This window comes from Humulus lupulus, chromosome 6 (assembly GCF_963169125.1).
Source record: "Humulus lupulus chromosome 6, drHumLupu1.1, whole genome shotgun sequence".
NCBI lineage: Eukaryota > Viridiplantae > Streptophyta > Magnoliopsida > Rosales > Cannabaceae > Humulus > Humulus lupulus.
Genome location: NC_084798.1, coordinates 57,610,737 through 57,682,825, shown reverse-complemented (window position 1 = coordinate 57,682,825; position 72,089 = coordinate 57,610,737). Strand labels below are relative to the sequence as shown.

Sequence of the window (72,089 nt, the reverse complement as noted above, 5' to 3'; positions counted from 1 at the left end):
ATTCACCCAAAATCAATACCAAATTGGCAACTAAATCAACAACCCTACTAAAAAGCTTAAACAAAAACAAATAAAAATCAATTACATAAGGGAAATTTCATTATTTATGTCTAATAATGTCTAAAATTACCAAAAAATCCCAACACTAACAATATTTTTAAATTAATGCTAAAATTTTCCCTCATACCCAAAATACCCTTCCCATTCAACCTCATCCTTCTCTCTCTCAGTCTCGGTTTCTCTCTCTCTCAGTCTCACAAAAATCCCCCAAAAACCATCGAACCCCCACCTCCATTGAGCCGTCGAGCCCCCATCTCCGTCGAGCCGTCGAGCCCGCATCTCCGTCGAGCCCCCACCTTCTCCCATTTCTCCGTCGATCTCGAGACCCACTGCAAACTCCCATTTTTCTGTCAAACCCGTGACCCACGGAGCATATTTCCTTCAAAGTTTAAAAAACAAAGGTAAAATCTTGAAGCTAATTCCATATTTGCTTTGTATTGTTGTTGAATTTGTGATTTGTGGAATAAGTTGTCTGATTTTGCGGGAAATTTTTTCTGGGTTTGAACCAGTGGCTCGATAGGTTCGATTATGGTTCGATAGTAGGCTCGATAGGGGTAGTTTGAACAGTTCGATGATGGATCGATAGGAGCTCGATAGATCTATGGCAATATATGAAACTAACTCGATAGGATCGATTATGGTTCGATAGTAGGCTCGATAGAAGCTCGATAGAAGCTCGATGGATATGTGGTATATATTACAAGGGCTCGATAGGTTCGATAATGGTTCGATATTAGACTAGACTGTAGCTCGATGGTTATTTATGTAGACAGATTTTTCTTAGCTCGATAGGCTCGACACTGGCTCGATAAATTTAGGTTGTTGATATTGCTCGATGGAACTCGATAGTTGCTCGATAGGGTATGTTGCTGCTCGATTATAGCTCGATAGAGATCGATAGAGCTCGATGACAACTTATTTCAGTGTTTTTTATGAAATTTTTTATTCTGTTTTCTTACCAATTTTTTTTCATGTGTTGTTACAGATGCCTAAGTTTCTTGTTCCGTTCAGTGATCACTTTCCTGGACGAGTGACATATCGGGGTAGTAGTACTTTAAATCACATTAAGACCAGGTTTTTGGAGCTCGGGCTGCTTGAAAGGGCTAAGGAATCCCCTTTCAAGCAATTCTTTTTGGCTTCAGAGTTTAATTTCTCTGGAGTCTTGGTGCATCAACTGTTGCTGAGGAAAATCGCCAGCAACAACGAAGATGAGGTGCATTTTTTCTTGAGGTCGAAGTCTTGTAGATTCGGCATGGGAGAGTTTGCCCTGGTGACGGGGTTGGATTTTAGTGCCTTCCCGTCACCAGAAGAGTTGGAAGGGCGTAATCTCAGCGACCGGTCGATAAAGGAGTATTTCAACGATGCTGAGAAAGTAAAGCTGTCACAAGTGGACCATGCTTTCAAGACTTGTACGGTTGTGGAAGATGTGTACAAGCTTGGTCTACGTCTGTTTGTTGAGGGGGTTCTGAATGCCATTGAGGGAAAGTTACACATTTGGCGAGATATTCTAAAAATTGTTGAGAATGTAGAGTACTTCTTCAGCTATCCATGGGGGAAGTACTCTTATAGGAGGCTATTGCATTCTTGTAAGAAGGACATGGTGAAGCAAAATGCCAGCTATGATGCCAAGAAGGATGCCAAGGTGCAGCAAGAGTCCAAATACAATATGTATGGTTATGCCCCCGCCTTACAGTACTGGGCATATGAGGCTATCCAACAGTTTGCAGTGGAGCTTGTTGTTAGCTCGGGAAACATGTTCCCGAGGATGCTTAGTTGGTCGCATCGAAGGAACAAGGATTTCACCAAGTCCGTCATCGCACCGATATTATTGAAGAAGAATGTAAGTTATGTTTTTTTTTTATCTATATGCTTATCTTTTATCATTATTTGAGTTAACCAAATGTTTTATGTTGTTTGCAGTTAATTGTTCTTCCGATGTTGAAGCCTCGGCTAGCAGAAAAAGACTATTACTTGTCTTTGACTGAGGGAGATCTTCCCCTTTATCCTGGGCTTGCCCAGGATCCCTCGGAGACTGATGAGGAGGAGGATGCGACTTTTGAGAAAATGGCAGAGAAAGTTTCTCAGGCTGCTGAGGCAGCCAAGATATTTGTTGATGCTGCCTCGGGGGAGGAGGTTGCAGGTCCCACCCCTCCTATTGCCCCAGCCTCAGCCCCAGCCTCAACCTATGCCCCAACATCAGCCCCAGCCTCAGCGTCAGCCCCAACACCAACCCCAACACCAGCCTCAGCCTCAGCCTCAGCCTCAGCCCCTGAGCTCGCTGACTTGATTGAGCGGTTGGACAGAGTCGAGGGTCGACATGAGACCCTCTTGAAGAACCAGTCAGTGATCTTGGACGTACTCAACCAGATCCTGACATTTGTTAAGGAGAAACCGAGGGGGTCCAATGAAGATTCAAAGTCAGAGTCATTGGATATTTCGCTAGACTATGTTGATGATCCAACGACGCCTCCTTCCATCATTGTGACACCAGATGATGAGACTCCGGGAGTCGTTATTGTCAACCCTGAGGATGTTGCTGGGGTTCAGTTTCAGAGGGCTAGACGCCAAAGACGCAAGTCAGATTGGTTTGAGGACTATACGGATCCCACGAGGAAAAGACCTCGCACTACTGCAGCTGCACCAGCAGACGAGGCTACACATGTGCTAGACCCTCTCAAGAAGCCAGATCCCAAACAGTATAGGACATTGTGCAAGTGGCTTCTTGGAGACATGCCCAACAAGACCCCGCGGGATGTAAAGACTGGGAGTCACGGTCCAGCGTGGTTTCTGACGTTGAAGACACCCCAGTCGTGGCTCAATGATGGGGTAAGCCATTTATACCTAATTATGGACTGTTTTCAATTTTACATGTTTTATTTTTACTGACTTGATGTGAGCTCGATAGGAGTTCGATAGTAGTTCGACATGGATGTTTAAATGGGGGTTGTTCTTTACTGTTTCAGAGTGGCTCGATGTGAGCTTGATGGAGCTCGATAGGTAGTTCGATAGGGATGTTAAAATAGGTTGTTTTTTTTTTACTGTTTTAGAGTGGCTCGATGTGAGATCGATATGAGTTCGATTGTAGTTCGATATGGATGTTAAAATAGGTTGTTTTTACTATTTTAGAATGGCTCGATGTGAGCTCGATATGAGTTCGATAGTAGTTCGATAGGGATGTTAAAATAGGGTTGTTCTTTACTGTTTCAGGCTGGCTCGATGTGAGTTCGATAGTGAAATTTCCCTTAAAATAGGGGTTTTCTTTACTATTTCAAAGTGGCTCGATGTGAGCTCGATGGAGCTCGATAGGGATGTTAAAATAGGTTGTTCTTTACTGTTTCAGACTGGCTCGATGTGAGCTCGATAGGAGTTCGATGGTAGTTCGATAGTGATGTTAAAATAGGTTGTTTTTACTGTTTTAGACTGGCTCGATGTGAGCTCGATAGGAGTTCGATGGGAGTTCGATAGTGATGTTAAAATAGGTTGTTTTTACTGTTTTAGACTGGCTTGATGTGAGCTTGATATGAGTTCGATGGTAGTTCGATAGGGGATGTTAAAATAGGGTGTTTTTTTTACTGTTTTAGACTGGCTCGATGTGAGCTCGATGGAGCTCGACAACAGCAATTTATAATGGTCTTTGCTAATTTTTTTATCATACTCTCTTTTGCAACATATTGATGCAGCAGAACACATGCTTCGTATGTGTCGCAAGTATTTTCCCAATATATATCGACAAAATGTAGTTGTGATGAACAGTTATTTCTCACAAGTGATACCTGCCCGATATGATCAGTACAAGCAAATAGCCGACAAAACAAAGTATTATTGGGATGCTGACATTATGTCCATGTTGACCGGCATCGAGCAGCAGTTTCTGGCATCTTGGGGAGGAGTTGAGGATGTATATTGGTGCCAGAACTATGGACAACAACATTGGTTTGCCATTGAGGCTTCCATTTCTAGTTGGACTCTGACTGTTTACGATTAAGACAACTCGGTGATTAGTGACGCAAAGCTTGAGGATATTATGAGTCCATGGTGCTTTATGCTTCCTTCTCTGTTTATGCAGAGTAAACTATTTACTGATAGCTTGATGTTGAAGATTCCATCAGCAGGAAATAGGCCGCATCAGTTCACATTGCGTCGCAAACAGAAACACGAGCTCCCTCAGTCAAAGAGAAGGTAACAAACATCATCTTCATACTAATTTTGTTTCTGACTAAATTTATAATAATGTGCACTTAATATTTACTTTTTTCTTTACAGCGGGGATTGTGGTGTGTATGCTATCAAGTATATTGAGCATCTAATGGTCGGTCTTCCATTGGAAACTATCTATGATGAAAATATGGAGGTGTTCAGGAACAAGTGGACCACAGACTTGTGGTATCAAAATTTGTTACCTTGATGATTGTATATATACAGGGTCTTTACATGTACAGTTTGTTGTTCACATTTTTTTATAACTTTCATGGGCTGTTTTCGAGCTAATATCAAGCTATATCGAACTATTACTGAATTATCAAAATTTGTTACCTTCATGATAATCTTGTATACAGGGTCTTTACATCTCCAGTTTCTAACTGTTATCATTTTTTTATAACTTTCATGGGCTGTTATCGAGCTAATATCAAGCAATATCATTTTCATATCGAACCATTAACATAACTTTTAAGAAAAATCAAATAAAAAGAGTTTATTAATACAACAAGTTCAAATGGGAAAAAAGAGTTTAAAGCCTAGCTTTGCATGTAGCCCTGTTGTGGCCAAGACCACCACACATGCTACACTTGTGCTCTTTGCGAATGATTTCTCCATTAGATGGAGTGCGGTTTGTCTTCCTTCTTCCCACCTTACTCTTTTTCGGTCGACCAACTGGTTGTTTTTCAACGGGAACCCCAACTTGCATTTTCTCTATGTTCTCAGGAACTTCCCAATCATCCTCGTTGCCAGTTGGGTAAATTGTTTCTTTGTAAGACTCTCTCCACATCTCAGTAGTGTAATATGGTGAACACAGTGAGTAAATGTTGACACTGCGCAACATGGCCGCAGCCACACCATGAACATAAGGGTAACCCATTATTTGAAACTGACCACAAGAGCATGATTTGGTCATCAAATTCACCTCACAATCACCTTCTGGGTCTACCACATGAAATTCAAACTGTCCAAGAGGATGGACTTTCAAGTACCTTGCATGATCCGCAATGCCTGAGACATCTTTCTCATATATTGTCGCTAATTTGGATGTGCACTTCTCTACCTCCTCACAACGCGCAGCAAACCATGACTGAATTGTGAAACGAATGAATTCCACAAAAGTAGTGACTGGGAAGGTTCTTGCGTCTCTGGTTTTGTTGTTGAAACTTTCAGCGTAGTTGCTTGTCATTACATTGTATCGATTCCCAGGAAAGTACGCACGAGTCCACTTATCGAAGCCAATACCCTCGAGATATTGAGCTATGGCAGGATCCATTTGCTTTATATTATTGAAGAACCTGTGAAATTTTGACTTCCGAAATTCATATGCCGCATTTCACATCTCCTTGTGACAGTGATCGGTCTTGAACTTAACGATTACATTCATACTTATGTGATGGTAGCATGCGCCGTGGTAGGAATCAGGGAAGACCAACTCAAGAGCAAGAATAATGCTAGCATGCCTGTCTGAAACAAAAGACAGATTATCAACAACTCCAATGGCTTCCTTCAATTTCATCATGAAATACTTCCAAGAAGCATGATTCTCACTGTCAACAATCACGAATGCAATTGGATAAATGTGGTTATTCGCATCCAATGCGACAGCACACAACATGTGGCCACCGTACCTTGACTTCAAGAAAGTGTCGTCCACACATATAGCAGGACGACATGATGTAAATCCCCTTCTACAAACTCCGAGTGAGAAGAAACAGTAAAGAAAGCGACCGTCATCTGTGACAAAATCAATAATTGTACCTGGATTCTTTTGCTGCAGCATGTACAGGTAAGAAGGTAACTTGGAGTACGATTCTTCAGGTGTCCCCCTGACATAACCGAGTGCCTTCTCTCTGCATCTCCAAGCCTTCATATAACTCATATCGATCCCAAAATTATTCTTCATATCCTCCTTTATGCTGTTTGGTGGATAGCTAGTGCCATCAGTAGCATATTTGTTCTTGATAAGGTGCACAATGACAGAAGGTGTTGCTTGACAGTGGTCTTTTTGCCGCAATTCTTGTGAGCAAGTATGTACACTATTATAAACAGTGATCTCAAACATCTCCGATCGCGCTACTTTTTTCCCTCTTATTCTCCAACCACAATCAGGATCCTTGCAGGTGATATACAACACATCAGTACTAGACTTCTTTACCATAAACTCAAAATTATTCTTCATTGCAAAGAGAGCCGCTTTGGTTTTCAATTCCATCTTGTTCTCAAATGTCTTCCCAAGATGTAATTCCCCCAATGCTACACCGGATGAGGGTGATTCAGAACGACTACAAGCTATGATATCTTCTTTTGTAAACATGGGAGCACTCCATTTTCTGTGATCTTCTGTTGAATTTATTGAAATGTTCCCTGTATAGTTATATTCTGTTCCACCAGGACGACTAGAGCTGGTGCCAGGTGTTCGACGTCCTTGACTTAGTGGGTTCGTCCGTGCAATATGACGTATTGGTTGTTCTTGTGCTTCTTCTACTTGCAAATGTTCAGCTAATAGATCATCATCCACTGAATTGTCTCCTAAGTCCTCATTGTGTTCAGCTACCGAATCGTCATTCACATAGGGGTTGTACTCATACTGATTTCCCCTCAGGTCAGCAATAGGAAATCCTAAAGTACTGGCTGCTCCCTCAGGTCCGGGAGTGGAATATGGGTCTGCAATGACAATCTTTTTAACAGGAGTGACACACAAGGCCAACCTTTCTTTAGATGTTACTCCTAAGAATGCACGGACACCAAGATCACTTTCAACATGAACTGGTGTAAACGGTTGGTCGCCACAAGTGAAAGGAACCTCCAATTTCAACTCATAAATCTGTTTATCAACTTTAAGTTCCTTGTGCAATATGTCAAGAAGTTGCAAGTACGTTACAGTATCCTCCATCGGTATCACCATGCATTGAGGGTCCTTGAAAATCCACTTATTCCCTTGTAATTCCCAAACACCATTGTAGGATACAAAAACGTAGACAATAGAGCCTGTGTTGGAAAAAAAAACATTAAAATTGTCAGGAAAACTGTCATTTTTTCAGAAATACATTAAAAAAGAACTTTATCGAGCTAACATCGAGCTTTATCGAGTTAGAATCGAGCTCTTATCGAACCCTATCGAGCTACTATCGAGCTACAATATCTCAAAACCGAACATAAACCCTCCATCAAACCCTATCGAGCTCATATCGAGCACATATCGAGAAACCTAAACCTATTGAGCTCAAATATTGTAGGGTCCCATCGAACCCTTATCGAACCATTATCGAGTTTCCATCGAGCACAATCGAGCACTAATACCCAACCCTATCTAGCTATAATCGAGCTCACATCGAGCTACATCGAGCTCTTACAAGACCTTCTTCGACATACCATCGATCTCATATCGAACCGTTATCGAGCTGATATCGAGCAAAAGAGTTGCAGAAAACCCAGAAAAACACAGATCGCAGAATCTCTCAAAAAATCCCGAAAAATACACCAATATAGGCTCAAATCTGTTCAAAATAGCCAAAAAAAATGTAAACAAATAATACCCAATACATAAAATATAAAATCTTATTACCCATGGTTTTTCTCCTCCAAAAACTCTCAAAATAGATGTTGTCTTTGATATTAACGATTTCACAGAGACAATGGAGATGGCTAACAATGATTTTGACAAGAAAATTATACAAAATTGTAGGTTTTGTGTATGATTTCGTGAGAATGAGAGAGAGAGAGAGGGAGGAGAGTGGAAGAGAAGGTTTTGTGATTTTTTGATATAATGGGTGGGGTATTTTGGGTATGGGAGGAAATTTTAGCATTAATTTGAAAATATTATTAATGTTGGGATTTTTTGGTAATATTAGGTATTATTAGAGATAAAAAGTGAAATTTCCCTTACATAATTAATTAAACTAGTTACATAATCATCAAACAACATATCAAGCTAGCTAGTTATAGAAAATAAAAAACAAATATCACTAATAATCCAAACATTTCAAGTTCTAACATTGGCAATAACATTACCTATTGAAGCTATGTTTAGAAATTTAAATAGCAAGTCACAATAATTTTTAAATTTTACTAATACATATATATATAATTAATAACATTATATAAAATAGAAAAATAAATAAAAAATATAACACAAATATACTAAAAAATAAGTATTAAATTCAGAATAATATAAAAAAAAATTAACATAAACAAAGTTTTAAGGTAACAAACCTTCCTTAATGCTCAAAATAACCTCTAAATCAATATTAGCAACTCTAAAACCTATACATAATAAACACATTATATCTATAAAAAAAATCATACAAACAAAGATTTAGTGATTCATACCTTTATTGAAGCTCAAGAACTTATTTTAATGTAAGAAAACCAGTCAAAGTCTAATAACAATACCCATTTTCGAACCCTAAAAATACCCACACCCAAAGTATTTATTTTCTCACTCAAATATAAAAATGGAACTAATATTTCTGTTTTTAAGTAAGAAAAATGGTTTCAAATGGTAAAAAACACATAAAAATGGTATATTTAGTGAAACCCTCGTGGGAGTACAACAACAATGGAGGTTTTCTGGGTTTGGCGTTTGAGATTTTTGCTTCAGAGAGACGAATGAGGAACGAGAGCTATATATTAAGGGTATTAAAACTCTTTTACTTCGGTTCTTATATAAAAACCGAAGTAGAAAAGGTACTTGTTGACCACGATTTTGGCCAACGATGAGTAGACGTCTAAACTACAATAAAACTTCAAGAGAAAAATATGACACTGATCATTTTATAGTGGTTCAGCCCCAATTTATTGGTAATAGCCTAATCCACTTGGAGTTGTGATATATATATATATATCCTACACTTAAGATCAGATGACCTTGAGTCAACTGAGTTTCTTAAGTGTAAGTAGAAGAATATATAGTTTCTCTCTCAGAAAATGCCCCAAGTAACAGTCCCAAAGTCTCCAAACTAGAGAGTTTTTCTCAGACTAAAAAGATCAGATCCCTCAAAATGATGCCATGAGCCATTTATTTATAGGCTCATGGATCGTACATCAAATATCTCCCTTTGACCGGGTCATTGGTTCTTCCAACAGACTTTAATAATCAAATATAAATTAAATTAAATTACAACAATATAGCTACTATTTCGGGATATCTGAGAGATTCCCGCAGCAGTTGAGAATGATTAGGGTTGAAGCTGTTATCGAGGACATAGGCAAGCACCTCTCGTCGGCAAAGCACTCCTCTAGCACACCTCTGGTCTAGCATGACACATCTCTGGTCTAGCAAAACACTTTACTGGTCGGCCAAAATAAATGACTGGTCGGCCAAAATGAATGACTAGCCGGCCAAAACGACTGACTGGTCAGCCAAAACACTTTATTGGTCGGTCAAACGACTGACTGGTCGGCCAAACTCCTAACTGGTCAATCAAAAATCTTTACCGGTCGGACAGAAATTCTATCAGGTCGCTCAGATCACTTTATCACAACTCCGAAGAGCCAATACATTTATTGACTATTAATGTGCCATTTACTGACCATGCATTGCTGCTTGTCACTTCTGATTGCCACACCATCGAAGTGAAATTTTGGGGATAACATTTGCCTCCCAAGTTTATTATATGATTTTCTCATATGATAAACTTTTTCTCTAGTCCAAAAGCTTCCATCCGGTCAGTAACCTTCACTTTTGTAGTAAACCCACGATTGAACTTTTCTTTTGAGTTCTTCAAATTCTATTTTTTGATCTTGTTGTAGTACCCCATGAGTAAGAAAACATGTTTGTGCCCCATGCCCTTGAGACTTATTGTCGCCTTGGATCCTCTAGCCAATCGGTCATTTTCTTGGCCCCTTGAATAAGTGTGTGACTAATAGGATAGGATTACCTCTTTGGTCCCTTCTCAACTCCTCAGAAACAACTTGGCCGATCGAAACATACACTCATTTCTTCAAACTACTCGGACACGCAGCCTCGAACGCAGCTTCTCGGATGCCCAGCCAGCAGCTCCTCGGACATGCACCCCAACACTCGAACGCGCGCAGGCCTGCTTGAACACACTCGGCATCCGCTCGGACACCACCCAGCCGATTAGACACCATGCAGTTGCCCCTCAGATGCACCTGCCTCCGGACTCGTGCGGGCCTGCTCGGACACACTTGGCATCCGCTCGGCCACCACCCAACTGATCGGACACCATGCAACTGCCCGTCGGATGCACCAGCCTTCGGACCCGCGCGTGCCTTCTTGGACACACTCGGCATCCGCTCGGCCACCACCCAACTGATCGGACACCATGCAGCTGCTCGAACGCGCCAATTCCTCGGATGCCCAGCCAGCCGCTCGGACATGCCAGCCTCTCGGATGCGCACCTGCAGCAGCTCCTCGGACACCTCTTGTTCCTTGGCTCCTTGGATGCAACACCATCACCCAGCCGATGACACGCACCAAATCCGCTCGGACACATGCCACTATTAGCTCCTTAGGCTTGTACCAAACTTTATGGCTTATGCATTTAGGCGCCAAAAATTTATGATTATTATTGTTGTTGTTCTCATAAATTTTTATCTGGGTAGTAAAATATTTTACTGCTCAGAGAAAATATTTTACTAGGTAGTAAATATTTTTTCTTTGTATTTATTTGTTCGTGTTTGTTTGGTTCACTCCAGGGACTCATCACTGTTAGTCATGCTCAACAACAGAGTTTCCTACTTGACCAATGATATATGCTCAGCCGACCAGGGAAGTTGTATCTGCTCTCCCGACCAGAAAAACTTTGCACCTGATCAACTAAACTTTGTACCTGGCCAGTAGTTTACTCTTTTTTCTTGTGAAGACAATTATTACTTAGCAGCTTTGATATTTTTCTCGTACAACCGAGTTGTTGGCATTTATATTTTACTTTTCTTTGCTAACTTGAAACATTCTAAGTCTTTTTATACTTAAAAAGTTATAAGTTTTTTGTGAATAGTAAAGTCACTCTGATGTATGCCTTATATTTTCGCATGAGTACTTAGTTTTCTAACTTAGAAATTTTAGACATTTCATAAGTCTCTGCTAAGTATACTTTCTCACACTCTTATTGCTCTAACATTTTATGAGCATAATGTTTATTATCGCACGAATATCTGCTTCTAACTTGAAATTTTAAAAAATTCCAAGTTACTTAAGCTTTGTCAAACAAGTTAGCTTAATGGCCTTTTTGGACTTCGAAAATTTACAAGTCAGCCTAAAAATAGATATCTTAACTCGTGCTCTTATTGCATGTGTTAAATTATATACCAGTATATCCCATATGCCCCCCAAGTGATCGAGGGTTGAAAGATCCTTAGTCACTTGCTACTTGACCGCATCTGTTCAAGCAGTTAATTACTCGTAAAACACATAGAATATATGGAAAATATTCGAGCAGTTGAACACTACTTGAATGTATCGACCAGTTGAACACTGTTCCGGGATAATTAACACACATGCACATTTGTAACAAGATTCGACCACGCTGCGCATAGTCTCTTTTATTACTCGTAAATTAAAAAGGACAAAACGTGTCTAATAACGAGTCTGAAACAACAAAAATTGTTTAAAAATTAAATGACTGGTTAGCAAATAACCAGCTCATAAACCAAACTTAAATAACAAGTAAAACAACTTGAAATTAAGCTACCACTCTGAAAGCGGTATTTAGAAATAATATATTCACAGACGCTCGTCGTTCCAGTGGTTCCTGATCCTAACACTCCTGCTCATGTCGAAGTGTCTCGGCATACCTCTCCCTTGCTTTGTTGCTATCCTCAGCCAAGTGTGGACCTCCACATATAGTGTCTAAGGTAAAGTCCACAAGCCCAGGCTGCAAGGGTGGAGATCTTTGTCATTTGAACCCAGGATTGTTGCTGCCTCCTTCTCCTTGGGGTGTCTCTGCCCGGTACTTTCTCAACTTTCCTGACCGGAGAAGAAATTCTATCTCGTCCTTGAGGTGATTGCATTCATTCGTGTCGTGACCATAATCTCCATGGAAACGACAAAACTTATTCATATCTCTCTTCCTCATCTCTTTCCTGATGGGTGGAGGTTTCTTGTAGGGAACTTCTTCATGACTAGCAAGATATATTTTCGCTCGGCTGGCCGAGAGAGTGGTGTAATTAGTGAACTGAGACTCATACTTGGTTGGCTTTTCGTTTGAACTCAACTTTGCTTTCTTTTCCTCATGGTGGTCAGACCTGTTATTTCCACGTTTCTTTCCACCATTCTTAGGATGGTCAGTTGATCCGCCTGGATTGTTTATGCCATTCTCCTCTTTCTCGATTGCAACATCCAATTTCATATACTTGTCTGCTCGGTCAAGAAATTTTTGAAGTGTTGAAATTGGATTTCTATGTATACTATCCCACTAAGGGCTCCGATAAGTTATCCCAGCAAATATGGCAACCATCTTCCCCTCGTCTCCTACAGCAGTTGCTCTATTAGCTTCTCTCATGAATCTCTGTATATAATTCTTTAAAGACTCATCTTTTCCTTGTTTGATATCTGCCAAGTGGTTGGCATAAACTGGTGGAGTCCGGGTAGTGTTGAATTGTCTACAAAGCTCCTTCCTGAATGCTTCCCAAGAGGTAATGGAGTTCGGCTTAAACTTCCAATACCATTCCTGGGTGGTATCTGACAAATTAGTCAGGAAAACTCTACACCGATAATCGTCACTCACCCCGAGCAGTTCCATCTGGTCCTCGAATTTTCCAACATGTCTAATGGGAGCTACCTTTTCTATATATACTGGTAGCACCGATGCTTTATATTTTGCCGGCGGCTGGGCTGCTCTAATCCGGGCACAAAATGGGCTTCCACTCCGGTGGTCTATCGCATCCATCCCGGAAGGTCGTTTTGACAAACCTTGCACTGCAACCGTTAACACGTCAAGCTGGGCTTGGATGGCTGGTGCAACTGATGAAGTTCCAAGGTCGTGGCCGCTTGGTCAGGCATTACCATCTGGTGCACTATCGTCAAGTATTTCTACTTCACTGGCAGGGCAGTTCAGATTTTGCCCTTTGACCGGGACGGTCCTCCTCTTGTTGGTGATAACGTCCCTTAGATCTTTCCAAGAGGCATGCTCTCCTGCCCGACCGAACACCGTACTTTTCAAATTTTCAGAGAGCCTACTATGTGGGACTTGCTCTCTCCCACTACGCTGCTGGCTGGGGTGTAGTGGAGGCTTTTCGGTACGTCCTGGGCAGTCTTTCCCTCCTTGTGGGTTGTTGTCTTCTTTATCCTTTGACTGGTCGGTGTGATGACTATCAGCCTCATCACGACCATGCACATCTTTGAATTGTGAAGTCCTCTTATCTCGAGGAATCCTGGTCTGATCCTGCCTGGGTGGAGTCTTTTTACTGCCCGATCGGTGACTTCCTGATCTAGAAGTTTCTGATTGGTGGCTCCTAGAGGGGGTTCTAGAGTTCTCCCTTTGCATTGAGGCAGTTTCGAATCAGACCCCATCATCTTCCCGACCAGGGGGGTTACTCCTGCTTCTGTCCAGTCCCCGAGAATTGGCTCTGTCAGTGGTCCTCCGACTAGTATTATTATTTCTTGCTCCCTGGATGGCTGCTTATGTCGTGGCTTGAGCATTGGCTTGGGCCAATTGGGTAGCCGCTTCCAGAGCAAGTGCTGCTTCACAATTTCTCCGGTCGACTTCCTCTTGACGTTGTCTGAGCTCTTCGCTTCTGGCCTCCATATCGTGCCTTTGCTGCTCTAATGCCGCTCTCTGCCTGGCCATCTCTTCAGCAAAAGACTCCTTCCGAGCATTGAATTGCATCATCTCCTCTTGGAAAGCGCCTATTGCTTCTTGGATTTGTTCAGCTTTTGGAATGGTCTCCTCGAGAAAGACCCTGGGCTTAGTCTCTGGGTTCTGCGGTCCAGGACCTTCTGATCTAGCAGGCTCTTTTGATGTGCCTAACTTTTTGGATGCCACATTGGTATTCTTGGGCACCATCTTGATATGATAGTCTTGAGTTTCTTCTCTTCAGGCGCTCAATGAAAGCACCAAAATGTTGACCACGATTTTGGCCAACGACGAGTAGACGTCAAAACTACAATAAACCTTCAAGAGAAAAATACGACACTGATCATTTTATAGTGGTTCAGCCCCAATTTATTGGTAATAGCCTAATCCACTTGGAGTTGTGATATATATATATATCCTACACTTAAGATCAAATGAGCATGAGCCAACTGAGTTTCTTAAGTGTAAGTAGAAGAATACATAGTTTCTCTCTCTAAACTCTCTTAGAAAATGCCCTAAGAATGCCCCAAGTAACAGTCCCAAAGTCTACAAACTAGAGAGTTTTTCTTAGTCTAAAAAGATCAGATCCCCCAAAATGATGCCATGAGCCATTTATTTATAAGCTCATGGATCGTACATCAAATATCTCACTTTGACCGGGTCCTTGGTTCTTCCAACAGACTTTAATTAATCAAATATAAATGAATTTAAATTACAATAATATAGCTACTATTCCGGGATATCTGAGAGATTCCCGCGGCAGTTGAGAATGATTCGGGTTGAAGCTGTTACTGAGGACATAGGCAAGCACCTCTCGTCGGCAAAGCATTCCTCTAGCACACCTCTGATCTAGCATGACACATCTCTGGTCTAGCAAAACACTTTACTAGTCGGGCAAAACAAATGACTGGTCGTCGGCCAAAATGAATGACTGGTCGGCCAAAACGATTGACTGGTGGGCCAAAACACTTTACTGGTCGGTCAAAACGACTGACTGGTCGGCCAAACTTCTAACTGGTCAGTCAAAAATCTGTACTGGTCGGACATGAATTCTATCAGGTCGGTCAGATCACTTTATCACAACTCTGAAGAGCCAATACATTTATTGACTATTAATGTGCCATTTACTAACCATGCATTGCCACTTGTCACTTCTGATTGCCACATCATCAGACTGAAATTTTGGGGATAACAGTACTTTCTACTTCGGTTTTTGTATAAGAACCGAAGTATAAAGTATCATTTCTACTTCAGTTTTTATATAAGAATCGAAGTAGAAAGTACCCTTTCTACTTCGGTTTTTATATAAGAACCGAAGTAAAAGCTTTCAGGGCCGCGTTTGGTTTGCTCCACTTTTCACTTCGGTTTTTTCATAAAAACCGAAGTGAAAAACCCCAATATAGTGTGCAAACCAAACATGACCCTTGTCTATTTTCTATTTTAACTTCGTTTTTTTAAGAAACCGAAGTAATAGCCTTTTTTTTTATGTACTACCATTCCCAAAAGCGAAGTAAAAACCCATTGAAAGACTTTTACTTCAGTTTTTTTATATTCTATGTGTAAAAAACGAAGTAAAAGCCTATATTTCTAGTAGTGTGCCAAAATCAGGGTTCAAAAAGTTAATTGCACGCGTGACTATTTTTATTTAATATGATTAGGGGTGTTCAAATAAACCGGACCGGACCGTAATTTTTTCTAAAAAAATAATTTTTAGAAATAATGGTTCAAAGGATTGAACCCCTACACTTAAGTTAATATAAAGTGTACCAAACCATCCAAGCCAAACAATTTAATTGTTTATAATATGTTTTTAATAGTATTTAATAGATGCACAAGTTTCTAAAAGTAAAAAAAAAAATGTAAAGTCCCACATTGTTTAGAAAGTAAACATTTATTTTTCTCACTTCTATAAAATGATTCAAAATACTTAAACTTACAACAACAAAGACAATAAGCTTCTTGTAGACTTTTATGGTCTTAAAAGTAAAACTAAAATTATTATTATTTAAATACAATTATTTAGTTAATTATTTTATAATAAAAAAGTTTTAAATTTTAATAATTTGGTTATATGGTTAAAACCAAACCAAACCTCACCAAACCGTTTATTTATGGTTTGGTTTGGTTTGGTTTTTTAATTTTAATGGTTTGGTTTGGTTTTTCATTTTGAAAAAACCGCATGAGCGATTTGGTTTAAAAATTCTTCTAAACCGCACCAAACCAAACCGTGTACACCCCTAAATATGATTGTAAAATAAAATTTTTGAACCTTGATTTTGACACCGTAAATTATTCAACCGACCAATGAACACCCCTACGAAAAACTGCCAAAACCTGTACATTCAGAAATCTGATTAGGCCTGATACTATTTTGGATCAAGTTCGGGTGTGGAATATGGGGGCTTTCGAATTTGAGTTACTTTCAAACCCGCTCGAATTGTGTTTAAAAATTAAAAATCATTTTTTGTAAAAAAAAAAAACTGAAAAACTCTAATTTTTACCATTTTTCTTTTTTGTCTCCACTCCCTCACTCGTCTCTCTCTCCCTCATCGCCCTAAGCCCCTAACAAACAACCACAACCAACCACACACACACATAAGACAACCCTTTTTCTTCTGCTCTTCTTCATAGGCACTGGCCTCTTCACCCGACAACACCATCGTCGTTCTAGGGCCTTCACCTTCAAGTGGAGCTTTAGCCTTCACAACTTCACCTGCGACAGAGACAACCTAAGCCCCACCCACTGTAACGTCCCAATTTCCTTAATAAGGCTTAGTACCTTGATTAGGGGACCAGGAGGACAATAATTGATTTAATATTCATGATTATATGAATTATGTGAGTTATATTATAATATGATTGTATTTTCATGTTTAGGTGTAGTAAGCATGCATGTGGGCTTGTTTCTTATTAGAAGGGCATTTTTGTAATTTTGGCCCGTTGAGGGCATATTTGAATATATATATGTGTGTTATATGATTGAGACCACATTATTATGTGGATAAATTTGGGCTATTTGGCACGAGACAATCATAGGGAGCAAGTTAGCAGTTTAGTCATAACGAGGTCAAATACCCGGCTCGGAGTGAGTTAAGGGGTATTTTGGTAATTTAGTGCATTACTGGGATTTATCGAGTAATGGGAAAATTATTTAGTGATTATCCAAGGATATTGGAGGTAGCAGGAATTATGAGGCATTAATTATGATTAGCGGGAAAAAGTGGCAAAAGATGGATTTGCCCTTGGGGATGTTTGATGAGTAAGGGTTTAGCAAGGGGGCATTTTGGTCGTTTTTATGCCAAGGGAGAACTTAGTCACTAGGCTGCTTCGGGGGAAGGAAATAGAACATTTAGGAAACACTCTCAGCTCTTTCACTCTCTGTCTCTCTCTCGTTCCTCTCTCTATCTCTTGAAGCTTTGGGGAGTTTGATCTTTTTTTAAGGAGAAAAGCTTGGAATTAAAGGGAATTGAAGCTACTATTGAAGTGGAGCAAAATAGGGGCTGTGAATCTTCATTGAGGTAAGGTTGTGCTTTGTTTTTTTTTTTTGGGTGGATTCCTACTGTGGTTTAAGTTTTCAAAAAGTTTTAAACTAATGGTTGGGTTTTGATTTGGGTTAAGGATTTGGCTTGGTTTTTGGGTGTATACGTTGTTTAGGATGGTTAGGAATATTTGTGTGGTATAATTCTGGTTTTGGTTGGAGCTGTGGTGAGTTTGCAAGGATTTGGGTTTAGAGAAAATGGTGGGAAAACCCAGATTTTATGGTTTCGCGCAAGGGCACCACGAAGCTGTTCTTCCGAGTCGCGATGCTGGGGTGGTCCAGGGAAAAAGGCTCTGGCTGGGTGCCACGACACCAGGCCATATTTTTGGGGCCTTAGTTTGGTAATTTTAGGGCATAGGCCCGGGGACTCGGGGGACAATTTCACCACCCCGTGTGGGAGAATTGGAGGTCCCGAGAGCACGGGATTAGTCTCGGGGTTCAATTATGGAACCAAATGGTAATGAGAACGTTATTTGTGGATGTGACTAGGTTACCGTTAGGGCTCGGGAGAGGATCATTCTCGGGAGTCGTGCTTTCTTGCCTATTTTCTTACGCTTGGACCAAAGGTTAGAAAACTGCACCCAATATGTGATGTATGTAATTAGGGCTTGGCCCGGTTGTTAGATATAGTTATGATTAGGGCTCGGGCCCCTGTAAATGTGCATGATTATGATTATGATCATGCTTGTGATTATTTGACTAAGCATGCTTGAATGCACTGAATTTGGATAATTGTTAAATGGTGTATGCTTATTTGCATTATCTAAGTGAAAAACATTGACTTATAAGTCAAGGGCAGAAATAGCGCGCTGAGTGCTGGTCGAAAGCATTGACTTATAAGTCAAGGGTGGCAATAGCGCATTGAGCATTGGTCGATATGGTTAAGCCTAACCAAGAGCGTGGCATGTGCTTGTCCGACCCAATGGTTGTTGGAAAACTAAAGCGTCAGGTATGTTGGGCCAGCTCCAATGCTGGTTATATAAAGGATAATGCAACGGGCCTCGGGGTGACTCCATGGTCCCATATCCTAGGGCAGTGGGCCCCAGTATGACTTATTATTCAATTATTTACGGCAACGGGCCCCGATATGATGTTGTAGTCATTTATCTGAATATAATGCATGCATGAGAAGGGTTATTACTGGAAGGCATGCATATCGTGATTCTGTAATATGTTATTAACTGCTTATGATCATGTTTAAGTTTTCTTGATGAGCCTTGGCTCACGGGTGCTACGTGGTGCAGGTAAGGGGAAAGGGAAGTTGAACCAGCCATGAGTTGGAGAGCTTTGGTGGCAACGTATGCATATGCAGCGACTCGACCACCACGGCCGGGGTTTCTCAGAGGAACTAGAGTCAAACCCAATTTTTCCGCTTAGGTCGGCTGTTTGTAATTTTTGAGTTGTAGATACCCTTTTTGGAATTGTAAACGACTTTGTAAATGTTTATTTTGGGTCCCATGTATGAACTTAACGTTTTAATAAAATGACTATTCCTTTCGTCCAAAAGTTTTAACCTTAAACTGTTAATCACGTTTAGTTGCTCGTTTATGGCCAAATGACTCGATTAGCGAGCCTAGCACTATTTAAAATACACAGTGTAATAGTCTTGGCTATCCAGGGTGTTACACCCACCCTCACATTACTCGAGTCACTCTCTCTCAAGTGCTAAACAAGCCCCTTCCCGATGAGGACCATGAGACTTCTCCCTCTCTCAATATCAATAAAAAAAAAACTTGAATAAACAAAGTAGTGAAAAGAATTGTCAAAAGTCTAATTTTTCAAGAAGAAAATGGTCTTTCTAAACAAAAATGGACAAGGCTCATCTCCAAAGTGAATCCTGATTTCCAAGCCCATTAACACACGAATCCGACTCAACCATACCCCATAAACTCGAGAAACCAGGAACCGACACCAATCTGAATCCTATTCAGACAGGTTTGGTATACATTTCTTACACTTGGAAACCAAGAAACCCAGACTCGCGAAACCCACCCAATGTTCACCCCTACGAAAAACAACAACGCTCCTACTGGTAGGGGCTAAACCCATGCCCCCACACTAGTGTTGCCCATATATTATTACTTCTACATTTTACTTGTTACCATTTTTTTATTAAGAAATATTCATTTATTAAAAAACTCTAATTTTTTTTTATTAATTTTAAACCTTATATTTCTTAAAATAGTATATAATAAAATATCATAGTAATTTATTTCTTGTTTGAATATGTGTTGTTACCTTTTAATCACTCATATATAATTTCTTTTAAACGCAAATCACTCATATATAATTGGTGGCATGTAATTGTGTGGATTTTTTCAAAGAAAATAACTAAGCATGGACTGGTGGATTAATTAATGTAAAAGTTTCAGGATGGTTTTATTTATTTTTTATTTTTGAAAGATAAATGAAATATCCATTAATAGGTCAATCGAACATAATCCATTACAAGAAAAGAATGCTCGTAGAGCAAAATCAACAAACAAAAACATACTAAGCCGTTTACAATGATCAACAGAAAGAAAACCCTTACAAAAAGTTCAACTAAAGGTCTAATTAGGCATAAGCTGCCAAACTTCCAAATAATGCAAAATAAACTAAGTTTTCTTTACAAATGGGCAAATGACTACAAGCCAATGATCTTCCAAAAGATAATGGGGAATAACAATTCTATTATTCAAACTAAAATTATGGAAAATAAAATAATGATCTTCCATATTCATGAGAACCAATGCATTGCATCAATAAATTATGGAATAAGGATCAATAACCAGCGAAGCAACGTCGCCAACCATATCTGAAGGAGATCTAACCATGTGTTGTACAAACTAAGTACCCGATTGTCTTAATAAAATTAATGCAGGTGATAGACACCATTATTGTAAGAAATATACAGTTTTAAAAACAAACATCAAAACTAAATAGCACTGAAATGAAAACAAAACACAATAAACAAGACCCAGTAACTCAAATATCCCACCACACCGAGGTCCTTAATGTGGCGTGCTGCCCCTTTGGCACACCCACATGGGGCCATTTTGTAATGAGCACGCCTTGGTGCTTGATCATTAGTCAAGTCTTGCACCAAGCAACCTCATGGGATAGGGTAGTGGCAGTTTTGTAATATTGCATATGTCTCCCAGACAAAAATCATATATGTTCCTGGGAAGACTTTATTTCCCTAGAAGGCTCCTTAGGGGGAGGTGACCTAGTGACTTAGGGAAGCACCATGGCCATCAGCAGATAGGGGCCAAAGCTGTGTACTCCCTTGCCCTATCAAGGCTATATATTAATGAAATAACATTTATCCATACTTGCCCCTGTGTACTTCCTTGTTGCTTATGTGTTACTTGTTTGTTACCTTCGTTGGGCCTTTGTGTGCCACTTGCCTTGTTGTGTGCTTTGTGTTGTGTGGACGTTCCTAGGAATGACTTGCTTTGTGCTTGCTCATACTTCGTTATTGCCCGTTGCATGTCCGAGATGTGTATGTGGCTAACCGCTGAGTCTGTTTGCCTGTAGGTGTGTGTTGTAGGCTGACTTGCTAGCTTGAAGAGTCTGCAAGTGCCGCACGTTCCGTCTAGTTGGAATCCCCAAATAGCCGGCCCGTGACAGTTGGTATCAGAGCCAAGTTAGAAAGCGCTTGGCAAAAACACACTATGGTGAGCAACACTCAGAGGATCGAAGCTCTTGAGAAGCGAGTAGGGGAACTGGATGGCCTGGACGAGAGGGTCAGGGATCTTTCCTCTGCAAGTCAGGACTCGGGATCGTCTGATGCAAACAATCGCATAGCTGCGTTGGAGAAGGAGAATGATGTTCTTCTATCCAGAATTATTGCGTTGGAGAAAAGAAACACTCCAACAAGTACTTCTGTTTCCTCGCGGTGGGAAGAGCGCATCGCGGCAGTGGAGCGCATGCTAAAGGAACAAGAAGTTTCAATAAATGACACGACGGAAGATTGCAGGGAGGCAGTCGGTGTGCTCAGAGAAGAAATGGCTGAGCTATCTGCCAAGGTAAACCTGACCATGCGAGCGGTTGGGAATGCCCCTGCAACAGGGCTGATAGGTATGGAATATGGCTCAGCCAAAGTACCCGAGCCGAGGCCCTATAATGGGGCCAGAGACGCAAAGGATTTGGAGAATTTCCTCTTTGACATGGAACATTACTTTAGAGTCATGCGGGTCGATTCGGAAGATGGAAAGGTCGCCATGGCTACCATGTATTTGTCGGGGGATGCCAAAGTGTGGTGGAGGACCAAATATGATGATATAGAGAATGGCAGGTGTACCATCACATCTTGGGCGGACCTGAAGAGGGAATTAAAGACGCAGTTTCTGCCAGAAAATGTAGCTTACATAGCTCGTCGCCAGTTACGAGAGCTTAAACAAGTCGGGACAGTCCGAGAGTATGTAAAGAGATTTTCGGGACTGATGCTCGATATTAAAGACATGTCCGAAGTGGACAGGCTCTTCTGCTTCCTCGAGGGATTGAAACCATGGGCCAAGCAAGAACTTCAAAGACAGCGGGTGACTGATCTAGCCACCGCTCAAGCTGCTGCCGAACACTTAACAGACTACACTCCGGAGAGTAGCCTGCCGAAAAGGGCTACCCCTCCAGCCAGCTCAAGTAGCGCCGGGAGTAAGAAGTCTGGGAAGTCCTGGCAGGGTAAGAGTGGGGGAGAGAAGAGGACAACTGAGTCCAATTCTTCCAGTGGGACAGATGCTGCTGTAGGGAAGAAGCCGCTAGCTTGTTGGATTTGCAAAGGCCCACACAAGTCGGTAGTTTGCCAATTCCGGGGCAAGATAAATGCCCTCATTGGCCAAGAACAACAGGGTGAAGGAGAAGAGGAAGAAGAAGAGTACGCGCACATGGGCGCTGTCCGCCTGTTGAACGCTCTCAAGAAGCATGGCGAGAAAGGGAAGAAGACCCTGGGGAAAGGGCTAATGTTCGTGGATGCCACTATCAATGGCAAGCCTGCCAAAAGCGTGATGATTGATACTGGCGCCACCCACAACTTCATCACTGAACTCGAAGCAAAGCGACTGGGACTAAAGCTGGAGAAAGATGCAGGCCGCATGAAGGCGGTCAACTCCAAAGCCTTGGCCACATCTGGCGTGGCTAGAGGGGTAAAAGTGAAGATCGACACTTGGGAAGGGCAGACTGATTTGGTGGTTGTCCATATGGACGAATTCGATGTAGTTTTGGGAATGGACTTTCTAACCGAGAAAGGTGCCATTCCAATTCCTGCCACTGGAAGCTTACTCATAATGGGAGAGACTCCTTCAATGGTACCTGCAAAGGTGAAGCCACCCCCTGCTGTGAAGCTTCTATCAGCTTTACGGTTCAAGAAGGGTGTGAAGAAGCAGGAGCCGACTTATGTAGCTGTACCCACCGTGTTCGAAGAAGTAGTGGAAGAAATTGTTCCACTAGAAATTACGAGGGTCTTGAAGGTGTATGGGGATGTGATGCCAGATAAACTCCCCAAAGCCTTGCCACCAAAGAGGGGGATTGATCACCAGATAGAGCTGGTGCCTGGAGCGAAACCTCCAACAAAGGCGCCATACAGAATGGCACCCCCTGAGCTAGAAGAATTGAGGAAGCAATTAAAAGAGCTATTGGAGGCAGGCTTCATCAGACCGTCGAAGGCGCCATATGGCGCACCGGTGCTATTCCAGAAGAAGCATGATGGGAGCTTGAGACTGTGCATCGACTATAGGGCTCTCAATAAGGTGACAGTTCGCAACACATACCCCATTCCTCTAATCGCTGATTTGTTCGACCAGCTAAGTGGAGCCAAATACTTCACAAAGTTGGCTTGAGATCGGGCTATTATCAGGTGCGGATTGCAGATGGGGATGAACCAAAAACTACGTGTGTTACTCGATACGGAGCATTTGAGTTTCGAGTAATGCCGTTTGGGTTGACAAACGAACCTGCTACCTTCTGCACACTAATGAACCAAGTATTCCACGAGTATCTAGATAAGTTCGTGGTGGTGTACTTGGATGACATCGTGGTTTATAGCGCCTCGATTGAAGAACATCAAGAACACTTGGCTCAAGTGTTTCAGAAGTTGAGAGAGAACCAGCTATATGTGAAGCGAGAGAAATGCTCGTTCGCACAGGAGAGCATCAAGTTCTTAGGCCACGTGGTGGAACGTGGCCGTATTCGTATGGATCTGGAGAAGGTGAGGGCAATCCAGGAATGGAAAGCCCCCACAAACGTGAAAGAACTCCGCTCCTTCTTGGGTCTAGCCAACTACTATAGACGATTTGTGGACGGTTACTCAAGAAGGGCGACACCCTTGACCGAGCTTCTGAAAAAGGGTGTGATTTGGGCGTGGACTGACAAGTGTGCTGAAGCGTTCAGGAGTTTGAAGGAAGCCATGATGAAGGATCCTGTTCTTGCCTTGCCAACTATTAGCAAGCCCTTCGAAGTACAGACAGATGCATCAGATTATGCTCTGGGAGGGGTACTAGTACAAGAGGACCACCCGGTTGCATACGAAAGTCGCAAGCTGTCTGAAGCTGAGAGGAGGTATACTGCCCAGGAGATGGAGCTCCTCGCAGTTATACATTGCTTGCGAGTGTGGAGGCATTACTTGCTGGGGTCAAAGTTCGTGGTGAAGACGGATAATGCAGCTGTGAGTCATTTCCTTACTCAGCCGAAGCTGACCCCTAAGCAGGCTCGATGGCAGGAGTTTGTGGCGGAATTCGACTTCTGTTTTGAGCACAGGGCAGGACGCTTGAACCAGGCAGCTGACGCCTTGAGTCGCAAAGCGGAGTTGGCGACTCTAAAGACCATGGCTAGTTTATCGGCTAGCGTGGTGAACACTCCACTCAAGGAACGTATTAAAGAAAACCTGGAGAAAGACCCAGTTATCAGGACTATCCTGAAGCTCGTAAAAGAAGGCAAGACTCGCCAGTTCTGGGTGGAGGATGATCTTCTGTGGGCTAAAGGGGGGCGCTTGTATGTTCCGAAAGCTGGAGATTTGTGAAGGACATTACTAAGCGAGTGTCATGACACTCTGTGGGCAGGTCATCCAGGGTGGCAGAGAACCCATGCCCTCTTGAAGCAGGGATACTACTGGCCACAAATGCGAGACGATGTAGTGGAGTACACCAAGACCTGTCTGGTCTGCCAGCAAGACAAGGTCGATAGGAACAAGACACCTGGGTTGTTGGAGCCCTTGCGAGTCCCAAGCCGGCCATGGGAGAGTGTGTCGCTTGACTTTATCACCAGTCTTCTGAAGACAGGAGATTTAAGTGCGATTTTGGTGGTCGTGGATAGATTCTCGAAGTATGCAACATTCATCCCAGTGTCGAAGTACTGTTCGGCAGAAGAGACAGCCAGATAATTTTTCAAACACATTGTCAAATATTGGGGAGTGCCCCAGAATATTGTTAGTGACCGAGATGGAAGATTCACTGGGACCTTTTGGTCCGAACTGTTCAATCTCTTGGGGTCACAACTGAACATTTCCTCGAGCTACCATCCGCAGACAGATGGGCAGACAGAAAGATTCAACGGGATGTTGGAGGAGTACTTGCACCACTTTGTCAATGCCAATCAGAAGAATTGGCCGCAACTACTCGATGTAGCTCAATTTTGTTTCAACTCTCAAAAGAGTTCTTCGTCGAATAAGAGCCCTTTTGAAGTTGTTAATGGACAGCAGCCATTGTTACCCCACACAGTGGATGAATATCGCGGTCGAAACCCGCGAGCCTTTCACTTCACAAAAGACTGGAAGAAAACGACAGAGATTGCCCGAGCTTATTTAGAAAAAGCATCGAAAAGAATGAAGAAGTGGGCTGATCAGAAGCGCAGACCACTGGAGTTCAAAGCAGGTGACTTAGTGTTAATCAAGCTGAGGCCCGAACAGTTGAGATTCCGAGGGGACAAAGACATCAGACTCGTCCGCAAGTACGAGGGTCCGGTCTCAATCATCTCAAAAGTTGGCCTAACATCATACACAGTCGAACTACCAGCCTGGATGAAGATACACCCGGTCCTTCATGTCAGCAACTTGAAGCCGTATCACGAAGATCCAGCAAATCCAGCGCGCAACCAGTCAACCAGAGGAGGAGTCATCGTTCAGCCAAGGAGCAAGCGTCAACCTGAAGAAATCCTGGCGGAAAGGACGGTCACCACTGACCGTAAAAAGCATAAAGAATATCTGGTAAAATGGAAGGGGCTCGCTGACGACGAGATCAACTGGGAAAGGGCGGAAGACTTGAAGAAGCTCACGCAGAAGATTGAAGATCTACAAGCTACTTCGTCGAGGGCGCCGAAGGATTGAGTGGGGGAGAGTGTGGCGTGCTGCCCCTTTGGCACACCCACATGGGGCCATTTTGTAATGAGCATGCCTTGGTGCTTGATCATTAGTCAAGTCTTGCACCAAGCAACCTCATGGGATAGGGTAGTGGCAGTTTTGTAATATTGCATATGTCTCCCAGACAAAAATCATATATGTTCCTGGGAAGACTTTATTTCCCTAGAAGGCTCCTTAGGGGGAGGTGACCTAGTGACTTAGGGAAGCACCATGGCCATCAGCAGATAGGGGCCAAAGCTGTGTACTCCCTTGCCCTATCAAGGCTATATATTAATGAAATAACATTTATCCATACTTGCCCCTGTGTACTTCCTTGTTGCTTATGTGTTACTTGTTTGTTACCTTCGTTGGGCCTTTGTGTGCCACTTGCCTTGTTGTGTGCTTTGTGTTGTGTGGACGTTCCTAGGAATGACTTGCTTTGTGCTTGCTCATACTTCGTTATTGCCCGTTGCATGTCCGAGATGTGTATGTGGCTAACCGCTGAGTCTGTTTGCCTGTAGGTGTGTGTTGTAGGCTGACTTGCTAGCTTGAAGAGTCTGCAAGTGCCGCACGTTCCGTCTAGTTGGAATCCCCAAATAGCCGGCCCGTGACAGTTGGTATCAGAGCCAAGTTAGAAAGCGCTTGGCAAAAACACACTATGGTGAGCAACACTCAGAGGATCGAAGCTCTTGAGAAGCGAGTAGGGGAACTGGATGGCCTGGACGAGAGGGTCAGGGATCTTTCCTCTGCAAGTCAGGACTCGGGATCGTCTGATGCAAACAATCGCATAGCTGCGTTGGAGAAGGAGAATGATGTTCTTCTATCCAGAATTATTGCGTTGGAGAAAAGAAACACTCCAACAAGTACTTCTGTTTCCCCGCGGTGGGAAGAGCGCATCGCGGCAGTGGAGCGCATGCTAAAGGAACAAGAAGTTTCAATAAATGACACGACGGAAGATTGCAGGGAGGCAGTCGGTGTGCTCAGAGAAGAAATGGCTGAGCTATCTGCCAAGGTAAACCTGACCATGCGAGCAGTTGGGAATGCCCCTGCAACAGGGCTGATAGGTATGGAATATGGCTCAGCCAAAGTACCCGAGCCGAGGCCCTATAATGGGGCCAGAGACGCAAAGGATTTGGAGAATTTCCTCTTTGACATGGAACATTACTTTAGAGTCATGCGGGTCGATTCGGAAGATGGAAAGGTCGCCATGGCTACCATGTATTTGTCGGGGGATGCCAAAGTGTGGTGGAGGACCAAATATGATGATATAGAGAATGGCAGGTGTACCATCACATCTTGGGCGGACCTGAAGAGGGAATTAAAGACGCAGTTTCTGCCAGAAAATGTAGCTTACATAGCTCGTCGCCAGTTACGAGAGCTTAAACAAGTCGGGACAGTCCGAGAGTATGTAAAGAGATTTTCGGGACTGATGCTCGATATTAAAGACATGTCCGAAGTGGACAGGCTCTTCTGCTTCCTCGAGGGATTGAAACCATGGGCCAAGCAAGAACTTCAAAGACAGCGGGTGACTGATCTAGCCACCGCTCAAGCTGCTGCCGAACACTTAACAGACTACACTCCGGAGAGTAGCCTGCCGAAAAGGGCTACCCCTCCAGCCAGCTCAAGTAGCGCCGGGAGTAAGAAGTCTGGGAAGTCCTGGCAGGGTAAGAGTGGGGGAGAGAAGAGGACAACTGAGTCCAATTCTTCCAGTGGGACAGATGCTGCTGTAGGGAAGAAGCCGCTAGCTTGTTGGATTTGCAAAGGCCCACACAAGTCGGTAGTTTGCCAATTCCGGGGCAAGATAAATGCCCTCATTGGCCAAGAACAACAGGGTGAAGGAGAAGAGGAAGAAGAAGAGTACGCGCACATGGGCGCTGTCCGCCTGTTGAACGCTCTCAAGAAGCATGGCGAGAAAGGGAAGAAGACCCTGGGGAAAGGGCTAATGTTCGTGGATGCCACTATCAATGGCAAGCCTGCCAAAAGCGTGATGATTGATACTGGCGCCACCCACAACTTCATCACTGAACTCGAAGCAAAGCGACTGGGACTAAAGCTGGAGAAAGATGCAGGCCGCATGAAGGCGGTCAACTCCAAAGCCTTGGCCACATCTGGCGTGGCTAGAGGGGTAAAAGTGAAGATCGACACTTGGGAAGGGCAGACTGATTTGGTGGTTGTCCATATGGACGAATTCGATGTAGTTTTGGGAATGGACTTTCTAACCGAGAAAGGTGCCATTCCAATTCCTGCCACTGGAAGCTTACTCATAATGGGAGAGACTCCTTCAATGGTACCTGCAAAGGTGAAGCCACCCCCTGCTGTGAAGCTTCTATCAGCTTTACGGTTCAAGAAGGGTGTGAAGAAGCAGGAGCCGACTTATGTAGCTGTACCCACCGTGTTCGAAGAAGTAGTGGAAGAAATTGTTCCACTAGAAATTACGAGGGTCTTGAAGGTGTATGGGGATGTGATGCCAGATAAACTCCCCAAAGCCTTGCCACCAAAGAGGGGGATTGATCACCAGATAGAGCTGGTGCCTGGAGCGAAACCTCCAACAAAGGCGCCATACAGAATGGCACCCCCTGAGCTAGAAGAATTGAGGAAGCAATTAAAAGAGCTATTGGAGGCAGGCTTCATCAGACCGTCGAAGGCGCCATATGGCGCACCGGTGCTATTCCAGAAGAAGCATGATGGGAGCTTGAGACTGTGCATCGACTATAGGGCTCTCAATAAGGTGACAGTTCGCAACACATACCCCATTCCTCTAATCGCTGATTTGTTCGACCAGCTAAGTGGAGCCAAATACTTCACAAAGTTGGCTTGAGATCGGGCTATTATCAGGTGCGGATTGCAGATGGGGATGAACCAAAAACTACGTGTGTTACTCGATACGGAGCATTTGAGTTTCGAGTAATGCCGTTTGGGTTGACAAACGAACCTGCTACCTTCTGCACACTAATGAACCAAGTATTCCACGAGTATCTAGATAAGTTCGTGGTGGTGTACTTGGATGACATCGTGGTTTATAGCGCCTCGATTGAAGAACATCAAGAACACTTGGCTCAAGTGTTTCAGAAGTTGAGAGAGAACCAGCTATATGTGAAGCGAGAGAAATGCTCGTTCGCACAGGAGAGCATCAAGTTCTTAGGCCACGTGGTGGAACGTGGCCGTATTCGTATGGATCTGGAGAAGGTGAGGGCAATCCAGGAATGGAAAGCCCCCACAAACGTGAAAGAACTCCGCTCCTTCTTGGGTCTAGCCAACTACTATAGACGATTTGTGGACGGTTACTCAAGAAGGGCGACACCCTTGACCGAGCTTCTGAAAAAGGGTGTGATTTGGGCGTGGACTGACAAGTGTGCTGAAGCGTTCAGGAGTTTGAAGGAAGCCATGATGAAGGATCCTGTTCTTGCCTTGCCAACTATTAGCAAGCCCTTCGAAGTACAGACAGATGCATCAGATTATGCTCTGGGAGGGGTACTAGTACAAGAGGACCACCCGGTTGCATACGAAAGTCGCAAGCTGTCTGAAGCTGAGAGGAGGTATACTGCCCAGGAGATGGAGCTCCTCGCAGTTATACATTGCTTGCGAGTGTGGAGGCATTACTTGCTGGGGTCAAAGTTCGTGGTGAAGACGGATAATGCAGCTGTGAGTCATTTCCTTACTCAGCCGAAGCTGACCCCTAAGCAGGCTCGATGGCAGGAGTTTGTGGCGGAATTCGACTTCTGTTTTGAGCACAGGGCAGGACGCTTGAACCAGGCAGCTGACGCCTTGAGTCGCAAAGCGGAGTTGGCGACTCTAAAGACCATGGCTAGTTTATCGGCTAGCGTGGTGAACACTCCACTCAAGGAACGTATTAAAGAAAACCTGGAGAAAGACCCAGTTGTCAGGACTATCCTGAAGCTCGTAAAAGAAGGCAAGACTCGCCAGTTCTGGGTGGAGGATGATCTTCTGTGGGCTAAAGGGGGGCGCTTGTATGTTCCGAAAGCTGGAGATTTGTGAAGGACATTACTAAGCGAGTGTCATGACACTCTGTGGGCAGGTCATCCAGGGTGGCAGAGAACCCATGCCCTCTTGAAGCAGGGATACTACTGGCCACAAATGCGAGACGATGTAGTGGAGTACACCAAGACCTGTCTGGTCTGCCAGCAAGACAAGGTCGATAGGAACAAGACACCTGGGTTGTTGGAGCCCTTGCGAGTCCCAAGCCGGCCATGGGAGAGTGTGTCGCTTGACTTTATCACCAGTCTTCTGAAGACAGGAGATTTAAGTGCGATTTTGGTGGTCGTGGATAGATTCTCGAAGTATGCAACATTCATCCCAGTGTCGAAGTACTGTTCGGCAGAAGAGACAGCCAGATAATTTTTCAAACACATTGTCAAATATTGGGGAGTGCCCCAGAATATTGTTAGTGACCGAGATGGAAGATTCACTGGGACCTTTTGGTCCGAACTGTTCAATCTCTTGGGGTCACAACTGAACATTTCCTCGAGCTACCATCCGCAGACAGATGGGCAGACAGAAAGATTCAACGGGATGTTGGAGGAGTACTTGCACCACTTTGTCAATGCCAATCAGAAGAATTGGCCGCAACTACTCGATGTAGCTCAATTTTGTTTCAACTCTCAAAAGAGTTCTTCGTCGAATAAGAGCCCTTTTGAAGTTGTTAATGGACAGCAGCCATTGTTACCCCACACAGTGGATGAATATCGCGGTCGAAACCCGCGAGCCTTTCACTTCACAAAAGACTGGAAGAAAACGACAGAGATTGCCCGAGCTTATTTAGAAAAAGCATCGAAAAGAATGAAGAAGTGGGCTGATCAGAAGCGCAGACCACTGGAGTTCAAAGCAGGTGACTTAGTGTTAATCAAGCTGAGGCCCGAACAGTTGAGATTCCGAGGGGACAAAGACATCAGACTCGTCCGCAAGTACGAGGGTCCGGTCTCAATCATCTCAAAAGTTGGCCTAACATCATACACAGTCGAACTACCAGCCTGGATGAAGATACACCCGGTCCTTCATGTCAGCAACTTGAAGCCGTATCACGAAGATCCAGCAAATCCAGCGCGCAACCAGTCAACCAGAGGAGGAGTCATCGTTCAGCCAAGGAGCAAGCGTCAACCTGAAGAAATCCTGGCGGAAAGGACGGTCACCACTGACCGTAAAAAGCATAAAGAATATCTGGTAAAATGGAAGGGGCTCGCTGACGACGAGATCAACTGGGAAAGGGCGGAAGACTTGAAGAAGCTCACGCAGAAGATTGAAGATCTACAAGCTACTTCGTCGAGGGCGCCGAAGGATTGAGTGGGGGAGAGTGTGGCGTGCTGCCCCTTTGGCACACCCACATGGGGCCATTTTGTAATGAGCATGCCTTGGTGCTTGATCATTAGTCAAGTCTTGCACCAAGCAACCTCATGGGATAGGGTAGTGGCAGTTTTGTAATATTGCATATGTCTCCCAGACAAAAATCATATATGTTCCTGGGAAGACTTTATTTCCCTAGAAGGCTCCTTAGGGGGAGGTGACCTAGTGACTTAGGGAAGCACCATGGCCATCAGCAGATAGGGGCCAAAGCTGTGTACTCCCTTGCCCTATCAAGGCTATATATTAATGAAATAACATTTATCCATACTTGCCCCTGTGTACTTCCTTGTTGCTTATGTGTTACTTGTTTGTTACCTTCGTTGGGCCTTTGTGTGCCACTTGCCTTGTTGTGTGCTTTGTGTTGTGTGGACGTTCCTAGGAATGACTTGCTTTGTGCTTGCTCATACTTCGTTATTGCCCGTTGCATGTCCGAGATGTGTATGTGGCTAACCGCTGAGTCTGTTTGCCTGTAGGTGTGTGTTGTAGGCTGACTTGCTAGCTTGAAGAGTCTGCAAGTGCCGCACGTTCCGTCTAGTTGGAATCCCCAAATAGCCGGCCCGTGACACTTAACACCCGTGAGATTAGATCGGACCTCCAAGCCTCCAGGCGCACCCATACGAAACCCACAACCATTATCCTCTCGTCCCCAATGAGAATGAACACATGCACGACAATGCATGGTCGGAGAATATTTTAAAATTCGAATTATTTATATTTATTTCAAAAATTCAATAAATACAAAATTATTTAATAATTAATTTTTGAACATTACTTTTTTCATTTTTATATTTTATTATTCACTAATATTTTTTTTATCAAATATATATTCTCAACTAAAAGTAAAACAATAATAGTATATATGATTTATTCAAAAATAATAATAGCATATATGATAAAATAAATAAATAAATACTCAATTTATTATGTACAATTTTTATTTTTCAAAATTTTTAACCTATAATTGTAATAGAAGAATGAGTTGATAAATACAGGTTGAGGACGAGTAGCAACATGGATGTATAGCCACTTTTTATTAGTTTCTAACATGTAATTTTTTTTTTATTATCCAACGGTAGAATTTCTTATCAAATTTGGATTAGAATTCTATTGTGATTACTAGCATTATTCTAATAGATAACAATTGTAATTTTGAACCTTCTCTTCGACACTTCATTCCTCTTTGGCTTCAAATCTACTCTATTCATTTTGGAAAAAGATCTACTGCTTTAGCCAAACTAGTTGGAACAACTATTGGGGATTTGGTAGAAGTTGATAATACCACTCTCTATGAGTCTTCAGGCCCTTTATTTAGGATTCATGTCCTTACTGATGTCAACAAACCTATTAGAAGGGGTATGTCTATTACCTTTCAAGGTCTTCAGGGTTCTTGGTTGTTGAAAATTAAATATGAGAGACTCCCAGAATTTTGCTACTACAGTGGCAAACTTGATCATACCTATACTCGTTGTATTAAGTTTTTACAAAAAAAAAATAATGAGGATATTATGACCCCTGACCTGACCTATAAGCCTTGTTTAAGAGCTCCTGCCAAAACACTGATCAAGCCAACCCCTTTTAGCATTCCAAATACTATTCCCAAATTTCATTTTGCTATGAAGAAGATTTTTCCCTCCCAAGGAACCTCTATGCTTCCGATGGTAAGTCAACCCTGTTAGAATATTATTTATTTGGTATATAAAATCAACTAATTGATTTAATATATTAAAGTCAATATTTAATTTATTGACAAAATATTCTAATTAATGGTCAACATTGTTTGTTACCTGATTTGTTGTTACCCGATTTTTCATATCCCAACTGATTGAGGAAATATCTCAATCTGTGGCAGAGACTCTGATGGTAGGTCTCACTCTATAAATATAGAGTACCGGTCCCCAAGCTCGCTGCTCATTCTGACTTTCAGTAACTCCATCTAAAAGAGTTAGTGAGAGCTTGGAAGCCCGTGTACTCGTTCTAACTTCTGTTCATTTTCTTTTGTAGATCTAAAGCTAGATCGAGGTTATCAATAGCAATGGCTGGAGGTATACAATATTCGATTCTTTTTTGCATATGTTCATTCATATATTAATTCCGCCTACATGTATATAGAATTGTTCATATGTCTACTTTCATATTAATTCTAACATTTGGTATCAGTCGCCAGTCTACATCTCTGCCTTGCTAATTTTATCTGCATGTATATTTATTTGATTTATATATGCCTTCATATTCATATTCATATATATATACATATATCTTCGGTTTTGGTTGGCCTACATTTAACAAAATTTCTTTTGGTAATTTTATTGTGTTTGTATTGTTTTGTGTTTACATATATGTTATATCTAACATATTTTGGCAATATAAACAAATTATACACATATATTTTTTTATGATTTATAGATGTGCCTATGTCTTCATCTATACACATATATTATATATTCGTGTATATAGTTTTATATATTGTTTGAGGGCCATATTCATAATTTTTATTTTTATTTTTATTTTGATAGAGAGTTTTAATGTCTCATATTTTTTGATTTTTTGTTTCAAAACTAATTTTCCACATAAGTACCATTAGAAATCCTTCAGATTATTTTTTCTAATGATCTATGTTTCCAAATCAAGTTTTGAGAATCCAAAATCAGTTTTGCAACCTTCATGTACCCGGTTATGGCCAAAAACAATTTTGATATTAAATTTCGATTTTTTGTTGTTGTTTAATCAATCTAACGTCATGAATCTCTTTAGACATGAATTTCGAACCAATTTGGACAATAAATTTTATCTTGCCAATTTAATTAAAACATATAATTTTGGTAAATTATATATTTGGAAATTAATTAAAATGTGCACTTACTTGATTTTGGTGTATGGTATATTTCTTTTATTCATGCAATATTAAATAATTGTGCTATTTTAAGAATGTAAGAAATTTTTACAATTAAGTTTGTGCAATTATTTTATTAATTCACGAAATCAGTAAATGATGTTATTGTCTTATTAAGCATGATTTTTTCTACCATTAAGTATATATATGGAATTATTGTATTTTCGTACATATAATTAATTATACTAATTTGTATGATTATTTTGTTCTCATTCATGCAAAATTTATTTTGAGTATAATTATCTTTAATTTTATATGTATGCCTTTATAATTTTAAATACATTATATATATTTCATTATTGTGCTAGATATATTTAGATTATATTCAAAACATTAAGATAGGTTGAATAATATTTAGCACATTAATCTCCATAAATTATTCATAAAATATTCATAAAACATTTAGGGTGAATAAAATTATGAATAATTCATAAACAATTTTGTGGTTGACATAAGAACGCATGAAACTGAGACAAATGCTCAATCTAGAACGGTTTTTAATGATCTTCGGACGACCACACTAGGAGCACTACTCTCTGTGATTGCCTATTATGTTATAACGAAATTGTTCTTAGGTCTTCCTAGAGCCTAAAACATAATGTCTAGTGAACCATATAATTTTACATAATTAGGGAGTAGCCACAGCATCTTTAATTATATAAAATTATATATTAATTTGAAAGGATCACATAATGGACAAAATTGTGATTGATTATATAAATATAACAATTTTACCCCACAGGGATTTTATTATATTTATATAATTAATTAGGATAATATATTAAATTAATTTTCTTAATTTACCCACAGGAGTTATGATAATTAATTTAATAGTTTTATCATAAAGTTTAATAAAGATAGAAGTTTCAAACCTTACTTTATCCCAAATAATTCGTTTGAATAATCTATCATCCTTTACATCCAATTTTATTAAATTAAAAATTTAGCCCACAGGCAACTTTTGTTTAATAAAATTTCAATCTTCAGCATGTTATACATTGGTAAAACATGACTTCATTAAGCCTCAATCTTCTAAATCTAAGTTTGTAATCCTATTCATGCAGCTTCTTCATCATCCTCTAGTTTTGCTGAAATCCTTACCGAAATTCCTGAGCTTAGGGGTGATAATTTCAAAATCTGGAAGGAACGAGTTCTTCTTCATTTAGGCTGCGCCGACATGGACTACGCAATAAGGAAGGACGAACCTGCTGCAATCACTGCGACTAGCACTGCTGCTCAGATCGCACTATATGAGAAATGGGAGCGGTCCAATCGCCTCAGCATCATGTTCATCATGTCCAAGATCCCTCTGGGAATGCGTGGATCGGTGGAGCAACCTGAGAAAGTCAAAGACTTGATCAAACTGATCGATGAGCAGTTCGACACTTCGGACAAACCACTTTACAACAACCTCATCCACCAGTTCTCATCCACAAAACTCACCGGTGTCAAAGGAGTTAGAGAACATATTTCAAAGATGAGGGACATTTCTGCTCAACTGAAGAAACTCGATGTAGTCATTCCTGAAACCTTCCTGGTCCACTACATCCTTAACCATCTTCCACCTCAATATGGGCCTTTCAAAATTTCCTACAACACACATAAGGACAAATGGACTATCAATGAACTGATAACCATGTGTGCTCAAGAAGAAGCAAGGCTCCTGCAGGAACAAGGTGAAAGTGCTCACATGGCCACCCAAGGCAAGAAACGCAAACCATCCAAGAAGGACAAGGGGAAAAATAAAGTGCCTCCCCAAGGCGATATAAAGAAGGATTCCATCAAATGTTTTTTCTGCAAAAAGAAGGGACATGCGAAAAAGGAATGCGCCAAGTTCAAGAAATGGATGGACGACAAAGGTAATCCAATTTCATTCGTATGTTATGAATCTAATATGGCTAATGTTAATATTAACACATGGTGGATTGATTCTGGATCGACAATTCACATTTCAAATTCCTTGCAGGGTTTACAAAACCTAAGGAAGCCAGTGGGAAGTGAGCAAAGCATCTTATCTGGAAACAAGATGGGCTCACATGTGGAGGCTATAGGAACGTGCCATTTAGTTTTAAGTAGCGGTTTTGTTTTAAAGTTAGAAAAGACATTTTATGTACCAAGTTTCTCTAGAAACTTGATTTCCGTTTCAAGACTTGTACCTTTTGGTTTTTCCTTTACATTTTCAGACAAATCTTTTAATTTATATAATAAATCTGAATGTGTTGGAAATGGTATTTTGTCTGATGGTCTTTACTGCCTTAATTTACAAAACAATACCGCTTATAATACTATGCACGTTCACGCTGGCAATAAAAGATGTGTTATGAATGAGAATTCCTCTACATTATGGCACCGGAGATTGGGACATATCTCTATTGATAGAATTAGAAGGTTAGTAAATGATGGGGTACTCAATACCTTAGATTTTACTGATTTTATTACTTGTGTGGATTGCATTAAGGGAAAGCATACCTCCAAGTCTAAGAAAAGTGGTGTCCATAGGAGTTCTGACCTATTAGAAATCATACATACTGATATATGTAGTCCAGACATGGACTCATATGGTCAGAAATACTTCATCTCTTTCATAGATGATTACTCACGCTACATGTATATCTATTTACTTCATAACAAAAGCGAAGCGTTAGATGTCTTTAAGATATTTAAAGCTGAAGTAGAGAAACAATGCAACAAGCAAATTAAGATAGTAAGATCAGATAGAGGTGGAGAATATTATGGTAGATACACTGAAGATGGACAAGCACCTGGTCCTTTTGCAAAGTTTCTTCAAGAAAATGGGATTGTTGCCCAATATACCATGCCCGGTACACCCGAGCAAAATGGTGTTGCAGAAAGGAGAAACCGAACATTGATGGACATGGTGCGAAGTATGCTTAGTAGCAACCCTAAAATTCCTAAATCCTTGTGGACTGAAGCTCTAAAGACATCCGTGTACATATTAAATCGAGTTCCAACCAAGGCAGTCTCCAAAACTCCTTTTGAATTATGGAAAGGTTGGAAACCGAGTTTGCAACATGTACGCATTTGGGGATGCCCATCTGAAGTTAGGGTATACAATCCACAAGAAAAGAAACTAGACCCAAGGACCATAAGTGGATACTTTATTGGTTACGCTGAAAGGTCTAAAGGTTACAAGTTTTATTGTCCATCTCATAGCACTAGGATTGTGGAATCAAGGAATGTAAAATTTCTTGAAAATGCCTTGATTAGTGGGAGTGATCAATCCAAGGACTTAGGTTCTGAGAAAGATCCTTTAGAACCCTCCACCTCAAGAGCAAGATTGATTGTGGTCGATAACACCCCTGCAGTCCAAATGGATGTTGAACCACCACAGCCAATTGTTGAAGATCCACAAGTCAATGATGAAGTTCAAATGGATCAAGTTGTTCAAGAGTTGCCTATAATTGTTGAACAACAAGCTGAACCACTCGCTCCTCAAGAGCCTGCTGGTGTAGCCTTAAGAAGATCCACTAGGACAATAAAATCGGCGATACCTAGTGACTACATTGTGTATTTGCAAGAATCTGACTACAATATTGGAGGCGAAAATGATCCAGAAACGTTTTCACAAGCTATGAATAGCAAAGAATCGGAACTGTGGTACAATGCCATGAATGAAGAAATGAATTCTATGAAAAGCAACGGAGTCTGGGATCTTGTTGAGTTGCCTAATGGGGCGAGGGCTATTGGGTGTAAATGGGTCTTCAAAACAAAGAAAGACTCATTAGGCAACATTGAGAGACACAAAGCGAGACTCGTTGCTAAGGGATTCACTCAAAAAGAAGGAACTGACTACACGGAGACCTTTTCTCCGGTATCTAAGAAAGATTCCCTCAGAGTTATCCTGGCATTAGTTGCTCATTTCGATTTAGAGCTACAGCAGATGGATGTGAAAACTGCCTTCCTAAATGGTGACCTAGAGGAGGAGGTATACATGAAACAACCAGAAGGATTCTCCTCTGGTGATGGTGAGCATTTGGTGTGCAAGCTTAAGAAGTCCATCTATGGTTTAAAACAAGCGTCCCGCCAATGGTATTTAAAATTCCATGATGTCATCTCTTCTTTTGGATTTGAAGAGAATGTCATGGATCAATGTATATACCAGAAGATCAGTGGGAGTAAGATTTGTTTTCTTGTTTTATATGTGGATGATATTCTTCTTGCAACCAATGATAAGGGCATGCTACATGAGGTGAAGCAATTTCTCTCAAAGAACTTTGAGATGAAGGATATGGGTGATGCGTCTTATGTCATTGGCATTAAGATCCATCGAGATAGATTCAAATGTATCTTAGGTCTATCTCAAGAAACCTACATTAACAAAGTTTTAGAGAGATTTCGGATGAAAGATTGTTCACCAAGTGTTGCTCCTATCGTTAAGGGTGATAAATTAAATTTGAGCCAGTGTCCAAAGAATGATTTTGAAAAGGAAGAAATGAAGAACATCCCATATGCTTCTGCTGTTGGAAGCTTGATGTATGCTCAGGTGTGCACACGACCCGACATTGCCTTTGCTGTCGGAATGCTAGGAAGATTTCAGAGTAACCCGGGATTAGACCACTGGAAAGCTGCAAAGAAAGTTATGAGGTATCTTCAGGGTACTAAGGATTACAAACTCATGTTCAGACGAACCGACAACCTAGAAGTAGTTGGCTACTCAGATTCAGACTTTGCTGGTTGTACTGATTCACGTAAATCAACTTCTGGTTACGTGTTTATGTTTGCCGGTGGAGCTATATCATGGAGGAGTAACAAACAGACCTTGACTGCTACTTCTACTATGGAAGCCGAGTTCGTTTCGTGTTTTGAGGCTACATCGCATGGTGTATGGCTAAAGAGTTTCATTTCAGGCCTTAGAGTTGTAGATTCTATATCTAGGCCATTGAGAATGTTTTGCGACAATTCAGCTGCTGTATTCATGGCTAAGAACAACAAGAGTGGTAGTCGAAGCAAGCACATCGACATCAAGTACTTAGCCGTGAGAGAACGTGTTAAAGAAAATAAAGTGGTCATTCAACACATTAGCACTGAATTGATGATTGCTGATCCTATGACGAAAGGCTTGCCACCTCATAAATTCAAGGATCATGTAGTGAACATGGGACTTGGTTCCCTTATGTAAATTTATTGTACAAACTGAAGTTATTATCAATGAAACTCTCATTTTTGATATTTTCTCATATTTATGCGCATCTTAATTTTATTTGAGAAAATTTTACTTTCATAGGACCTGAATAAACATAAGGTTTATTCGTTTAAGTACATAGCCACATAAATTACATTGTTATGTAATAAATATATTGTAATACATGGAAGATAATACTCGTCATAAAAAGAGGACCTATCGCCATGATTCATGTGTTTATTATCTAACAGGGATGATCGTCGGGCTTAAGTAATACATTAATTTAAATGCTGACCAAGTGGGAGAATGTTAGAATATTATTTATTTGGTATATAAAATCAACTAATTGATTTAATATATTAAAGTCAATATTTAATTTATTGACAAAATATTCTAATTAATGGTCAACATTGTTTGTTACCTGATTTGTTGTTACCCGATTTTTCATATCCCAACTGATTGAGGAAATATCTCAATCTGTGGCAGAGACTCTGATGGTAGGTCTCACTCTATAAATATAGAGTACCGGTCCCCAAGCTCGCTGCTCATTCTGACTTTCAGTAACTCCATCTAAAAGAGTTAGTGAGAGCTTGGAAGCCCGTGTACTCGTTCTAACTTCTGTTCATTTTCTTTTGTAGATCTAAAGCTAGATCGAGGTTATCAATAGCAATGGCTGGAGGTATACAATATTCGATTCTTTTTTGCATATGTTCATTCATATATTAATTCCGCCTACATGTATATAGAATTGTTCATATGTCTACTTTCATATTAATTCTAACAAACCCCATAAAACAATGTACCCTCCTATTATGGTCTCTTTTCCAGTTAGTCCAAACACTCATCCAAGTCATGCTTTAAGTTCTAACCCAAGCACTGAAACTCAGGGCATGTCAGCTCTTACTGATCCTAGACAGACTTCTAATTCTATGGTTCCTTCTGCTACTGATATGAGAGACCCTTTTGTTTGGAGGTTGTCGCATGTTTCTGTGCATCCCCCCTACCATCTCAGGAAGTTATGGAGTCTGACATTTCTGCTCCATTTTCTATTGAAGCTAGTAGTGTTGTCCCAGCTGTGCTTGTTTTTGAGGGACAACCATTTCAAGTACCCTGTAATGAGGCTTCTGTAGCTGATAAATGCTTATCCACTTCCTCTGGGATCAAAAGGCCTCTTTTAAGCAAGCACTACTAGAGGTTGGAGGTTCTGTTCGTTATGTGCTCAAGTGGGCTCGTGCTATGACTCTTGATTGTCCAACAAGTTTTTATTCTTCAGATGATGAACGAGCAAGTGTTGTTAAGCAAACCCGCCCTGAAAAATGAGTATTATCAGTTGGAATGCTCGGGGTTTGGGGTCCCCGAGCATTCCGTCAACTCTCCCTTCTGGTGAAGCAACGTAGGCCTTCTCTTTTGTTTCGTTCAAAAACTAGGCTTTCTTATGGTTCGATTAATAGAATAAAAACTTTGTTGCATTTTTAAAATGGGTTTGAGGTTCATAGGAAGAATCTTGGGGGAGTATTAATACTTTTGTGGATTAAGGATATTAATGTTAATATTCTTACTTATTCCCTTAACCATATCGAATGTTATGTTACTCTATCTGATAATATAACTGGGCACTTTTCTTTTTTCTATGGCTCTCTTTGTGTTTCCAATCGTGCTTTTACTTGATTTGTTTTATCTATGTTATATGAAAATTTTAGTAATTCTGAACCCTCTCAAACTATGAATAATTTTCATGATTTTATTAATAAATTTTCCTTATTTCTTTTACCTTTCATCAGGCCTCAAAACACTTGGACTAATAATACAATACATGAAAGACTTGATTGGTGTGTTGCTAAAAATTAATGATATGATTTACCCTTTTGCTTCTCTCTCTCATTTAGGTTTTTCCGGTTTTGATCATCGTGCGGTCAAGGTAGTTTTAAACGATGAATCAATATTGAGTAATAGGCTTTGTAAAAGGAATTTTTTTGTTTGAGAATCATTGGCTTACTGAACCATCTTTTTTTGCTGTGGTTAAAGATAATTGGCATAATAGTTATAATAATGGTAATGCTTCTAATATGTTAAGTAATTTCCTAGACAAACAAAATGGTTGTATTTTCTCCTTAAAATCTTGGAATGCTTCTTATTTTTTTGTATCTTCAGTCAGCGTATTAAGGCCTTGCACAATAAATTGAATAATTTACAAGCTAAAATTCCTTTTACTGATAACTGTCTTGCTGATATAAAAAAATTCCAATCTCAATTAGATGCTCTTTTGTATAAAGAAGAGCTTTATTGGAAACAAAGGTCCCGAGTGAACTGGCTCAAAGCTGGGGATAAAAATACAAAGTTCTTTTTTTTCCATAAAAAAACCTCTTATAGAAATAAAATTAATACAATTAGAACAATAACTTTAGAGGATGGATATACATCTTTTGAAGATATAAGTCTTGCTGTTTCAAATTATTTCTCTACTCTTTTTACTTCGCAAGGAATTGATAATGATGATGTTTTGTTGTTGCTTTCAGGAATTTAAAAAAGAATCTCTTATACTCATTTTCATATGCTTAACAAGCAGTTCTCTTATGAGGAGGTTAAGAAATCCCTCTTCCTATTATCAGGTGATAAAGCTCCAAGTTTAGATGGTTTAAATGCTTTCTTTTATCAAAAAAACTGGGAGGTTTTGGGAAATGATTTGGTTAACGCGGTGTTAGATTTTCTTAACCATAATGCTGGTATATCTATAATAAATTCCACTCTTTTGATTCTTATCCCTAAAAAAGCCAATGCCACTAATCTTTAAGGACTTTAGGCATATTAGTTTATGCTCAACCGTATACAAAATAATTTCTAGAGTTTTTGGCAAATAGACTAAAACCAGTTTTGAGTGATATTATATCAACTTCTCAAAGTGCTTTTTTTTCTGATAGGATCATCTTTGATAATGTTTTGGTTGCTCATTATTAAGGAAAAGACTTTGAAAGAAATTGAATTGTAATTCTCATTAATTCTCTGAAAGAAAATACAGAGTATTATATGTATGTTAAGGCTAACGAGTGTTAGCCAATACAAGAAAGGTTGTTGAGTAACAACCTCTAACAAAAATAACAAACACAATTAACAGAACCAACCAACACTTAAATGACTCCTTAACACTCATGAATTGTTACATGCCATAAATCATAGGAAGACTAGTGTAGCATCCCAAAAATCCTAATAAGAGTTAATGCTTTGATTAGTGTGCCAGGAGGACACGTTGGGTAATTATGTGAAATATATTATTATATGATTGATTATGCATGATTTTGTGTATTAAATGTGCTTAAAGACCCGCTTTTGTTAGAAAAGTGCATTTTCGTAATTTTGACCCATTAATGGTATATTTGTAATTATTATGTGTTATGTGCTTGAGATCACATTATTATGTGGATATATGTGATATTCAGCACAAGTGGATCCTTTCGAGCGATTTTAGTGAAAAAGTCACATAAGGGATAAATACCCGGCTTGGGCCGAGCCTAGGAGTATTTTGGGTATTTCAATATATTTGGGATTATTGGTGAAATGAAATTAATTGGTGAAATAGCTATGCTTGATGGTTTAGTTGATTATTGGAAATTAGTGGTGTAATTTAAGGTTTAGTGAGAATTTTAGGATAAATAACCATTTTGCCCTTGTGGAGCTTTAAGGAAGGAGTTTCAAGGGAATGGTATAATGGTCATTTGACCATGGGAATAAAGAAGTTTGGCTGAGTGTAGATGGCAACCCCTTTTTACGTTTTTCTCTAGCTTCCCTTCAATTTGTTTCTCTTCAAGTTCACCAAAACACAAATTTATCAAAGGCTAGATCAGGCCTTATTCTTGAGGAATTGTGAGGAAATTTAATCTTGCAACAAGGATTAGAAGTTGTTGGAGTCTCCATAACCAGCTAGGATTTCAAAAATTCAGTAAGGTATAATCTTTTTGCTTTAATTTTCAAGTTCTTTATTTTGCTTGATGGGATTTTGGGGATTTATGGAACTAGTCTTGAATTTATGTTTTTAGGTTGTGTAGATGAGATAATTGAGAATGGAAACCTGTTTAGGAAGTTAATTAGGGCTTGAATTTGGATTGAAGCTAAGAATTTGGGGTTTGATTCTCGGATTTTGGGGCAAAAGAGTGAGTTCACAACTCAAAACTTGCCATCTTTCATTTTTGGTTTGAATTGTGTGTTTGATTGATGTCCATAGGGTGTATGTTGGTGGTGTAGTTGTATTATGGTTATTTTGGCCTTTGGGTTGGAGAAAAAAAATATATATATATATATATATATATTTCAAGTCTGTTTGGATGGATTGGAAGTTCAGAAATCGTAAGGTTCGAGTTTGGTGAAGAACACAATTATGGGTTCGATATTTAGTTTCTAAGGACCTAGCGCGACGACACTAGTGTCCCAAGCATCTAAGAATTTTGGGGCTAGATCTGGGTTTCCAGGCTACCAGCGCGATTGCGCTGGTGCCCTAGAAACCCAAATATTTCTAATAGTGTGACCGCGCTAGGGCTGACGCTAGCGTGCCAGGTACCCTGAAAATGGAATTTTTTGAAGTTTTGGGAATTTAGCTCATGATTTCTGGAATCTGATTTGGGGAACGATTCCATTACCCTATTGAATGGAATTGGAGGTCATGAGAGCTAGGGTTTAGATTTGGAACATGTGATTGAACTTAGTCCCTAATAAGCGTATTATATATGCTTTGATTAGGGTTTTAGAGGGCTCGGGAAAAGGATCGCACTCGAGGTCATTCCATCTTCAGCATGAGACTCGAGTTAAGAAAATTGGCACACGCACCTAGAGTAGGGCATTGGCCCCGACCTATGAACACAGTTATAACCGTGCCTTGAATTTACTTAAGGTTATGTACCCATGTTTTGAAATTATATCTATTGAATCTGTTTGCTTTATAAGTTGTCTGTGATTGATCGGCATGGGCCGAATTTGACAATTAACATGTAGAATATAGGTCGTGATGGTGGGGCCACCAAAGGGGTGCTGAAACCACTCGTTTGGCATAGGTCGTGTAATTGATTTATATGCTAAAATGAATTGTTTATTATTGGTGAAGCATGCGATTTTTTGCTTGTGTTTTATTGGATATTTAATATGCCATGTTGGTTTTCTTGCTGAGCTTTGGCTCACGAGTGCTCTTTGTACAAGTAAAGGCAAGGGAAAAGTTGACCAGTCATGATTTGGAGGGCTCTAGAGAAGCGCATACAAGTTCAGTCTGCTTGGCCGCCACGGTCGAGATATTTTGAGGGACTTAGAGCATAAGTCCAGTTTTACCGCTTAGGCCAGATATTTTTGTAACTTTGGTTGTAATTATACTTTGTTTAAAACTTTCTTTGGGATCCCTTGTATACGTTTAAAGTTTTACTGGAAAAGCTTATACCTTTTGACCAAAATATTTAACACCTAAACCTTTATTTGACTTTAATTACACTTTTAAGTCCAAACAACTTGCTTAACGAGTTAAGCACTGATTTAAATACATAGTTTAACGGTCTTGGATTAGTAGGGGCGTTACAACTAGTTTGGTCGGTTGGGCAGCTTTAAAATTAGACATGATGAAAGCTTTTGATAGAGCGGAGTGGGGTTTTATAGAAACCATTATAAAACACTTCAATTTCCCCTCAAATTTCGTTTTTCTCATCATGAAGTGTTTGTCTTCTGTCTCTATTAGCTTTTGTATAAATAGTAAGGTCACAGGTCACAGGTCACAGGTCACCTCAAGCCTTCCCGTGGTATTCGTCAAGGTGATCCTCTTTCTCCTTATTTATTTCTTTTGTGTTCTGAGGGATTATCTACAACTTTGTATCTGAAGGAGTAAAATGGTTTGCTTTGGGGTATAAAGATCTCTAGAAATGCTCCTTCTATTTCCCATGTACTCTTTGCTGATGATAAATTGCTTTTTTCTCAGGTGGATCAATCTTCTTGCCAAGCCATAAAACATGCCTTAGATTTTATCATAGGATTTCTGGTCAAGTTGTTGACTTTTCCAAGTCTTCAATTACTTTTTCTCCTAACACTCCTAGTGAATTGGAATAATCCTTAGATTTCTATCATAGGATTTCTATCATACGAAAGTTTTTTGCAAACTCTAGGCTTGCAGAATAATCCTTTCACTAGTAATTACTTAGGGTTACCTCAAAATTTTGCTAGGTCTAAGAAACTCTTCTTTTCTTTTATTCTAGACAATGTTAAATCTCTTCTTAATAACTGGAATAACAACGGTTTTTCTAGAGCTGGAAAAAGTCATTTTGAAAGCAGTAATGCAAGCTATTCCAACTTATGTGATGCCTTGTTTTAGATTGCCTGTTAGCCTCTATAAAAACATTGAGTCTCTTGTGGTGAAGTTTTGGTGGGGAAGCCTTGGTTCAAAGCCTAAAATTCATTGGAACAACTGGTCCTCAATTTTTTGTTCTAAATTCATGGGGGGTCTAGGGTTTAGATAATTTATCCACTTTAATCACGCAATGTTAGCAAAACAAGCTTGGAGAATTCTTTGATCGCTTGATTCTCTATTATCTAGACTCTTAAAAAGCTAGATATTTGAACTATTCCAATTTTTTTAGATGCATCTAAAGGTCATTCTCCTTCTTTTACTTGGCAGAATATTATTTGGGGAAGAGATCTTCTCAAACGTGGTCTCATATGGAAAATTGGCAATGGTCTCTCGGTTAACACTCTCCAAAACTATTGGTTTCCAAGCTTCAGGTTTATCACATCAAACTCTACTAATTGCTCATCTTTAAAGGTATCTGACCTCATTATTGCTTCAGGCACTTGGGACACTGGTAAGCTTAATTGCTTTTTCTCTAAAGATGTTGTCCAAGCCATACTACAGATTCCTTTAACTTCTTTAGATAAGCCTGATTGTTTGGTTTGGAGTCTCACTTCTTCTGGGGTGTTTACTATAAATCCTGCCTATCATCTTGCTAAATCAGCTAGCTCTAATCCTTCCCGACAACACTCAGCCAATAAAGCATTGGTGGTCTCATCTCTGGAAATCAAAAGTACCACCCAAAGTTAAAAAAATTATTTGGCCTACATATAGCCATTTAATACCATGTGCTTTAAACTTGGTTTTAAAGAAAGTTATTCACGACCCCTCATGTTCTTTTTGTGGTGCTAGTAAGGAATCAGTTTCTCATGCTCTTTTGTATTGTTCCTAGGCTCGGCAGGTTTGGAAAATTTTAGATATTTCTTCTTTTTATAAATCCTACAATTGCAGGGATATCACTGATTTTATTTTGTAGGCTTTTGAAACTCTGAATAATGATATGTTTGAATCTTGTATTTGTCTGATTTGGGCCATTTGGAACAATGGAAACTCAAAGCTATTTGAGAAGCCATCTCTCCCTCCAAAGGAATTGTATAATTGGACAATTTTTTTTACAGGAATATAAATCAGCTCAGCAAAGTCGAATTGAATCCCATAGGGATACAAGATCTAATAGCAGGATAACTTGGTCACCTCCAATTTCGGGATGCCTAAAATTGAATGTTGATGCTGTTGTGACTCAAGAGCTAATAAACTTGGATATGGAGCACTCGTTCGAGATGACAAGGGACAAGTGATGGCTGGATTAATAATTCCTGCAATGGGTAAATTTAACTCTATGATTTCTGAAGGCCAAGCTTTGCTTAGTGCTCTTAGCTGGTGTAAAGCAGTTTCCTTCCAGTTACTTTCATTGAATCAAATTCTCAAATTGTAGCTAACAAAGTAACTTCCTCTTATGAGATATTTCTCCATTCTCTGACATTGGAAGAGAAATTAGACATTCATTTTCTTGATTCCCTAATGTAATTCTCTCATATGTTCCTAGACAAGCCAATGACATGGCTCACAAGTTGGCAAAAAAAGCATTAGGGGTAGATAATGAATTAGTTTAGAATGGTAAAATTCCAAACCACCTTTAAATCTTGTAGCTTTGTACTTGTTTCTCTAATGAAAATTTACAGATTAAAAAAATGTTATTTTAAATTATATAAAATATAAAATTATGTCATTTTGTATAAGAAAGACCTCTAATTAATAAGAAAAAGTGAGCTGAAAAAAAATATGGACAAAACGAAAAGTTATAGACTTATAGTACAAATATATAAATACCTATCAAGATATGACACCATATTCCCAGACCAAAGCATGGGCATGGGGCTAGCCTATAGTTCTTGTTAGAGTTTGAGCTCCAAACCTTGGAATGTCTCATGATTTGATCGATGGTGGTTGGGAGAAGGACGAGGGCTACAAATGAACTCTCAACTTTGTTTTTTTTTTAATCTCATTTTCTCATAAGTTATTAGTTACAAAAAATGATATATGTATATTCTTATTTGATTCTAATGTTCTATTTTTAGACTCATCAAACAAGATCCAAATATATTTATAAGCACACAAAATTCTTTTTAAATATATTTGTAAATGTACTATAATTTCCCACACAATGAGTTTAATTACTAAATAAAAGATCACAACCAAAAGCTAATAAACAAAATACAAAACCAACATAAAAATAGACAATAAATGATAGACTTGTATCATATACAATAAAATCTCATTGACGAATAGATTAAGCAGCTGTCTAAAATGAAAAAAAAATACAGTTGGAGTTAAAGTTCACCTTCTGCGTATGCAAAGATTTAATTTTAATTGCATTGTAAAATATTTTAATGTTTGTCATTAGCTAAAACTAATTAATTACTTAATTTTGTAAATATACGTTTTTGAATTGAGAAAACAGACAGACATACATATAAATATAAATGTATATCATAGAATACAAAAAAAAAAACAAAATGCAAAATAAATATTTCCATTTTGAGATGAATAAAACTATAAACTTGAAAATTGGGGGGACAAAATAGATATTTTCAATCAACAATACATATAATTAGATTTGTGTGTACAAATAAAATAAAATAAAATAATAAAAGGGATTTGACGGGCCCATGCCACTGCCTGAGCCACAGAGTTTATTAGTTAAACTGTCTGTGGTACATAACACCACACGTATAAAAATTCATTACTTTATTTATATCATTATAAGGATTATGGATATATATATATATTTATAAATATATATATATAATATGCACATTATACAAGTATTATAGATAGTACTATACAAGCCTAAGCTTATGTGAAATTTGAAGAATAAATTTGGATTTGGATAGGGTTATATCCTCTACTTTGTGGCCACATTAACACATCCACATGTGAATGAAAATGACCATATATACTTATAGTACCTTATCTTTTACAAGATGACTTGGAAATCTCACAGCCCTTGAAATTGGATAAACACGTACCAAGTTGATCAGCAAGTGTTTAAAGTCAAAAATTTCGTGACACATTTGAGTTTTCATTCTTTTTTTTTTTTTTTTTTTTTTATCTACTATATTATCACCTTTGCCTTCAATCTCATCTCCTACGGATTCATTCATTAAATAAAACCCTAGTAATTTCTTGTCCTTCCAATGTCATATTTTTATTCATATAAAAAGATTACAAATTATCTCATGAAACGTAAGATGCTCCAATTTTTGGGTTTTTTCTTCTTTTTTTTTTAAAAAAAATTACTTCTAATTTATGCTTACATTAAAAATTTATAGCCAAAATGTCTATATGTCTAAGGATAATAAACCATATAAAATTAGATGTACAGCTATATCTACTGTATGCCAAATGTAAAACTGAATAAACTCCCTCCAGAAAGTGATATATTAGATTATATCAAATTATCTATGGATATACCTAGTGTAAATTAATATGCAGGCCATTTAGTAGTAAGAAAATTGATAAGGATTGTGATACACACATTTTACATTTAAAATTATACATAATAAAATAACACCTTTTTTCAACCACTTGTGTATAAATACTCATATGTTGTTAGACAAATGATAAAATAAATACAAAATAAAAAAGAAGAAGAAGAAATTTATAGTAAAATAGGTTCAACTTTCTATTTATATATATAGAGAAAAAGAGTGTGAATATTGACACTCTTTTTTTTTTCACTCCTCATTTATTTTAATTAATTATTACAAAATACATTATTTTAATAAATTAGCTTAAATATCCTCATCAAATATTAAGAAAAAAATAAAATTAATTGTTTATCACGGACTTCTAAAATATTGATTGTGTCACTTATATATTAATTATTTTATATTTTCTAATTAAAAAAATTATATACATTAATTTTTAGAAGAAAGAAAATTGAATGTTTTGATTTTACTATTTTTTTTAATTATTTATGTTTGTATTTTGCTCTTATTTTGAGTTAAGAATACAATTAAAAATTATGATTTACAATTTTTACTTAAAAATATACTTTTTAATTTATTATTAAGAGTGTCAAATATACATTTTTTAAAGAAACTAATAGAATATAAAGGTGGAAAAATACACATAAAATTATTTACTAATGATAAATTTTGTATTTAATTTTTTTTAAAGGGTGTGTGGAAAGAATTTTTGGAAATTCATGAATGGTTTATATAGAAAGTAGTGGAGAAAAAAAAATGGGTGCAGATAGAAGCACCCATAAAAGGATGCCAAACTTAAATACTATTAGTCATTTTTTTCTCTATTTTAGTTTAATTAATTATATATAGATGGTTTAATCTATTTTAGTATATATATATATACATTATATACAAGTAACCTGCAACGTTGTTTAATATTATTTATAAAATTTATTAATTATTTTTATTAAATTGTATTATTGTCATATAAATTAAAATAAATAAACAACATTACATATACAAAAATGACATAAACATGTTAAAAAATTTAAACTAAAACATTATTTATGATTTTTTAAAATATATATATAATATGATGACATTTTTAAATATAAATGATAATTTTTTTAATAAATATTAAGATTATGTATTATATATTATTGTTATAATTATAGTTTATAACATTTAAAATTATATTATATTTTATAATATTTGAATTCATATTAATATAATTTATTAAAATTTTAGATTATTTATTATTATTATAAAAATATTTTATAACATTTGAATTTATATAAATATAACTATTAAATATCTAGTTTTGTATTATATACTATTATAATAATAATATTTTATAACATTTGAATTTAAATTTAAATTTATATTAATATAATTATTAAATATATAACCTTATATTAAATATTATTATAATAATGATATGTTATAATATTTTAATGTCTTTTATTATAATTAATAAAAATTTATTTTTAATTAGTTTTAAAGATATATTCCGATATATATTTAGAATATTCCGTTAAAGTTAACAAAAAAAAATTGTTAAAACAAAAATATTTCATTATCTACATATTTTTTATATAAAATAGATATACATATATTGTCTTTTGTTTTTTTAAGCAAAAATGAGAGAACGAATTATAAGTCTGTGTAGTTGGAAACTTAATTTTAGAATAAGAAAATGCAGACAATTTTGAGTTTATGAGGTGTAGATGGATGGAAAGATTTTGACATTTGGGAAAATGAAATATGAAATGCTAAGGTTTTCATGGAAAGTTCCAAACAAAAATGTAATGCACTTGTTATCTCATAGTCAGAAAGATTATCTGGGCTACACCGACTTGGGACTAAAGCCCATCTTTTCATAAATGAAACTTTTGGCTGAACTACATTTAAAAATAACATATAAAAAAAATATATTATAATAAGTATACAATCTTTCATTTCAAAACAAAAGAAAAATATCATTTGAATCTATATGAGGGGCAAAAACATTATTGAACAACACGCATACTAGTACAATTTGAGACTATTTACATTGGCTATGGGTTTTTAAACTTTATTTACAAAAATAACGGATGGAAAAATATTTACAAAAATACCATTAGTATAGGTTATTATAGTTTTTTCCTCTTCCCTCTATCTTCTTTCTTTGTCATTCACGCAGGTTATTGTGCTAGCCCAAACAATGACTATTGTGCCGCCGATAAGTCTAGTTTAGGGTAGTTTTAGAGTGTGTTTTAGTCTTAGTTTCGAGTCAAATTATGAGTTTTATACGGTATTATACTTGTGTTTGTTTTGTTTTTCAAGTTTTTTCTATGAATTGGCGAATGGAGAGGAAATGAGCAGATTTGATGATGAAAATGAGTATTTTGGGAGTCTTTGGGCATTTTGTGTGAATTCGGAAGAGCCTAGAATATTTGGATGACTCTGGTGCAAAAAGAAGGTGATAAAAAGTGAAATGAAGAAATTTGGAACAAGGAGTCACAACTTGTAAAGTCGCGATTTGCATGAAGATAGAGGCGATTTGGTGAAGGGAACCAAAAACAGGGAGGTTGCGACTTGGTCTATCAAGTTGCGGCACCTGAGTTTCTAGAGGAGGAAGGAATTGGCAGAAAAAGAGGGAGGCCGCGACTCAGGAATAGGCAAGTCGTGACCCGCCTCACTAAAATTTGAAAAAATGTGTTTAAATACGATTTTTTTAGGTCATTTTGTAGAGGGGAGTTCTTGGATTCGGGATTAGAAGTTGTTTACCATCATTAATCTATTTTTCTTCACTCTTCTCTTAGTTTTTAGTAGTTTAATTTTATGTTTCTCAACAATTGTTTTATGATTTTAGTCATGTCTAATATGAACTAAACACCTCTATCTAGGGGTTAATGTAGTCGCTTGAATTTCGATTTAATTTTATTATAATACTCTATTAATACTTCTTCTTTATTCTAATCTATATGATGTTTGCTGTAAATACTTGATCACTATTTGCTTGCTTTATGATTTTGATTCAAAACTCAAAAGATGCGAATGAAATATGTTTTTGTTTTATAGACATAAGTTACATATTGGACGAGAGTACCTGTATGACTTGTGTAGCAATTAGGTTACCATTCTTAATGTCTGCTATGTGTTTAAGTTTATCACAGAGATGTAGAAAACTTTCATATAGGTTGAGATCTTATATCTTGAAAAAGAGTAGGAATCGATTTTTGTTAACGTGCTATTAGAATAGGAAGAAGAGATTTAGAATTAATTAGTAAAATCAATAGAATGAAAAGTTGATGAAATTAATTCCCTAGGCTTTTTGTTATTGATTTTATCTTTCGATTTTCTGTTTTGTTTACATTTATTTAAATTGCGTTCGCAGTTTATAATTATTCATTTCAATTTTAATCACCAAATAGAAAGTGAGAAGCGATTATTGGTAATTGGTTAATAGTCTCTGTGAGACGATATCCGTTCTTACGGAATTTATTACTTGACACGACCACGTACACTTGCGTGCATATTTTACCGATCAATTTTTTGGTGCTGTTGGCGGCAAATATTTAATCAATATCAAATATAATTGATTCTTGATTCTAATTTGGTTTTTATATATATTTTTTCTTCATTTTCTTCCCTTTTTCCTATTTTGTTTTTTTCTTTCTATGTTTGTTGTTTGTCTTGCGAGGAACTTGAGATGTCTCATATACATGTCCTCATGAATTTTGTTCAACACGACTTGGAGCCTTTATACAAGACATGGTGGAGATACAAAACTTTGCTAATGAGGTTCCTACACCATGGTTTGTCCAAAGAGTGTCAATTAGAGGTCTTCCTCAATGGGTTGAATGTCGAAGCAAGAGAGTGGGTAGAAAGAGGAGATGATACCAGCAATTTCTACCAAGTATCCGTCGATGAAGCCTATTGGATGTTGGAAGACATGGCGAAATACAATGAATGGTGGTACTAGAATTGTTCAATGACCAAACAAGGGTGGGAGAAAAATTATAGCAATATGGAGCCAACTTTTAACACTTGCACTCAAGGACCAAATGAGGAAAATTGAGATAATTTTCAAGAAGTCATTATAGAAGAAAAACCTCACCAAGCGGCTCAATTATGTTCATTGGAGGTATTGATGATGGAGTATATGGCTAAAAATGACGTCTTAATTCAAAGCCAAGATTCATCCTTGAGGAATTTGGAAAATTCAAGGGGGAAAGAATGAAGTGAGGAGGTCAATGTGAGGAGTGGTAAGGAAATAGAGCTACCAATGGAAGAATTTGAACATAAATGGAACCCTCTTCAATCCAAAGTAATGAAGAAAAGTGTTACACCCAGATTTCGAGCCATGAGAATTGTGACCTCGAAAGCTGGACTCGTAATAACTGAACTTGTAAAGTCTGGAGCATGTCCGAAATCTAAGCATCGAGCCGATGAAGCAGAGACGAATTCGAAGAGGATAACCTCAAAATCCTCACAAGCTCGAAAGATAGACCCCGAAGTACATCTGTTCTCGGGATGGCCTCGGATCAAGGCTCCGAGCCTGACGCGCGTATGAGCTCGAAGTCATGTGGCCTCGGGAAGATGTTATAGCTCGAAAATCAATAAGAAACCTGGGTGTATAGGGGCCTTGGTGATATAGGATAATAACTTTGAATATCATAATGAGTCATCTATAAGAGACGCGGTCTACATCGATTACTATAAATCCCCTACAATCAAGGGATATTATTTGTTCAGTTATACGCCCCCTGATCTTCAGGGGACGTTTCCTTGTATATCGGATTGCATGCTTTTAATGCCATTTAATTTATTTGCATATACAGAATAACTTCCCAAAATATGTGGGATAGTATTCTGAAATATTCTCTATAAATAGAGAGGTCATGCACCATTGTAAATGACCGAATTTTTGTAATCTTAGGAGAAAACTCTGGAGAATTCATCCTTGAAGAATTTTCAGAGATCATCTTAAGCTTAATAACAAAGACTCGTGGACTAGGCAGATTTAACTGCTGAACCACGTAAAAAATCTCGTTTGTATTATTATATTTCATTTGGCCACAACTGACAATTGTTTTCGTGCTCTTCTTTCACTGTTGACGAAAAACGGCGTCAACAGTTTGGTGCTTTCATTGAGAGCCTTAAGCATTCACCCTGAACAAGTTATGGCCGCTAATAATCAGAACATTCCTGAAGAAGATTATCCAAGACGTCCTGGGAAACAGCCATTGGAAAACCCAGATGTCGAAGAAAGGAGTGGATCCTCCGATTCTCGGGGACCTCCTCCTCCACCAAGAGATGAGGATATGTATTACAATCCTGAACGATATGTTCCCATTGTGGAACTTGAGAACCGGCAGCTGAAACAGCAGTTGGCAGAGGCCAACAAGCGGAATGAGGAGTTAGCTAGGATAGCCGCAGAGGCGCAGGTGGCTCAGCCCCCGCCTCCGCGTGAAAACCAAGCTCCTCCTCCTAGGGATGTGCATGCTCCTCCCCGCAGGCCCCGGGGGCGTCCGCGAAAGAATGCTGCCCCAAGAAGACCAGCACAACCTCCGGCACCAGCAGAGCCATCCGCTCCCCCTAGGCCCCAGAGAAGTACTCGGGCTAGGGCCCCGGTTAATCCACCTGTGGAAGTACCTGTGCGAATTGAGAACAACCGAGCCCCTGTAGAGGCTTGGACTCAAGTCCCTGGGAGCGCACCGAATGCAACCAACCCATCTCGGGCAAACTCCGGACCGTCTAGGCCGCGAAATGGGTGGCAGCCACCGTCATCCATATGGTTCCCTCCATCACCTATAAGATATCCTTCACCCCCTCGTAGGAATGATCAACCAGTTCGAGATCAGGACGAAAGGCGTGCGGGGAGGAGACAAGGAAACAGGGAAGCTTTCCAGGAGCGGAGAGATGCCCTATTAGAGAGAAGTCAAATATCTCGGTCCCGCACAGCGGAAACGAGGCGACACGGAAAAGATCCATCTTGAAATAACTATGCGACAAGTTTTACTAGTGACGACTCTGGAGATACTAGATCGGTCAGCAAGTATGATCGAGGTCGTAAGAATACTGGAAGCCGCAGGAATCGCTCCGACCTACGAGAACACCTGAATCAAATTCGGGGTAACGAAAACCCGATAAACCCGGACCTGAGGGATCGCTTGAATAGGCGTCAAGACCCCCTACGGAGGCGCGAGCCTAGAATTGTGATCGGCGACAACCAATTCCAGACAGTACCCCTCGCGGACCCGGTCTAGGAAAGAATTGAACAGTTGGAAAAAGCCTTTAGGCTTTTGAAAAGCGAGCAAGGTCGGGATCGATATGAAGATTCTGACGAGGAGCTTGAACCGTTTGCTTCCCATATTTCTAACACTCCATTTCCCGAAGGATTTCGGATCCCTCACGTTCCAACGTTTGAGGGGAAGTCCGACCCATGCAGCCATCTAAGTTCGTTCAACACCATAATGAGAGCAAGCAACGTGGGGTACGAGCTCAGATGCATGTTATTTCCAGCATCTTTAACAGGACCAGCCAAAAGCTGGTTCGAAAAATATAAAAGACACTCAATAACTTCATGGGAACAGCTTTCTGGAGAATTCAAGAAGCAGTTTAGAGCCATGACGGGGGTTAGGCCAGAGGCGTCAACCCTGACTAATGTTTGGCAGCAGCCAGGAGAAACTTTGAAAAGTTACCTTACGAGGTTCAATTTAGAAGTAGCCCGAGCTCGGAACGTGGATGACAGCGGTCACCTAATGGCTGTCCAAGCTAGAGTTATGCCAGGGAATGATCTCTGGGACGACATGCAGAGAAAACTTGTGAGGTCCATAACCGAGTTTAACAAGCGGGCACAGAGGTTTGTTAATGTAGAGGAAGCAAGATCGACACTTAATATGACTTCCTAGCCTACAACTACAACGATAAACATAAACTCTACCCCACCGCAACCCACGCAAAACAATAATTCTCGAGCTCGGGAAGAAGATAGGCCCCCTCCGATATATGGAGAGGATGTAATAACCATCTCGGGTGGGCCTCATCCCGCAGGAATGGGCAGAAATGCCCAAAAGAGATACGTTAACGAGCTGAAGACCGGGGATGGGTCTCCCTATGAACCCGAACCTAGAGCTCCAAAAAGTCAGAGGATTGAATCCCAACCAATTACTTTCACTGAGGAAGACGCGTCTCATGTTCAGTTTCCTCACCATGATCCGCTGGTCATCACTCTCCAGCTGGCAAATAAAAGGGTCCACCGAGTTCTCATGGACAATGGGAGCTCAGTTAACATTCTCTATAAAGCAACCCTCGAGAAGATGGAACTCTCCCTTCGCGACCTGAAAGCGTGTGCAACTACTTTATACGACTTTTCAGGAGAAGGGACTGCCTGCATGGGATCCATCGAGCTCCCCGTAACCTTGGGAGACTACCCAGTCTCGACAACCAAGATGATGGAGTTCGTGGTAGTAGATCTACCTTCAGCCTACAATGTGCTACTCGGGAGACCCGCCCTGGTTGGGCTGGGGGCAGTCTCATCAGTAAGGCATCTGGCCCTTAAGTTCCCGACCCCTAGCGGCGTCGGAACATTAAAGGGAGATCAATTAGCTGGGAGGGAATGCTACAGCATTTCCTTGAGAGGAAAGAAACAGACGAGTGCACAGGCACTCGTCATTATTCAAAGTAAAGACGGGACGGTCTTAGAAATTGACGAAGAGATCGATCCAAGGGTTGAGGAAAAAGCTGACCTCGAACCCTTAGAAGAGCTCGAAGAAATTCAGCTCGAGGAAACCGATCCCTCGGAAAAGGTGAAGGTTTGAAAACACCTCCAGAATGAGACAAAATAGCAACTAATTTGCTTTTTAAAGAAGAACCAGGATGTCTTCGCATGGTCACATTCGAACATGGTGGGAATAAGTCTGAATATAGCAAGCCACGCGCTAAATATAGACAAAAGCTTCCCTCCAAAGCAACAAAAGCGAAGACAGCTGGACGACGACAGAAAGAAGGCACTGAAGGCAAACCAATTCATTAGGGATGCCTTTTACCCTGACTGGGTAGCCAATTCGGTGTTGGTCCCAAAACCCAATGGGATGTGGCGGACCTGTATTGACTATTCAGACCTCAACAAAGCTTGCCCGAAAGACTGTTTCCCATTACCAAGGATTGACCAGCTCGTGGATGCCACGGCGGGGCATGGCCTGATGTCGTTCATGGATGCCTATTCTGGATATAAACAGATTCCCATGCATGCCCCCAACCAGGAACATACGAGCTTCATAACGGATAAGGGGCTATACTGCTATAATGTCATGCCATTCGGGCTCAAAAATGCTGGGGCCACATACCAGCGGCTCGTGAACATGATGTTTTCAGAACAGATAGGCAATAACATGGAATTTTATGTTGACGACATGCTTGTCAAGTCTTAACTTAACAATAACCATGTTGATGACCTCGAAGAGTGCTTTGCCGTGCTCCACAAGTATAACATGAAACTGAATCCTCAGAAGTGCACTTTCGGAGAATCTTCCGGAAAATTCTTGGGCTTTATCGTGAACGCTCGTGGAATAGAAGCCAACCCCGACAAGATCCAGGCCCTGATTGACATGCCCTCACCTCGAAGACACAAGGATGTCCAAAGTTTGACCGGCAGAATGGCGGCCCTAAGTAGGTTCATTTCAAAATCTACGGACCGTTGTCTCCCGTTTTTCAACCTTTTGAGGGGAGGTAAGAAATTCGAATGGACAGAGGAGTGCGAGCTGGCATTCCAGGAGCTTAAAAAGCACCTCGCCCAACCCCCCATCTTATCAAAACCTGAAACGGGAGAAGTACTGTACCTATACCTCTCCACCACCGAATACGCGATAAGTGCAGTACTCATGTGAGAAGAAGAAAAAGTACAAAGACCCGTTTACTACATCAGTAAAAGGTTACTGGGGGCAAAGTCAAGATACCCCCTAATGGAGAAGCTGGCGCTTAGTTTAATGTATTCATCTCGTAAACTCCGCCCCTACTTTCAAGCGCATCCCATCCATGTGTTGACTGATCAACCACTTAGGCAAGTCTTGTCTAAACCGGAGGCTTCAGGTCGACTTCTTAAATGGGCGGTTGAGCTCGGACATTTCGAGATCGCCTACCACCCGAGGATGACCATTAGGGCACAGGCGTTGGCAGACTTTATAGTAGAATGTACTGGCATGACCAACGATGAAGTTATAACCCCGGCCCACGAGCTGTGGAAACTTTATGTCGATGGCTCATCCAATGAAAATGGATCGGGGGCAGGAATCATTTTGATTACCCCCGCAGGAAGCAGATTTCATTCTGCCTTAAGATTTAGCTTCAAAGCATTGAACAATGAGGCCGAATACGAGGCTTTACTAGCGGGGTTTCGTATAGCCAAGGAGCTCAAAGCTAAAGCAATACATTGCTACAACGACTCCCAGCTCATGGTTAATCAAATCCTGGGAGAATACCAGGCTCGTGGCACGAAAATGGCAGCTTATTTGGAGAAGGAAAAATCCGCATTGGAGCGTTTCAAATTTTATGCAGTTGAACAGGTTCCCCGAGAGCGGAACTCAAATGCAGATGCCTTAGCTTGGCTCGCCACCTCCGTTGAAAATGAAGAACTGAACGTTGTGCCCATAGAACGTCTCTCGGCACCTAGCATCAACGAACCGGAGGAGGAAGACGCGTGTATGATTGAATCCGAGCCTACCTGGATGACCCCGATAGTTGAATACCTCGAGACCGGAGCCCTTCCAAAAGATCGGAACCAGGCTCGAAAGTTAATGTATCAACTTCCCCGTTACACCATTGTAGACTGAAATCTATACAGAAGGGGGTATTCCATGCCATTACTTCGGTGCGTAACTCCAACCGAAGCTAAGAAGATCATCGAAGAAATTCATGAAGGATTCTGCGAAGATCACACCGGGGGGCATAGCCTATCCAAGAAAATCATACGCCAAGGATATTTCTGGCCTACCATTAAAACAGATTCTTTCGAGTACGTGAAGAAATGCGACAAATGCCAGAGATTTGCCACGATTCCTCGAGCTCCACCATCCGAGCTGACCATGTTGACATCCCCATGGCCATTCGCGGTATGGGGAATCGATCTCATAGGCTCTCTCCCAACAGGCAAGGGTGGTGTAAAATATGCTGTAGTCACTGTGGATTATTTCACAAAGTGAACGGAGGATGAACCGTTGGCAACAATAACTTCCAAAAAGGTCCTTGACTTCGTGGTAAAAAACATCGTATGCCGATATGGGGTGCCAAGGAAGATTGTATCCGACAACGGAACTCAGTTCGATAGCGACTTGTTTACCAAATTTTGTGAAAAGAATGGAATAATAAAGAGTTTTTCGTCAGTAGCTCATCCTCAGGCGAATGGGCAGGTCGAGGCTGTAAACAAAACTCTCAAAAGTTCACTAAAGAAAAAGTTGGAGGAAGCAAAGGGACGATGGCCCGAAAAATTGCCCCAAGTCCTATGGGGATATGGGACCACAACTCGAACATCAACGGGGCATACCCCGTTCTCTCTAGCGTACGGTTGCGAGGCAATGTTGCCTATCGAGGTCGAAATTCCAACAATCCGAACTCACATTTACGACCAAAACTCAAAGCACACTCAGCTCGAAGAAACCTTAGACTTGATTGAAGAAAAGAGAAACGAGGCTCAGCTGAGGAACACTGCCTACCAGCAACGAGCTACCAGATATTTCAACAAGAGGGTTCAAGATCGAAAGTTTGGTGTGGGAGATCTGGTGTTAAGACGCGTATTTTCGGCAACACGAGATCCAGCAGCTGGTGTGCTCGGGACGAATTGGGAAGGACCATACCAGATAGAGTCAGTCATCCGGTCCGGTGTTTACAAGCTAGCGAGATTGGATGGGAGCTTGGTACTGCGAGCATGGAATGGCGAACACCTTAGACCTTACTACCAATAGTATAGGAAAAGTGTTGCCTGTAACCATGATTTTTCTATCTGTATTAATTTTTCTGCTTTCGAATTCCATCAAATAAAGATCTATTTCGTTCAATATGTTATGTCTCTTTTTATTTTTGCAATCTTTCTTAATTTAATAACCTATGGTCAAACTCATAGGATATTAAGGGGGCATCATTGGTATACATACCATCAGCTTAAAAAATAAAATAACATACACGAAATACATACAAGTGTTTGGATACAACCAGATGCGCGAGCTTAGATAGTTTGGACGTAACCAAATTATCAAAAACATACAAGTGTTTGGATACAACCAGATGCGCGAGCTTAGATAGTTTGGACGTAACCGAATTATCAAAAACATACAAGTGTTTGGATACAACCAGATGCGCGAGCTTAGATAGTTTGGACGTAACTGAATTATCAAAAACATACAAGTGTTTGGATATAACCAGATGCGCGAGCTTGGATAGTTTGGACGTAACCAAATTATCAAAAGATAAAAACATTTGGGTATAACCAAATGTGCGAACTAGGTTAAAAATGTAAGTGTAAATTACAAACCAAACACGAACTTAATAGGTTTGGAGCAAACCAGCTAAAACTAATCGACGATAAGTGGGAACTTAAACCTACTTCGAGATAAGTCGAGATCAAGGCTGGAATATCTTAAAGGAAAATAGTTTCGAACTCATAACCTCGGAGAAATAATCGAGGACAAGAAAAAGTAACTAAGCAATAAGATATAACTAAACCATTCGCATTACATACCATACAAGTACTTTCGGGTTCATGGTTAAAGTAATATCCGACCTTGATAAATAACGAGATCGGAAGCGGATAATTCGAGCAAACGATGCACAAATGCGTTGGATTTCGAGCCTAAATCCAAACTATGTTTGTATGAATAAATAAACATAAACGATTCATTAATACAAAATGTGCAAAATATTTCGAGCCAAGAAATGTAAAGCATATGTATTAATATAAAAAGAAATTGTATCTGCCCTGCGAGCATAAATTAAAGTAATTACAAAAATTAGGGGACGCAGCCCCAAGATAAGATTTCCCCGAGATCAGATTCAAGAAGGAGGAGTCTCCTTGGCCTTCTCAGCATCGGCAACACCAGACCCCTCAGGACGAATAACATGACTATCCTTCTGAGCACCTTCGGAGGTGGCCTCCCGAGCAGCCTCTTCCGCCTCGAGCCGTGCATTCCACTTATCCAGAAGCTTCGCCTCATGAGGACCTAAGAAACTGGTATCGAGGTCTTTGTTGTTGGCCCACATTTTGTACATGGCCGAATCAACCGCCTGGTCCTTCTTCTCTTTATACTCAGCAAGGAGGCGAGCCTTTTCACCCTCAATTATATCAAAGGTAGGGGACTGGTCTTCTTCGAGCATTTTGTTAGCCTCTTGGAGCCGAGCGTTCTCCTTCTCAAGCTCTACGAGCCTGGCATTCTCTTTCTCGAGCTCTGCGAGCCTAGTATTCAGCTTCTCAAGCTCAGACACTTTAACCTTAAGCTCCTCAGCTCCTGCCTCAAGCTTTTCATTTGCTGCCTTCAGGTTGTCACTCACTTTGAGTTGAAGATCCTTCGCCTCCTGAGCATAAGACTTGCTCGAATGGATCTCGTTGTTCAGCCTATAGTTGAGCTGGGCAGTAAAGGCAAGAGACTAGCAAAAGAAAAAATCGTCATTAACGCAAGGACTGTGTAAATATAACTAAGAAGTAGAAGAAAACTTACCGCGGCAGCAAGCTCGATACTCTTCTCATAGAGGGCAGTGCAGTCTCGGGAATTGTTCAAATATTGCCATTGAGGAGCTTCGAGACTGCTGAAGCTCTGGCTGATTCGGGACATAACATCTGAACACAGCATAGACCCATGGGGTCCAGCCGCATTGTCAATTACATACTCCTCGACGGGAGTAGAAACTGACAGCTTCTGAGCTCGAGAAGCAGAAGGCTTTCTGGGAGGTGGACCAAGTGTTGGCTGGACCACTACAGGAAGTTGAGGCTCAGCCATAATGAAGGCACCGACCTGCGAAGTCGGCGCCACGGTGGAAGTCCCGACCTGCGAAGTCGGCGTCGCGACGGAGCTTGTAACAGGCAGAGCCATGGGAGGAGGGGTTTTCTCAGACCTCCTAGGGACCTTGGTGGGCCGGTCAGCCTTTCACGACCCCGCCCTGGGACGCTTGCTCCTTTTGGCGCCGCCACTCTCGATGATGTTGTCAAGGTCGGAGTCCATCTTGCCTGCACAGTCACGCCACAATGTGAATCATAACAAAAAGAGGGAATAGTATATAAAGTGATTTAGTATCGCATAGATATACAAAATAATGATAGAAGAAACCTAACTGGACTCTCCCCCGAGCTCGAGCTCGGGGACCATGAAATTCCCCCATCTTCAGAAGAGGCGGGGGGAGTACCTTCCCTATAGGTGGACGTCAACCTCGAAAGGTCCCTATAATCATTGGTCCCATATTGGACGACTATCCCGTCCCACACCTCGTTCAGGCTGTACATGGTGTCATACTTCTCGAGTCAACTATCAAACCTATGAACTCGGTCGTCTACCTAAGTCCATATGTAGAAGTGGTCCCTATCATCCGGGCATAAAAATAACCTATCGGGTTTGTGTTTTAATAAGGTGGGGGACCACATTCTCGAGCTAAGGATGACTTTACCTTGATCATCCGAGTCTGAGCTCGAGGCTTCATCGTTAGCCGCGTTCCCCGATGGCGGACTCCTTCGGCGGGCTGGAGGTGGAGGCCTCACCTCTCTCCTTGGAGGGAGGATGCCTGTGGGCAAAGGCACCTGCTCCCAACGATCATACTTTTTATTGGACCAGTCCGGGTGGACTAGCCATCTCCCAAAAGCCCACAAGCTCGGAGCTTACTCTCATGTAAGAGGTATGAGAGAGACCTCTTGCCGTAAGGGAGTTGAAGCAGAGTCTCTCTATGCTCCTTCATTGCGTCGTCGGGAGTAGGACGGTGAAAATTGGCTGGAAAATAAGACACATTGCAACTAAGTACGAACCTACAAATAAAAGCCCGAGCACAGAGATAAAGAAGGTTGGAGTACTTACGAATCCGTCTGAATGAGTAGCATCGAGATGGGGACAAGCCATCTGTCCAGAAGAAGGCTTTCTTAAAGTCAGGTGGATGATTAGGAAGATCCTCAAACACCTTTTTCTCTTTGGGGTAGCTCGGGAGGGGTTGCTTTTCAGACAGAAGAGGAATAAAATCTCCTGTGGAGAAGGTCCTTCCCACTTCAGCTCATGGTATAGCGACCTCAGAGCAGACAGAACCCTGTAAGAATTGGTGTTGAGCTAGAATGGAGCCAGCCCAACAAAGTCCGTGAAGTCCTTGAAAAATGACTTCAGAGGCAGTAACACTCCTGCCTTCATATGCTCTTGGCTCCAGGCCGCATATCTCAGCTTGGGATTTCCATATCCCGGTGCGCGGCAGCTTCGCTCACTAGGGGTAGGAGCTCGACACCTTAGGGTGCTTGACAACCTAAGACCATGGAAAGCCAGGATATCAGTTATCTGGCCTAGTGAGGTAATCGAGCTCCAGTAGTGCTTGGCTTCGAAGAACTCCCTCCTCGGTTGCGAGGTAGAAGGCTCCCCCATGAGCGAGAATTGGAGCTCTCCCAGGCTATAAGCAACGGTCACTTTTAATTTAGGGTCGAGGGGAATCAGCTTGGGTCCAGAATCAGGTTCTGGATAAAGAGCCTCCCGAAGGGTTCTCCTCTTCCTCTTTATAACCTCGTCAATTTGGCGGCGATAATGAGTTCGAATCTCCTCCTGTTTGCGCACGAGATCGTACTCGCGAATCAGACGTTGATTCTGAGCAAACAGCGACTCCGGGCTCGGGGTTTTTGGTGAGTAAGGGATTGCCAACAACGACCCCCACCGTCTTTCCAGATTCTATGACATCTAGCGAGAAAGAAAAAATGGTGAGGGCCATGCATGCAAGGGTTCAAGAATTACGAGCTTGACAGGATAAGCTCGAAGAATGCTTAAGAATGCAGCGAGCTCGAAACTAAGACTCCGATTGAGAGTCATAACGTGTATTCCACGAGAAAAAGGAGGAGAGTGAGAATATTTTTTGAAAATCCTAAAATTCAGGGGAAAAAGAGTGGCGGTTATTCAGAAAAGGTAATCTTGGGTATCGTGCGTTCTTTAAAACCAAGGTTTTATACCCGATATCTTGGTGTGCAAGATATGTCTTTTAAAATTTTGAAAACCCAGAAAAAAGAGACCTTGTTCTACACCAAAACTGGATTTTAAACCAGAGATTTAAACCTAGTATGGAAACGTAAACGTGGAAGCCTATCGGTCAAAAATTTCCTAGCATATCATACTAAGGAATATATATTAGCGTATTCCCAGAAATAACAAGAACAATATGGACAGAAACTGGCATAAAGGAAAATAAAAAGACAATCAGACACTTACACAATGATGGTGATTGCAGAGAAATCGTCGATTGAAGGAGAGGCTGCAGATATGAGCTCACGGTCTCGAACAAACTGGCGGTCCTCTGTTTCTTCGGCTGAGAAAACATGCACAAGCAAGAAGTTCTCAGGGATAGTTTCTGGTTTTGCTCTTTTTTTTTTCTCTTCTGATGAGCGAAAAATAAAAGGAAGACGATGAGTGCGGTCTTATATATAGATGGAAAAAGGGGATTAATCTGAGCCATTAAAAAAATCCCTTGCAAAATCCAACGGATAGGGATTAATGATATGATGGTACCAGAAAGGTGGCAGACAAACGATCGTGGGCAGATTTCCAAGGTACTCGAGTACCCTGAATGGGCAATACCCAACTAACACGTGTCCGTTTTTAGGTGTGTGACAGAGCAGTTCCCGAAGAAAGTAGTTCAAAAGTTTCCTTCTCATAGGATTCGAACAAATACTTTTGAGGGGGCAAGATGTTACACCTAGATTTCGAGCCATGAGAATTGTGACCTCGAAAGCTGGACTCGTAATAACTGAACTCGTAAAGTCTGGAGCATGTCCGAAATCTAAGCATCGAGCCGGCGAAGCAGAGACGAATTCAAAGAGGATAGCCTCAAAATCCTCACAAGCTCGAAAGATAGACCCCGAAGTACATCTGTTCTCGGGATGGCCTCGGATCAGGGCTCCGAGCCTGACGCGCGTATGAGCTCGAAGTCATGTGACCTCGGGAAGATGCTATAGCTCGAAAATTAATAAGAAACCTGGGTGTATAGGGGCCTTGGTGATATAGTATAATAACTTTGAATATCCTAATGAGTCATCTATAAGAGACGCGGTCTACATCGATTACTATAAATCCCCTACAATCAATGGATATTATTTGTTCAGTTATACGCCCCCTGATCTTCAGGGGACGTTTCCTTGTATATCGGATTGCATGCTTTTAATGCCATTTAATTTATTTGCATATACAGATAACTTCCCAAAATATGTGGGATAGTATTCTGAAATATTCTCTATAAATAGAGAGGTCATGCACCATTGTAAATGACCGAATTTTTGTGATCTTAGGAGAAAACTCTGGAGAATTCATCTTTGAAGAATTTTCAGAGATCATCTTAAGCTTAATAACAAAGACTCGTGGACTAGGCAGATTTAACTGCTGAACCACGTAAAAAATCTCGTTTGTATTATCATATTTCATTTAGCCATAACTGACAATTGTTTTCGTGCTCTTCTTTCACTATTGACGAAAAACGGCGTCAACAAAAAGGGAGAGAAAATAGTAATGTCAAATGCTATCTCTACCAAAGATGTGGATAAATTGTTTGAGAAAAGTATTGAAGAAAGGCTAAATGCACCATCACACTTCATGCAACAAGTACTCGGTCATCAATATAATGAGCTAATGGTAATGGAAGAGTACACATATCACGATCCTTATTGGTCACCACCATCTCCACCTCCATTAGCATCATTTCTTGGCATCCATCATGCTTATTTTTCCAAAGAAAGTCAAGTTGAATAATGGAGCTCATCAATTCCAAATCTAGCCAAGCTTGAGGGCATTCACAATGGCAACCTTCAAGTTGTCTTGTATGACACTTATTATGGGTGTCAAGAACTTATTGATGTATGTCGGCATATAAAACACTAAGGAGGATAGCAATGAATGTCCATACAATGGAGTGATGCATTGGATTACAGGGAAGTTTTCTTTTATTTATACATTGGGGACAATGTTTAGATTAAGTTTGGGGGAAGGGATTTGATTTTTATTGTTTTGCTCATTGTAGATATCTTAGTATAAATATATTTATTTTATTTTATGTTTTGTTTAGTTTTTGTTTAGGGTGTTAGTGTGAATCAAGTTGAAAATGATTAGTCAATGACAATATGTTGAATGATATGCTGTATAAATTGAATGAGAATGAAGCTATAAATTTCCGCGTGCTTGGTTGAATATTTCTTACCATGTTTACATGGGTCCACTTAAATAGTTGAGAGCTTAATCATGTTTTTAATAAACTTTGTGTAATTGAACAATTTTAATGCTTGCAGAATGTTGCTTTTTTTTTTTTTATGAAAATGTTGTTATCCTAGAACTTGTTTGCTTGCTATTTGAGACAAAATCCTAGATGATGTATGCTTAGGAAGATGATTTAGGAAATTCTTTGGAACTTTTGAGCCTTTCAAGCTAACCTTGATTTATTCAATCCCTAGTTACCCAATTTCGAGCTTAATTTGATTATTTTTGTTTGGCACTTATTTTGAGCTTATTTGAAACTTTGTTATTGTTCCTTCCCTTTGATATACCATAAGCATATGAAAAGTGATTGGGGGATGGTTTGTAATGAGGATTTATATATGGAAATTTGTGTCAATAGAAGAAGAAAAAATGAGAAGAAAAGTATATTGAATATGAACTACTCCAATTGAAAATACAAAGAAAAAAGTTTGGGGGAGTGTAGTATCATTAGAAGAAAAAAAAAATCAGTTTACGAATTTCTCTCAAAGTAAGAAAAATTTTGGGATTGTTTTTTTTTTTTGGGGTTTGCAAGTTGATACAATATTGGTTTGTTTGGTACTCCAATTGAAAATGCAAAGAAATAATTTTGGGGGAGTGTAGTATCATTAGAAGAAAAAAATAATAAAAAAAATTAGTTTACAAATTTCTCTCAAAGTAAGAAAAATTTTGGGATTTTTTTTTTGGTTTGCAAGTTAATACAAGATTGGTTTGTTTGGTTTGTGTGATTATGATATATTTGAGCCTAAATGACTTTTTCATCTACATTTACCTAAGCCCTTCAATTATAAGCTGTGAAAGTCCTATTGATTTCTGAGCATGTGTTTTCTACATTAGTGGAGATTAGTAAGTATAGCAAGCTTATGGGATAATGATATTAATTGATTGTAATGAAAAAATAATTGGTGAGCATGAATTGATTCAAATTCATTTTATTTATTAATCATGATTTTGAGTGCTTTTATTTTTGTTTGGACTTAAGTGATTTGGAAGAATGTTTTGACTGAAATTCTAGATTGTAAGTTGATTTTCCTAAAGATTATATAAGTGTGTTAGTCATCATAGCTTGAGGCATGAATTATTGTTGTCAGCTTGATTCAATTGTGTTAGTTGTTTAGGTTCTGAGTTTTGTCATGTGAGTTTGTGTCCTTTTCTCGGGGCAAACAAATATTGAGTTTGGGAGAATTTGATAAGTCTAGTTTAGGGTAGTTTTAGAGTGTGTTTTAATCTTAGTTTCGAGTCAAATTGTGAGTTTTGTACGGTATTATGCTTGTGTGTTGTTTTGTTTTTCAGGTTTTTGCTATGAATTGATGAATGGAGAGGAAATGAGCGAATTTGATGATGAAAATGACTATTTTGGGAGTCTTTGGCCATTTTGTGTGAATTCAGGAGAGCCGGGAATATTTGGATGACTTTGGTGCAAAAAGAAGGTGAAAAAAAAGTGAAATCAAGAAATTTGGAACAAGGAGTTGCGACTTGCCTTTACAAGTCACGACTTGCATGAAGACAAAGGCGATTTAGTGAAGGGAACCAAAAGTAGGCAGGTTGTGACTTGGTCTATCAAGTCACGAAGCCTGAGTTTTCAGAGGAGGAAGGAATTGGCAGAAAAAGAGGCAGGCCGCGACTCAGGAATAGGAAAGTCATGACCCGCCTCACTAAAATTTGAAAAAATATGTGTAAATACGATTTTTTAGGTCATTTTGTAGAGGGAGTTCTTGGATTCGAGATTAGCAGCTGCTTACCATTATTGATCTATTTTTCTTCACTTTTATCTTAGTTTTTAGTAGTTTAATTTTATGTTTCTCAACAATTGTTTTATGATTTTAGTCATGTCTGATATGAACTAAACACTTCTATCTAGGGGTTAATGTAGTCACTTGAATTTCGATTTAGTTTTATTATGATACTCTATTGATACTTCTTCTTTATTCTAATCTATATGATGTTTGCTTAATGCTAGTAAATACTTGATCACTATTTGCTTGATTTATGATTTTGATTCAAAACTCGAAATATGCGAATGGAATATGCTATTGTTATATAGACATAGGTTATATATTGGACGAGAGTACCTGCATGACTTGTGTAGCAATTAGGTTACCATTCTTAATGCCTGCTATGTGTTTAAGTTTATCACAGAGATGTAGAAAACTTGTATATAGATTGAGATCTTATATCTTAAAAAAGAATAGGAATTGATTTTTGTTAACCTGCTATTAGAATAGGAAGAAGAGATTTAGAATTAATTAGTAAAATTAATAGAATGAAAAGTTGATGAAATTAATTCCCTAAGCTTTTTGTTATTGATTTTATCTTTTGATTTACTGTTCTGTCTACAATTATTTAAATTGTGTTCGTTGTTTATAATTATTAATTTCAATTTTAATCACCAAATAGAAAGTGAGAAGCGATTATTGGTAATTGGTTAATAGTCTCTATGGGACGATATCCGTTCTTACGAAATTTATTACTTAACATGACCATGTACACTTTCGTGCATATTTGACTAATCAGCCGCCAACTACCATAAGCGTCATACTGGAGGAGAGAGGAACTGCCCATGAGCTTCTTGTCGAAATTTTGTCCCTGAACTTTGTCGGACGTTATCGCACACATCAGTCAAAGGTGGCGCCAACGTGACTTTGACTGCGATTTTCGGCCAACTCTGACCACTTTGAGGGTGAGGGGTAGTACCCTTGGATCGAGCTATTTGAGAGGAACAAAACCTATCCATTCTCCCTATATCGTCCTCATTTTCTAGAAGTTCATGAGTATATCTGCGAATGTAAAAGCTTTTTCCGACAACATCAATAATTGTTTGGGATCAAGGGTGGTAATATTCTGACCTACTATTTGAGAGAGCTATTTTGTTATATGGAAACATATGTTTATTGTCATTGTCGGAGAAGATGAATTCTTTGGATCAATTATTAGTTACTTTTTTTATTTAGTTAAGCAAACAAAATGTGTATTTTTGCTATGATATACCACAAAACACTATAATCCACACGTAAATACCATGAGTTATTAAAAAAAGTATTTTTACTTTACTATTAAAAGTTACTATACAATATCATATATATTACTCTTGCTAGTAAGTTATATGGTAACTTGTTATCTTAAATAATAAGATATCATAATAACCTAAATATCTTAAAACAACCAAAAAGTATCTTAAACAATAAGATATCACAATATAACCTTAAAATGAAATTATTTTTGAAAAGGTAACTAATCAGTATCTTAAGCAACTAAAAGATAGCTTCTATAAAACCTAGAAGAAAAGAAAAAAAAATTAGGCAATGATCTTGCTCCATCTTTTTTGAAATACATACTTTGGTACCTGAGTTCAAATTCGGTCAACAAAAACTTTCAATTTAAGCAAATTACCCTCAATTATAAATAAATAAGTCATCAAAATTGATTTAAAAACAACTTCGACACGTGTCATATTTGTATTAGTCCAACTTATAGATTTTTTTTAGATTACAAAAATAATTAAAAATATATTTTAATTAATAAAAACAAATTAAAATAATTTTAAATAGGACTAAAAAAGGTTTTAAAAAAGATTTTTTACAAATTATTTTAATTATTTTAAAATTTTAAAAAAATTATAAGTTGGACTAATAAAAATGTGACACGTGTCAAAGTGGTTTTTAAATCAATTTTGATTACTTATTTATTTATAACTGAGGGTATTTTTGTCATATTAAAAAAATTATTGACCAAATTTGAACTCAGGGTACTAAAGTATATATTTTGATAAAAACACATGGTACCGAATGAGTACAATTTGAAATTACAAGGTACGACATGATCATTATTGAAAACAAAGGTTATCAAGTTTATATTTCGATAAAACACATGATACTAAATGGGTATTTACCTTCTGATAATATGTAAACATGCTTCTTTCTTTTCATAGTTATAATTAGTGTCTTTTTTTCATTTAAATTTATTGTCTAGTTACACTTATCTAATTGATATATAATTACATTGGGAAATTTTAATATTTATGCATTATATGGGGTACTAACTCAAAAATGTGCTAGCTAATGTTGATATGTCAAATTGGTCCTAAAGTTTCCATTTATTCCAAAATTACCCTTGGCATTTATTTCCAATCTCTCTCTCTCTCTCTCTCTCTCTCTCTCTTTATTCTCTCGCTTTCTCTCTCGGTCCTCTCTAAATCTCTCAATTTCTCTCTAAATCCTTTGGCATTGGTTCGATCTCTCTCCCTCACGTTGGTGCATCAGAAAAACGTCTGAAGAGGCAAGAAGACGGTGTCGAAGGGGACGACCAAAGGACCCAGAAATCGAGAAGGGAGCCAGAAATCGAAAAGGATAAGGCTCTAACCATATTTTTGTTTATACTGCATTATTTGGTTTGCGTGAGGTTTTTCATTAATTTTTGTTCATAAGGTTAGATTAGGGCTGGGAATATGCAGCTCTGGTTTTTTACAATATTTTTCATCCACCTCGATTGAAATCGATTGCCCTTGATAGACCTCGATTGATGCCACCTCGACGTTACTCGACACATGACTCAATGAAACTCGATAGGGATAGAAAAGTGTAGATATAAGATTAATTACCTCGATAAACCTCGATGGGACATGATAGGCCTCGATGGAATTGTCCAGGAATGTCACCTTGACGTTCCTCGACAATGATCGATGAAACTCGATACAATATGAATTGTGTAGATTTAAGAGTGCCTCAACAGGTCTTGACAGGCCTCGACAATGTTTGATGGATGTCAACTCGACATGCCATGATGAAACGCGATAGAATTAGAAAGTTGGAGATTTAAGAGTGCCTCGATAGGCATCGACAGGTCACAATAGGCCCCGATGACACTTCTCTCGTAATGTCACCTCGACTTGCCTCGACATTCCTTGATGAAAATTGATAGGTTTGAAAAGTGTATATTAATGATTACCTCGACACTCCTTGATAGGACTCGATGAAAACCAGATTATTTAACATATTGTTTTTTTATTAACCTTTTGTTTTGTTTTTGTTTGCAGATGCCTGAACTTATTATTCCTTTGGAGAAACACTTTCCAGCCCGTGTTACTTATATGAGAAGTGCTTACATGACAATGTTTCTAGAGCAATTTTAGAAGCATGAGTTGATGGAACGGACAAAGACATGCCCATTGGGATAGTTCTTCAAGGCGAATGACTTTAATTTTCCAGGAGTCTTACTGCACCATTTAATGTTGCGTAAAGTCAAAAGTAAGTGTAACACCATACTAATCCTGGACTGTTACACTGTGTGTTTTAAATAGTGTTTAACTCATTAAGCGAGTCATTTGGACTTAAAAATATAATTAAAGAAAAATAAAGGTTAGGTACTAATTTTTTTGGCCAAAAGGTATATACTTTTCATTAAAACTTAAAATGTTTACAAGGGATCCTAAAAAGAGTTTAAACGAAGAGTAGTTACAACCATGGTTACAAACATAGTAGGCCTAAGCGGCAAAACTGGAATTATACCCTAAGTCCCTCAAAAATATCTCGATCGTGGTTGCCGAGAAGGTCAAACATGTAAGCGCCGCTGCAAAGCCCTCCAACTCATGGCTGGTCTACCTTTAGTCTGCCTTTACATGCACCATAG

At 39.5% G+C, this 72,089-nt stretch overlaps 1 protein-coding gene and 1 long non-coding RNA gene across 2 annotated transcripts; both read left to right on the top strand.

The window, feature by feature from the left end:
• Positions 1-32,959: 32,959 nt before the first annotated feature.
• Positions 32,960-36,492, top strand: LOC133782193 (uncharacterized). The gene is made up of 3 exons (XM_062221408.1): positions 32,960-33,264; positions 35,177-35,971; positions 36,079-36,492. Exons 1-3 carry the CDS (start codon positions 33,255-33,257, stop codon positions 36,111-36,113), a joined length of 840 nt encoding a protein of 279 aa, XP_062077392.1. The 5' UTR covers positions 32,960-33,254; the 3' UTR covers positions 36,114-36,492.
• A 6,499-nt stretch (positions 36,493-42,991) lies between these two features.
• Positions 42,992-47,064, top strand: LOC133782191 (uncharacterized). The gene is made up of 2 exons (XR_009870373.1): positions 42,992-43,194; positions 45,890-47,064. It is a non-coding gene; the product is annotated as an uncharacterized LOC133782191 (long non-coding RNA).
• The last annotated feature ends 25,025 nt before the right edge of the window (positions 47,065-72,089 follow it).

Excerpts from the sequence above, each read along its gene's own strand:
- LOC133782193 (XM_062221408.1), top strand. Across the intron at positions 35,972-36,078 it reads GAAATGGATGGACGACAAAG|GGTTTACAAAACCTAAGGAA; the intron begins GTAATCCAATTT and ends AATTCCTTGCAG.